Source organism: Triticum urartu, chromosome 3, assembly GCF_003073215.2.
Source record: "Triticum urartu cultivar G1812 chromosome 3, Tu2.1, whole genome shotgun sequence".
Classification (NCBI taxonomy): Eukaryota; Viridiplantae; Streptophyta; class Magnoliopsida; order Poales; family Poaceae; genus Triticum; species Triticum urartu.
In genome coordinates, this window is record NC_053024.1 from 18,337,993 (window position 1) to 18,410,081 (window position 72,089).

The 72,089-nt window shown below is 46.3% G+C and overlaps 3 protein-coding genes across 3 annotated transcripts in view; 1 reads left to right on the plus strand and 2 right to left on the minus strand.

The window, feature by feature from the left end:
• Positions 1–3,248: 3,248 nt before the first annotated feature.
• LOC125542439 (indole-3-glycerol phosphate lyase, chloroplastic-like) lies at positions 3,249–5,305 on the plus strand. The gene is made up of 7 exons (XM_048705484.1): positions 3,249–3,473; positions 3,602–3,923; positions 4,176–4,252; positions 4,417–4,494; positions 4,688–4,765; positions 4,849–4,908; positions 5,027–5,305. The coding sequence occupies exons 1-7, from the start codon at positions 3,348–3,350 to the stop codon at positions 5,159–5,161; spliced, it is 876 nt and encodes a 291-aa protein (XP_048561441.1). The 5' UTR covers positions 3,249–3,347; the 3' UTR covers positions 5,162–5,305.
• A 25,792-nt stretch (positions 5,306–31,097) lies between these two features.
• On the minus strand, positions 31,098–31,976 carry LOC125547701. The gene has a single exon (XM_048711501.1). It carries the CDS (start codon positions 31,851–31,853, stop codon positions 31,326–31,328), a length of 528 nt encoding a protein of 175 aa, XP_048567458.1. The 5' UTR covers positions 31,854–31,976; the 3' UTR covers positions 31,098–31,325.
• A 39,181-nt stretch (positions 31,977–71,157) lies between these two features.
• Positions 71,158–72,089, minus strand: part of LOC125542440 (alpha-xylosidase 1-like) — a 4,244-nt gene continuing 3,312 nt past the window's right edge. Inside the window, exon 3 of the mRNA XM_048705485.1 lies at positions 71,158–72,089. This exon is cut by the window's right edge and continues 1,196 nt beyond it. Within this exon, the coding sequence (XP_048561442.1) occupies positions 71,364–72,089 (726 nt within the window). The 3' untranslated portion in view covers positions 71,158–71,363.

Below are 72,089 nucleotides of genomic sequence, written 5' to 3' on the forward strand. Positions count from 1 at the left end.
CTGTTGGGGAACGTAGCATAAATTCAAAATTTTCCTACGTGTCACCAAGATCTATCTATGGAGTCATCTAGCAACGAGGGAGGAGTGGATCTACATACCCTTGTAGATCGCGCGCGGAAGCGTTCAAGAGAACGGGGTTGATGGAGTCGTACTCGTCGTGATCCAAATCACCGATGATCCTAGCGCCGAACGGACGGCACCTCCGCATTCAACACACGTACGGAGCAGCGACGTCTCCTCCTTCTTGATCCAGCAAGGGGAAAGGAGAGGTTGATGGAGATCCAACAACACGACGGCGTGGTGATGGAAGTAGCGGGATTCCAACAGGGCTTCGCCAAGCGCTGTGGGAGGAGGGAGATGTGTCATGGGAGGGAGAGGGAGGCGCCAGGGCTTAGGTATAGTTGCCCTCCCTTCCCCCACTATATATAGGGCCAAGGGAGAGGGGGAGGGCGCAGCCTTGCCCCTTCCTCCAAGGAAGGGTGCGGCCAAGGGGGGGAGGAGTCCATCCTCCCCAAGGCACCTCGGAGGTGCCTTCCCCCTTTAGGACTCTCCCCTCCTCTTGTCCCTTTGGCGCATGGGCCTCTAGGGGCTGGTGCCCTTGGCCCATGTAGGCCAAGGCGCACCCCCTACAGCCCATGTGGCCCCCCGGGGCAGGTGGCCCCACCCGGTGGACCCCCGGGACCCTTCCGGTGGTCCCGGTACAATACCGGTGACCCCGAAACTTGTCCCGATAGCCGAAATAGCACTTCTTATATATAAATCTTTACCTCCGGACCATTCCGGAACTCCTCGTGACGTCCAGGATCTCATCCGGGACTCTGAACAACATTCGGGTTACCGCATACTAATATCTCTATAACCCTAGCGTCACCGAACCTTAAGTGTGTAGACCCTACGGGTTCGGGAGACACATAGACATGACCGAGACGACTCTCCGGCCAATAACCAACACCGGGATCTGGATACCCATGTTGGTTCCCACATGTTTCACGATGATCTCATCGGATGAACCACGATGTCAAGGACTTAATCAATCCCGTATACAATTCCCTTTGTCTAGCGGTACGATACTTGTCCGAGATTCGATCGTCGGTATCCCGATACCTTGTTCAATCTCGTTACCAGCAAGTCTCTTTTACTCGTTCCGTAACACATCATCTCGTGATCAACTCCTTGATCACATTGTGCACATTATGATGATGTCCTACCGAGTGGGCCCAGAGATACCTCTCCGTCACACGGAGTGACAAATCCCAGTCTTGATTCGTGCCCACCCAACAGACACTTTCGGAGATACCCGTAGTGTACCTTTATAGCCACCCAGTTACGTTGTGACGTTTGGCACACCCAAAGCACTCCTACGGTATCCGGGAGTTGCACAATCTCATGGTCTAAGGAAATGATACTTGACATTAGAAAAGCTTTAGCATACGAACTACACGATCTAGTGCTATGCTCAGGATTGGGTCTTGTCCATCACATCATTCTCCTAATGATGTGATCCCGTTATCAACGACATCCAATGTCCATGGTTAGGAAACCGTAACCATCTATTGATCAACGAGCTAGTCAACTAGAGGCTTACTAGGGACATGGTGTTGTCTATGTATCCACACATGTATCTGAGTTTCCTATCAATACAATTCTAGCATGGATAATAAACGATTATCATGAACAAGGAAATATAATAATAATCAATTTATTATTGCCTCTAGGGCATATTTCCAACAGCAACGGTCTCATTTGTTTGCTAGGCTTGCTAGTGGTGATGCTCCTTCTTGCAACTACACTATCAATGGGCATGAATACACAAAGGGGTACTATCTTGCAGATGGTATATACCCTCCTTGGTGCATATTTGTCAAAAGCATCAAAGAACCCAAAACAAAAAAATAATGTGAATTTGCAAGTGTGCAAGAGGCAGCTCGAAAAGACATTAAAAGAGCATTTGGTGTTTTGCAATCTAGGTTTGCCATTGTCCGTGGTCCTGCTCGTTTTTGGGATAAGAAAACCTTGAAGAACATCATGACATGTTGTGTTATCCTGCACAATATGATTCTTGAAGATGAGAGAGAAATGAACTTAGAATTTTTTTATGACAATGTGGGTAGCCGTGTCAAACCAGCTAGAGACCCAAACCGCATTAGAGCTTTTCTTCAGACATATAAGGAGATTGAAAATGCAGACACGCACTTTCAACTTCAGGAAGATCTCATTGAGCATCATTGACAAAGGGCTGGACAGTGACTAATTTTTGTATTCATTTGTGTTTGTATTCATGACAAGTTTGTATTGCATTATTTAAGTTTGCTACGGTGATTTGAATAATTATTTGTAATGCAAATGGTTATTTGTTTGATTTGAATAATTCAGTTTGTTTTCGATTGTTGAATTATGTTAGATTTGGTATTTGCGGGTTGATGATATGCGGGATGCAGCTGCGCAAAAAGCAGAACTCACATAGCCGACCCGTAAAAAAGCATATTCCGCGAATATACTTTTTTACAGATCCGTTTGGGGGGTCTGCATCTGTGCCAGCCCGCGCCGGCCCGCAAAAGCTATTTTGCGCGAGTTGCAAACGCGTTTTGCGGGCCGGCGGGATGCGGGGTCTGCTAGAGTTGCTCTTAGTGGTACATGTTTATGTGTTTTTAGCATTCTCGGTTTGCTTTGTGTTGTATTTTTCTTTGATCCGATTTCTTGTATCATTTGGCCCTATGGTGAAAGTCTATTTCTTCAAAAGAAGGATCAAAAGACTCGTGAGCTGACCTACAGTTTGTCTACCTAAAGACTCGTGATATGGGAATCCTTGATCTGCAAACCATGAAGCAAAGACTACTGTGCGAGTTGCTTTGGAAACTGCAAACAATTACTGTAATGTGGCAAAATATGGTGAATACATTATGAGGAAAACACTGTCTCAAATGCAGAGAGGAAATTCTGGATCTCTTTTTTTGGCCAAGCATTGTCAGCGTGAATCACATTTTTCAAACAGTACATCACAAGAATTGTGGGCAATGGAGAAAAAACCTTATTTTGGGAGGATGGTTGGCATGCGCATTTATGTAATCAATTTGTGCATTTTTTTTCTTTCTCTAAGCTACAAACTGTCAAAGAGATTATGGAGAAGTCTGGTTGATGAATCGTATGTGCGATGGCTGGATCTCCCAAACTGTCAAAGTAATGATCCCAAGGATTTCCCAAAGTAACGATCGCTGGATTGGTTTAAAACACATCACGGTTTAAAATGGTGGGGCGCAGATCGCATTCCCAATTCTTGTGATCAGAAAAGGTTGAGGGATATATTCGAGGATAAGCCCTCCATCGTTTCTCTCCACAGAACGGATTCAATGTCTGGAAATCCAGCAGCCACGGCCTCGGCGGGGTCGCTCGCCGAGGCGCCCGTGCCTGTCGCCGCCGGCGAGCGCGGCCTGTCCGTGTCGCAGGCCATGTCAAAAGTCATGGAGAAGGGCAAGGTATGTTAGTACGTAACTACAGTGACATGCAGCATGTGCATGCATACATATGCGTAGGGGTCGATGGATTGGCGTATGGATGTTGAGGGCTCACCGCTGCGTGCTCGGGCATGCACGCATGCATGCAGACGGCGTTCATCCCGTACATCACCGCCGGCGACCCCGACCTGGCGACGTCGGCGGCGGCGCTGAGGCTCCTCGACGCCCTGGGCGCGGACGTCGTCGAGCTCGGCATGCCCTTCTCGGATGCCTCCGCCGACGGGGTCGTCATCAAGGCCTCCGCGGCGCGCGCGCTGGCCGCTGGCGCGACGGCTGACGCCATCATGGCGATGCTGAAGGAGGTGACACCGCAGCTTTCCTGCCCCGTGGTGATCTTCTCTTACTTCAGCCCCATTGCACAGCGAGGGATGGCGAGCTTCGCCGCCGCCGTCAAGGAAGCCGGCGTGAAAGGTAATTAAACCGGCAGACTACGTATCAGTGCTAATCTCAAACCCATACACATTTTAATCTCTAGTTAATGACATTACGCGGACTCTTAAAAATGCTTTCAGTGATCATGATATGTTACTGTAAAATCTAAATGCTAACCTGAAACCAAGATATCCATCTTTTTTATGCTGGAAGAATGTTTGTTGCCTGCATCTGCAAGTTTGCATCATCGACGGATGTACACAGCCTCATATGCATCCGTATGTGTTTCAGGTCTTATAGTACCCGATCTTCCTTACGCCGAGACAAGTGCTTTCAGGGATGAAGCCATCAAAAACGAGCTAGAGCTGGTAATATAATTACAAGTAGCTTAATATAACTACAAGTAGCTTAATTCAACCATCAACAATTAGCATTTCATATCAGTGAAATAAAGCAGCTTGTCGAAACAAATCAAGTTTACTAGTAGCATCAATTATTATTACTAAGTAAAATATGGAATTAATGTTTGCAGGTGCTACTTACAACACCATCTACGCCGTCGGAGAGGATGAAGGAGATCACTGAAGCTTCAGGAGGCTTCATTTACCTTGTACGTTTCTGGGGATACACATAAGAATCATAACCTGTTTGTTAACTGGGCATGGTAATTCCACACAAAAAAGGGCATGATGATTAAAATTTAACTATAATTATTGCACTTTTTTGGGCAAAGGAAGGCAAAAGCCTTTAGGACATCTGCATCTTTGGGTGTACAGAGCCACTCATAATAACATTATATGCAGGTAAGTGTCGACGGAGTTACAGGTGCCCGTCCAACCGTGAACCCGCGCGTTGAGAGTCTTCTTAAGGAGATTAAGCAGGTTTACCCGATATAAATACTTTTTTCACTTTAGTGGTAAATAAATGATGGCATGCATGCTAATGTGGTTTCGATTGCTTGCAGGTCACTGACAAGGCAGTGGCTGTTGGCTTTGGAATTTCGACCCCTGACCATGTTAAGCAGGTAGAAACTTATTTTACTACTACATTGGAACATTCACCATAAATTATTACTATGATGTTTGTATACAAAAGTTAGCAATTAAAGTTTTGGATGTGTACTAATTCTACATGAGAAACAGATTGCAGAGTGGGGTGCGGATGGAGTGATCATCGGGAGTGCAATGGTGAAGCAGTTGGGTGAAGCGACTTCTCCAGAAGAAGGGTTGAAAAGGTTGGAAGTCTATGCCAGGAGCTTGAAGGATGTACTGCCATGATATATGAACGAGTGAATTCCATTTTACCCCGTGTTTCATGTCTGTGGCAAATTTTACCCCATTTAGCATACTTTTTACATTTTTATCCAATTTAAGCAAAATTGTGACACTAATTATTTTAATATATTTGTTAGTGCCCGGCCAGAGATTATGGACAACCCTCGATTCTATGATTTTGGTCCCGGCCCACTCATCATCGCAAATATTCCGCTTGATCAAACTCTGACTAAGAGCAACTACAGCCATACTTGGCAAATGGGGCCCCGTAAACGTTCACAGACGCGCCTGGCCAGTGACTGGGCATGTTCGTTTTCAGCCCCTATTTAGCCGTTCATAGAGCCACATTCCTGAGAGAGGGGAAAAAAGAAAGAGAAAAGGTGGTCCGGGTTGGGCCGCGTCCTATGTGGCAGACTGACCGGACGCGTTCGTGAGCTCTCATATCCTTCCTACATTTGTCCTTAATACGAGGGTTCGCGGACAGCCTGGACGTATAGGGATGATATGAGGTGTCTGGTTGGATCATTTTTGTTTCTTCTTTTTTCTGTCCGGTCGACTGGACGCGTCGGCGGATGTTTGAGGGGCATTTGAGTGTGCCAGATGTAGATGCTCTAACACACTTAGACATCTATGTCTTGATCCATTGCTGCTGTTGTTCAAGATGATGCCGCGTTATTTGACCATTAAATTTCTCCTTGATTCCTGCTGCCAAAAGCAGAGCGTCCGCAATGGTCCAGTGAGTGCTACAAGTTGGCCTAGCTCATCTAGTCTTTTAAAATGAGAAAATAATGTTTTTGGTCCCTCAATTTCTCCAAAAGTATAGACTTGATCCCTTCCGATTTTTTGTATACATTTGGCCCTTCAAGTCTCAAAACCTGATAAGTTTGATCCAAAACTAGATTTTAAGCACGTTGACCGCGTTTGACTGATGAACAGTAAATTCAAACAATAGCAAAAAAATATCAAAAAACTCTGAAATTTGGTGGCGACCAAGATGCTTGGGTGTGTGAAATTTTGTGTGGTATTTCGACATCCGAGGAGCTCGTGGCAAAAAAAACTATTTTTGACTTGTAAAAATAAGCCAAAATTTGTATTTTGAGCTCTCCTCGGATGTTATTTGACCACAAAAATTTATATGCACCAAATACACCCAAGCGTATTGGTTGTCACAAAATTTGAGATTTTTTGAATTTGTTTGCTATTTTTTAATTTACTGTTCATCGGTCAAACCTGGTCAAACCCGGTCAACATGCTCAAAATCTGTTTTTGGACTAAACTTATCTGGTTTTGAGACTTGAAGGATCAAATATATACCAAAAAAATTTATGGGATCAAGTCTATACTTTTGGAAAACTTGAGGGACAAAAAACATACTTTGCTCTTTAAAAATATGATAAATACTCTCTCCATCCGAAAAAACTTGCCTCAAGCTTGTGCCTCAAATGATGAAATGGATGTATCTAGCACTGACTTGATGCTAGATACATCCATTTAACATTTAAGGGACGAGTTTTTTCGGACGAAGGGAGTAGAACACAATGATTTGTTTTGCTTAGCCAATTGGCTTTCTTCTCAAATCGGGTCAGTATAACGCAAATTAAGCTTCTTTGAAAAGCCGTGATCCCGGTTAGTACATAGCCACCCCATCCAACAGGAGCCAAAACTGGGCAGGAAAGCATCAACTTCAAGTTCCACAAGCGTAGCTGCTTTCGTCCGTCTCTCGTTCAGCCAGCGTGCCAGCATCTCTTTTCTTCCTCCATATCTTGGATGTTGCTGCAGCTTCATTGGAACGTTGCCGGGCAACTTACACCCAACTTTCTTCTGATGCCTCCGTTTTAGGTACAGATAACTGCTGTGGGGTGATATATGATCTGAACTCCAGGCCAGCGAATCTGGTGCTGATGGCGCCGGGTGTAGGAACTAAAGGCCCGAAAGACAAAGAGACACAGATACCCGATGGCGCGGCAATTATGCGCGATCCATAGCTGCCTGGCTTTGAATCTTTCCATTCTTTGCAGCTTGAAATTTTGCTTTAGTTTGTTCTTCGGTCGACGGCGTACGTGTTGATCGCTCACCGCCGTGCAGCCTAGACCTAGACAAGGATATTTCTCATGTCTGAATGGCCTACGATCTAGACCAGAGGTTTGAGAGCCTAACTGTATGCGCCTGGCTCCATTGCCCATTATGCATGCGTTGCTTCCTCATTGAGGTGCTCCTGCATGCGCGTGTATTGTATGTTTATTATGCCGTCTGACCGAGATGAGAGACGAACACATCAACGCATGTTCCATACGTAATTGCACGCTTGTTCTTGTTAACAAGTACATGTTATGTGCTCCCCTGAAAGAAAATCATGCTGGCCGCTTGTATGCCAATCCTGTTTGTGAAGTCAGACCGCTTGTAATGGACTAATGCATGTTGCTTGAAGAGTGGTTCAAACCTCGACGGTAACATGCTCCGACTGCTTCCTTCAAGAAAACATGTTTGTCTAGATCAAACAAGCATTACTTAGCCGGCAGCAAGCATCTGTGAGCAAACAATTGGTGTGAAAGATCAACGCATTGCACCGTACGACCAACTCTCGAGTCTGAACCAACAACAACAACAACGAAATAAATAAATCAAACAAATTGCTCCGTCAAAACTGATGATGTCCATCAACAAGGCTGGACACACATGTACAAAAGTCTTGTTCGTCACCGTAAGTTCAAGGTGACGCCCGGAGCTGGGGGAAATATACAATTTAATGTGCCGTCTCTTTCGCGTATTGAAATCGCGGTGTTGCTTCCAAGTCCTAACCGCCGTGATCTTGCACTGCCCACGCGGCTAAACATGTTCCGCTCGGTCCATATATCCATCAGCCGCGCACGCCTAAGCGTACATCAAGTCGTACGTACGTCCACATACTAACCCATCAACGTGAGGTAGTCCATAGAAGAAATCTAACAAGTTGTAGCTTTCAGTCTATCCTGGCAATGCAAATTCCACGTGGACGGCTTGGTCTCCTCTGGAAACTTGCCCATGAACCGACCACTATTACTCCGTAAAATAAACGCCACCTTGAGAAAGAGAGGCACTCCTATTCGTCGTGGATATGAGGTGAGGGGGGTGTCACATTTGCAAGTTGATATATGTGATCGATGGAGACCACTATGATTGGTAGCTCCTAGACATAAAGTTCCCACATTTCTTCTTTTTTCTTCCATCATCGCTTAGCACGATGGAGAGATAATACACGAATTAGCCCTGGAATGGACTATTCTCATCCTTTTTTGAAGCTTGAGACATGCCAAGTGCCGGTATCTACTCCAGTGCTGCTGCGTTTTTCTGCCTCCAATAATTGTAGCTACTGACGTGGACTGGCTCTGGCTTTATCAGCAACTAGTGCTCTAGATCGATCAGGCAAATGAAAGACCGGCGTTGGCACTTGTGGAAGAGAGACAAATATAGGTAGCAGGTGGATTTTTGGGACCGGAACTGATGTGAATTGATCCAGCAAAAGCAAAAGAGCGCGTCCAATCATGCAAGCGCGTTTGAAGATAAGCCCAACATGAGGAGGAGAAAAGTGCAATTCGCAAAAAGAAAAGTGCTAGCCAGTGCTCTGGAGAAAGCATCTATCTATCTATCTATCTGGTGACAAAACGAGATCGAGCACCAAAACACCCAGAGTAGAAAAGGAGCGGCACAAATTAAAGGTACGGTCTCAGTTGATAGACGCTGTCCCAGCTATGGAAATTAAACTTTTAACCTAATCCTCTCGACAAATCAAAGTATTAAACAGTGTGTTGTTTCAGTGGACGGGGCATTCGGCCTGTTTTCTGGTGATGAACGGAAAGGTTATTGATAAAGTGTTGTTAAGATATGCATCGACGACACTTGCAGCATAATAAATTATCATGGGACCTGAAAAGATCTTGCTAGCTTATTACATATCTGTACTTCGCTAGGATTAAAGCGGTATTATGTGCTTCGATCGAAAGGATCATCCGGTTTTACGAAAAGTCGAATGGGATGGATACCTACTTGGCGTACGTAACCTACCGCTGCTAGTATATTACTACTAGTAGTACTGTGCCCTAGAGATGCCACGAGGTTTGTGCTAATGAAAACACAAGTTGAACCAGACGTCATTGTTAATTAGACATCGAACTTTTCATCCAACCAGAGGAATATGTACACCTGTTTGAGCTGATCAAGTCTCTAGACATCGTGGGATTTGCTGCAACAAATCCACCATTCTTTTTCGGTGACGTACGTCGGTCGGACCTCTACTTTTTGGTCGCCCAAACAATCATGTCGAATAAAGAGAGCTTGTTCCGGACTAAACCCTTACATCCGTCGACAGACTAAAGTTGGCCATGTTGATTTGATCTATACCCAAGATAAGATGACCACTAAACTAGCTAGGTAGTGCTGGCATGCTGCGTGTTGTGCGGGGTGACAGGAGAGCAGTCTGTTTTGAGTTCGTGTGAGCGTGAGAGTAAGCCCGACCAGAGATCATGGGCGAGTCTCTTGATCCCATGATGAAATTGTTTGGGCCAGCCCACTCATCTTCAGAGACATTCTGCTTCATCAAACTCTGACAGACAAGCTTGACATCCATGTCTTGATCTGTTGATGGTGGATGATGGTGGATTCATCCGAACGCTGGCAGGCAACTTTCTTCTGATGCTTCCGTTTTAGGTACAGATAGCAACATATGCTCTGAACACCAGCTCCATTTGCTCGAGCGAATCCTGTGCTGATCACACAAATGTATATAGCAACTAAAGAAACGAAGATACCTTGGCGCGCTGTGCGGTGCGGCGGTCGCATCAGAAAGATCGAGATGCCATGCTACGGCGGGTGCGCGCGACACATCATACAATCGGTGCTCTGCCAAAGCCATCATTGAATCTTTCCTTTCTTTGCTACTTGCATACTTTTGCTTTAGTTTTTTCTCCATTTACAGCGTACGTGTTGATCGCTCGCCAACGTGATTTGTGAAGCATAGAGAAGGATATTTCTCGTGTTTGAATGGTCTAGACTCTAGACCAGAGGTTGTGAGAACAAAATGTATGGGTTGATTCCCTATGGAGTCTCACCTGATTCCTTATTGTTTGTTTGTGCCGTCTGACCCTGATCAAACACGACCGCATCATCACACATGTTCCATATGTAATTGCACATTTGTACTTGTCGACAACGACATGTTATGTGCTCGCCTGCAAGAAATTCAAATCATTCCGCTGTGAAGTCAGACATATCTGCATCAATCTGCTGACCGCATGCATCTCCTACATGTATCCCCTTATGCTGTAATTTGTCGAAGGCGGATCTGGTCGCTCTGGTTTTTTTCCTCGCCAACACATAGCTTTGGTCGTATATGACTTTGCTATTTGTTGGTGTTTTTGTGTGCGTGCGTTGGTGTTGGCTGTGTGCATCCTAGGTTCTTCCAAGAAGGAATTAAAGAAAGAAATAATTGTCCTGTTAAGACAAAAAAAATAGAGGAGCCGGCAGACAAACTCATACTCCCGGAATACCAGCCCCTCTCTCTCTCTCTCTGCTTAGCCATGAAACCTGTTTGTTTACGCTTGAAGATGAACCGAGTCTTCCATTCATAAGGAGTACCATCTCTTGGCCGCAGAATGTTGTGATGGAGCAAAAGAGTGGACGACGTCGACAGGGAATAGTTTTCATGTCCGAAACCAGAGGAGGAGAAAGAAAGGGAGGTGGCGTCGCTCCGGTGCAGTGCAAACACTGTTTCTTTTCTCTACTTTCTTACCTTTCCTTTTCACTTTGTCGTGCGTGTTTTACATGGACCGAAGTGTATATTGACTATCCTATCGATTTGACTTGTGATCTTTTGGCAAAGGAAAAATAAAAGCAGATGAGATTGAATGGGTAGTAGGTTCTGACTTATTTGGGGCATCATATATTTCATTTTCTGAGTACCATGTGTCACTCATTGGTGAAAATCTAAAGTTTGCATGATGTTCGTGAAAATTAGCAAGATGGTGTGCTTACACAGAATTAACTAGGTTTCTTAATTTAAACCGTGAAATTTGAAGATCAATTTGATCATATTTAAAATTAAAACTAGCAGAAATTATACAAAGAGGACATCGTTACAACTAGCTAATGGGGTTACTGAATTTAGATATACCAAAAAGGCCCTAAACAAAGCGGAAATTACAGCCAAGAGCTTAAACCACAAAATTCTAGCTAATGACGTGGCCGAACTGCGTCGTCGTTGCACCACAAAATTTAGTCAATTGTTCTTTTCTTTCCGATTTTCCTTTTTTATTTTTATTTTTGCCTTCACATTTTATTAATATAATTTGTGTGCATGTGTGATTTTTTTTCAAATACGCAATGAACATTTTATTTCAAGTATACGATTAGTTAAAACAAAATCCATGATTTTTTTTTCCAAAAAAGTGAGATGGCCAAATTTATTATACACTACATCCGTCCTGGTTTATTGCTCCCCTTTGTAATTTGTGTCAAATTTTGACCAAAGATTTAGCTAAAAAATGTTAATGCATGTCAACAAAAATTATATCGTTGGATTCGTATTTGAACCTAATTTCAATGATATATTTTTTTATGACATGCATGAACATTTTGTTTGTTAAATTTATGGTTAAAATTAGGCATAAAATACAATGTGGACCAATAAACCAGGACGGAGGTAGTACATGAAATTTGTAAAACACAAGGCTACAATTTTTATATCAAATCTATTGTATATACATAAAGATTTAATTCTGATACGTTATTTAAAAAAATTATAATAATATTTTCAATACCTTTTCACAAAAATCTAAAGAAAATTTAGAAAACTGATTTTTTTTTAATGAAAGGCTATCGGGCCGCCTGTGAGCCGGCACATATAAGGGGTCCGTGGGCGTTTGCCCTATTATTTGATGCTTAGAGCCGCAAAAAGGGGACTCGTCATCCGCAGCATGCATGTTTTCCCTTCTAGTGGCCACTTGTCATCCATGTTGCTGATGATGCATTATGCGACCATTTCTTCTTGATTTGTGCTGCCCAAAGCAGAGCGGCCGCAATGGTGGATTTCTGTGGATAGCTACGAGCTTTGTTAGCTCGTCTACTGGTCTTCCAGCAAGAAGTACGAAGCACAACGATCTTTTAATTAGCTTGGCGAGTTGGCTTTAGTTTCCTCTCAAGTTCAATCAGTAGTACCTAGAGCTAATAAAAGCTTCCTTGCAAAGCCGGCCATCCCGGTAAGTGCCTAGCGTACCCACCCTATCCAACCCCAGCCTAAACTAGGCAGGAAAAACTGCAACTCTAGTTCCAGAAGCATAGCTGCTTTGGGAACTTGTTGCAGCTTCAGCCAAACGTTGCTGCCGGGCAGTTTACACGCAACTTTCCTCCCATGCTTGCGTTTAGGTCCATTTGCCCGAGCGAAAGAATCCGGTGCCCGACCACGCAAGTGTCTGTAGGAACTAAAGCTCCGGTAAGAGACGCAGATACCTTGCGGTCGCATCAGAGAGATCGATCGATGCCGCCATCCCAAAACAATAAAGGAAAGAGTGATGCCATGCCGCGGCGGCCGGGTAGGCGCGACACATCGAAGAAAAGAAATGGTCCTCCGCCAAGGTCGTTCTCGGACCTCTATAGCTTTGAATCTTTCCTTTCTTTGATGCTCGCAGTTTTGCTTTCTAGGGCATCCGCCTCCGGACTCCTTTAAATTTGTTCCAGGGTTCGTGGCGTACGTGCTGTGCTGATCGTTGGCCAACGGAATATGGACATCAAAGGAAGGAAGCCAACGTGTGCAATGATATTTCTCATGTCTGAATAGTCTAGACTCTAGACCAGAGGCTTGTGAGGACCTAACTGTATGCGACTCGCTCCCATTATGTGTGCGTTGATTCCCTAATTATCTACTAGGTGCTCCTGTGCGCGTAGGTTTGTTTATATGCCATCCGACCCTGATCATACACAGAACGCATCAACACATGTTCCGTATGTAATTGCACACTTGTACTTGTGGACAACGACATGTTATGCGATCGCGTGTAGAAAACCTCATTCCTACCGCTTGTATGTCAATCATCGTTTATGTGAAGTCAGGCCGATCTGCAGCGATCTGCTGACCCATCCTGTTATATATACAAATATCTCCACTGTATGCTTATGTTATGCAGATGGCAGCACGTACTTATCGCCCATGACATGCCTTCTAATCTTATACGTTTATATCATCTTCCTTCTCTCCATGTAGCTGTACTATAAGTACTTAGCTTTACAGCTTGAACCTTAGCTGTAACGCAACGATTTGTCAGGATCAGCGTGATAATATGTAGCAAAGTGATGTCGCTAACGCGTGGCTAACATAGCATTACCATACGTCCCTCCTACGGCAGGCCAGCCGTCGCCCATCGCCGATGGGGTCGATGGACCTGCTGAATTTTATTTTCAAGAGGCCGCAACCTTGGACGTTCTTGCAACACGGATCTAAAGAAAGAAAGAATTTGTCCGCTAGACAGCAAAATGAGTTTAATCAGAGGAGACGGTAGGGTTTTTCTGTCACTTGTAGTTGCAACTTGCAAGCGAGGTAGCTTTTGGTTGGCTGCTGAATGTTGCGATGGACATAAAGCATGGTGTGGTGTGGACAGCGTCGACAGGGAATGGTTTTCATGTCCCAAATTCAGAGGAGGGGAAAGAAAGCGACGCGACGTCGGTGAAGCGCAGCGCGGACACCGAAACATGCCGATCCGATCCAATCCAATCCGTGAGAGCGGAGCAAGCTGTGGCTGCTGGACACATGACGCATACTTTCTTGGACAATACCTACGTAAACTAATCTATGTACTTTACGTAATGTGCAACTTGGACACTCTGGATTGGATATAGGAGGATCGAGGGGCTCACCCTCTTGAAAATCAGGGGGGTGAGAGAATTATTGTTAGGAAGTTTCCGTTACTTTTCGTAGTTTCGTTTGTAGATGAGTATTATCCTTCTTTCTTTTCTCTGCTTGGTTTACCTTTCCTTTTCACTTTTTCATGGGTGTTTTTCATTTACATGGACCGTGGAGTATATCTACTATCCTATCGGTTTGACTTGTGCTCTTTTGGCACGGCGAAAAAGAAGACATGATTGAAATACGGAATACGATGGCCTGTTTCTGTCTTTCTGACTATGCAGTCACTGTACAAACCATTCTGATTCAGAGTAACATGTGTCGACCCATGGTGGAAATTTTGTTTTCAGAGAATTGTGCAATCTGAGTTTTTTTTTTCAGGGGTTTGTGGAATCTGAGATGTGCCTGGCGTCATGGGCACACTTGGGCTGCTTTACTTTAACAGGCCATTCACTGCTGGTGGGCGCTGAGCTGTTGCGGAATTCGGGTCCATGAGATCCTTGGCGAAATGAGTACTCCCTCCGATCCAGAAAAAAGCGGTGTGGCTTTAGTTCAAATGACAACACTTTTTTTGGATAGAGGGCAGTATGATTCAGCGAAGCGAGGAGAGTGATATATGACGCTCACTGCGTCAGATTGCCGTTCAAACGCACAGGCGAGAGGGAAGCCAAGAATAATGGGTCGGGCCATTTTAGCTAGCACAGGTGACTACTTATACCCAGTTTTGCTAACCTTCTACAAGGTATCTGAACCAGTTTTTTCCTGTTGTTTCCTTTACTAGTTTTACCGCGAAGTGAGACAAAACTCTACCCTCTTGCGCGACGCTTGTGGGCCGGCCCAGTAATGTAGCTTCCTCTGCGTCAGTTTTCCTTTTTTTTGGTTTTCGCCTTTTGAATCGGTTCTCTTTGGTTTTTTCTTCTTTTATTTTTGGGTTTTTTTGGTTTCCTATGTTTCTTACTTCGGTTTCTTCATTTTTTGTACTTTATATTTTTTTTGCAATACATGCCTACTTTATTCATACACACTGTATATTTTTTGTAAACAACAGGAACATTTTTTATACTACCTCTGTCTTTAGCCTACAAAAACGTCATATATTTTGAGACGGGGATAGTACATAATAACATTTTTACAAATATGTTTTTTGGACATCTACTTTCTTCACACTTTTCTTATACATCTAAACCATTGTTTTGTACATCTTAACATTTTTCTGTACGTGATTAACATTTTTTTCAGATACATGTTTTTTGAACATTTTTTAGACACATGGTATAAAACTCAAATACATGGTGATTTTTTTTGAATGAGACGCAATATCCTTTTTAATCCATGCACATGTTTTTTTCGCATTGTATAAAAAAAGTCAAAAAAATCGCAAACATAATTTGAAACACATCAACATTTTAAAAAATGCAACATATATTTTTTGTGAATGGTACAAAGTAGTTTTCTGAATTACGTGACTTTTTGCGTTGTACAACATTTTTGAAATACCACGTAAAGCAGCGATTTGTCGGGGTCAACGTGACAATATGTCCCTCCAACGGCAAGCCAGCCGTCGCCCATCGCCGATGGGGTCGATCGACCTGCTGAATTTTATTTTCAAGAGGACGCAACCTTAGAAGCTCTTGCAACAAGGAACTATTTATAAATATAAAGAAAGAAAGAATTATCCTGCTAGACAGAAAATCAGAGTATGTTCCTGAGCAGCCGGTACACCAACTGATACTCATACTCTTGACAATGAAAGAACAATCCCAAATACGTTGCCATTTGAAATTGAGTGATATCGCTAGCCAAGTTTACCACTTGGTTTACGTCGCTTGGTCACTCCTGATACGGCAGCAGCTTCTCTTTTTTTTAAAAAGGAGGTCAATCACCGGCCTCTATATCGGATAGATGCATGCGACCACTTTATTAGAACAAGTTTGACAAACAAAAAGTCTGGGCTGCAAAGTACAGCTCACAAACAATACGGCGGCAGCTGTATGATACTACTTCTTGACTCGCGCTTGAAGATTAATCCAAGTATTTCTCTCACTTGTAGTTGCAAGCGAGGTACCTTCGGTTGGCTGTGCTGAATGTTGCGACGGAGGAAAAGCTTGGTGTGGACAGCGTCGACAGGGAATGGTTTTCATGTCCCAGATCAGAGGAGGAGAAAGAAAGCGATGGGACGTCGGTGCAGCGCAGCGCGGACGCTGATCCGTGCCGATCCAATCCGTGGGAGTAGTGCATATGGCTGTGGCTGGACACATGACGCATTCTCTCTTTTCTCTGTCTGCTTTTTACCTTTCCTTCTCACTTTTTCGTGGGTGTTTTTCATTTACATGAGTATATCTACTATCCTATCGGTTTGACTTGTGCTCTTTTGGCACAAGAAAGAAAAAAGCAGACGTGATTGAAATATGGAATACGATGGCCGGTTTCTGTCTTTCAAACTGTGCTGTCGCTGTATAAATCGTTCTGAATCAGAGTAACATTTGTCGTTCCTTGGTGGAATCTGAGAATTTTTGTTTTCACATAATTGTGGAATCTGAGATGACTTACCCGCAAAAAAAAAAGGAATCTGAGATGACTGGCGTCGTGGGCACACTTGGGCTGCTTCCTTTTAACAGACCGTACACTACTTTTTTAACAGTCCGTACACCCAGGCCCATTTGACATAATTAGGGTCCATAACATCATCCTTGGCGAGTCATATCTGATGCTCATTGCGTCAGATTGCCGTTCAAATTAGCAGGAGAGAGCGAAGCGAAGAGTAGTGGGGTCAACCCATTTTAGCTAGCACAGGTGACTACTCCCTCCGTCTGAAAATCGTTGTCCCTTAAATGAATGTATTTAGCACCAAGTTAGTGCTAGATATATTTATTTAAGAAACAAGTTTTTTTGGACGAAGGGCTACCCGCTTTGGGCACCTTCAAGCAGGTTGTTGAACCAGTTTTTTTTTTGTTTCTTTGCTGGTTTTACCTCGAAGCGAGACATAACTCGCACCTCTTGTACGACGCTAGTGAGCTGCACAGTAATTTACCAGCCTCTGCGTGAATTTTTTTTCTTTGTGTTTTTCTTTATCAGCTTTCACTGTTTCAATTGGTTCTCTTTGGTTTTTCTTTTCTTTCCGTTCTCTTTTTTACTTTGGGTTTTCTTTGTTTCTTTCTTTGGTTTTATTTGGATTTAATTTATTATATATATTTTCAAAACATGTCTACATTTTTCGTACATGATATAAATTTTTCGTATATATCAGGACATATTTTATGCTTCTTTAATTTTGAAAATTCATTTTTTTGGAAACAATGAACAGTTTTTAAGTTCACAAACATTTTTGAAATGTATAAAAAATTTACATTACATTAACAAAAATTTCACACTATTATAACATTTTAAAAAATTTACAATAACAAAAATTTCACATTGCGCTAACAGAAAAGTAAGTAGATTAAGTTTTGGAATCCACGACAAATTTGACTTCGGATTTTTAGGCATGGCAAATCAAAAGATTTTTTGTGACAAATTATGTTCGCCGAGGATGTCAGGTCTAGTTAACGAGCATGGCAAATCTGCCTCAGTTACTTTGTTTCTCAGAAAATGATCTTGCTTGCAAACTAAATTTGCCATCATCGCACCAATATAAACTGTCATAAAAAATGACAGATTTGCCATGCCTAAAAATCTGACGTCGGATTTTTAGCATTTTCATTGATCAATATAGCACAAAACCAATTCAATAGTTCAACACAAGCCATCGTTGTTCACAGCAAATAAAAGTTGGTAAAATAGATTGGTGGGAACTTGTGCCATCATTGTTCTTCTTCATCTTGGTGGGGTTCTTGATATCTTCATAGCGGGTTGCTCACTTGGGTTCCACATTCAACTCTACCCAACAATGATCCAAAGTGAATGGCGGAAGAGCAAGGACGGAGGAGGGCAACGACGCGGATGCGAGAAAAGGAGGGCTTGCCCGGGTTCACTTGGGTTGTAGCTTGTTTTGTATCCGGACAACATCCAAGCTGTTGGGGCGGACAAATGGAGGGGGCGGAGGTCCACTTGTTGATGCTCTCGGTAAAGAAATCCCTTCCTCTCAATTTGCAAAAATGCAAAAGCACGGAAAGTGGGGACGGGTTCGACCGGGGAGCTAGTGCCTGCTGTGTGCTGTGCTCGAGCACGTACATTTGAGTGGACTGTGGCGAACAGTATATTTGCGTACTTGCGAGCTTGAGAGAAGGCCGACCAGAGATCATGGGCGACTCAGGATCCCATGATGAAATTATTTGGGCCCAGACCACTCACATATTCAATGACAGTTTGATTTAACTCTGACACTTGGCATCTACTGACTCCTTTCGTTGCTCCTGAATCCTTGTGCGTCATCCGGCAATTTCTCCTGCATTTCTGGGTTAGCTAGTACCTACGAGCCTAGATAAAGTTGACACTTGAGAGCACGTTCTCTCTTCTTGAGCCGTATGAAATGGTAAGCTTGTCCGACAAACTGTCCCTCCCGGTTGGTGCATACCCACCCACCCCAACGTTCAAAAAGGGACCCAAACTACATGGAGAAGCTCTCAACTCTAGGAAGATTCTGAACGCAACGACGTCGACGCACAAATTTGGTACTGTCTGAATTTCGCCACCTCCGTCAGGTACGATCAAGGAGAGTTAGCAACAGCTTTACGCGCGACCGAATCCGGTGCTGATCAGGGCTATGGGGGGTCGGGAAGGGGCTAGCTGTAGCAACACACAACGTCACAACCAGTAGTATCTGAATAAGCAAGACCTTGTGAGGTTTCAGTTACGCTTTTGATCATTTCTTATTCAGGCGCTATTGCACGTGTATTGCTTAATTATTTGTTTACGCCGGCTGACCTGATTGATCACACATGTGATCGCACACTTGTACTCGTGGACGACAGCATGATGGGCGCTTGCTTGTAAGAAAAAAAAATCCTTCCAACACTTGTCAATCATGTTTGTGAATCCAAGAAAGAGACGGAAGGAGAAAGTTGGGAATAAAGCTGTGCGTGCGACACGACAGGGAATGCTTTCTGGTCCCAAATCTCATCACGAGGATGAAACAAAAGGGACGTGACTCAGGTCGCCGTGATGCAGCACAATGCAACGCGATACACGCATCGAAACGTGCGGGGTGCACCAGCCCGATCCAATCCATCCTAGGGACAGAGAGGACACCCTTTCTTTTCTCTACTTTTTAACCTTTCCTTTGGTCTTTTCTTTTCTAATTACTAGTGGAATCGTCGCCTTTCACTTTCTTGCGTGTGTTCTGCGTCGACCGTGCGTATGCGCTGTCATATCGGCTTGACTCGTGCTCTTCTCGGACATGAAAAGAGCACACGACTAGACGGGAAAATGCTACACCTACGGGTGATCTTCAAACTCGCTGTCAAACATTCCTTACTAATCTCTCCGTCCCCCTGAATTCCACTACACTGGGTGGACCCCTTCGCCTAATTTCGTCCAACCGAAAAATCCTACCTCAAACCCAACGTGAAGCCCGTAGGTGTGGCATTGCTCTGACCGGACGTGATGAAAGGATCGAATGCAATCCGCAAGTTCCTCACTGTGTTGTGCATGTACATTGCTCAATAGTTTTTTTTTTAGAGAACATCGCTCAATAGTTAAAACATACATGTGTCGTTCTGTGGAATCCAGATGCTTCATGGGCTGTCCAACCTTGCGTAGGTGCTGTCCATCTTTTCAAAAACATCATTATGTTTCAAAAACAATGTTAGGATTTTCAAATAATGTTCACTATTTTAATAAGTTTAAAATTGTTCACATTTTAAATTGTGTTCACAATTTTCAGAAAATCTTCAGAACTCCTAAAAATATTGCTTTCCAAAAAAAATGATCAAAAACTCAAAAAAAAACAAATGTTCACAAACTAGAAGGATGTTCGGATTTTCACAAATGTTGACTTTTTAGAAGAAAGTAATTCATAATTTTCGAAACGCGTGCAACAATAAAACCGGGCAACAAACAGTATTATAGTAAACCAGGCAGTATTCCGTGCAACAGTAAACCGGCCGTACCAGGCAGCAAAACCGCCCTACAGTGCCGTGCACACTATGCGTGTGGTAATGGGCCAGCCCAGGCGGGGCTTCCCTGCGCGTTGCTCCTCTTTTTTTTTTTTGCATCGAATCTGGGACTTTATTTAGGGCCTGTTTGGGACTGCTTCGCTTCACCAAAATCAGTTTCGCTCCACTAAATTCACTTTGGAACAGTTTCATTCAGAAGTTGTAGCACTACCAAAGAGAATGTTTGGCTTCCATCTAGTTCCAGCTTCAAGAATGAAAATTTTGGTGGAAATGATCTATTTGATTGGTCGAGGGGGGAGGGGGGGGGGACGAAGGGGTATCCACTTACTGGTGGCAGTGGTGAGTAATTTCCACCCAACTCCAGCTTTTAGAGTTTTTTGGAGCATCCCCTGAAGAGCTTCATAAAAAACTGGGAGTTGTGCCTCAGATTCTAGTTTTTTCGTGAAGCCGCATAGCGTAGAGGTACCCCGTTTGGTTTGTGTTTTCTGGAGCGGAGCTGAATTTTAAGAAGCAGAGCAGTCCCAAACAGGCTCTTAGTATAATAGAAGTCGGTTACAATCTGCCCGTAGGCTGGTTCGGAGGAAATCTGGGCTAACAGCTAGCCAACTGTCCGTCCCATCAAGCGTACAGGCACGCTGAGCACAAAGATGGGCCGGCACATTCAAGTCCCTACTGACATGTCGAACCGAAAAAGAGATAAAATGCGACACTATGTCCAATAATTCTCGAAAGATAGGCGATGCAATCGATCTGGAATTGCCTCGCGAGTTCCATAGCTCGACCAAATGAAGACAATCGACCTCCATTATCACATGTGAGTAGCCTCGGAGCTGAGCAAAAATTACTCCCTCCCGAAAAGCCAGCAGCTCGTCGATGAAGGGGTCCGAGACTCCCGGCAATGGTTTGCACCAAGCTCCTAGGAAAGCAAGATGGGAGCGTGCCTCTCCCCCCGCCCCCCCATTTGGCTGGCCGTCGAACACTGATCCGTCAGTGTTAATGATGATCCATCCCGCATCCAGGGGGCGCCAACACTGCCCCGATGTCCGAGTGCGTCGGTTTGGCATGTCGAGAATGGATAGTGTCTCCTGCACCCACTTCATGGCCATCGCAGGATCGAACCCCTCCTGATCATGTGTCCACTTGTTCCTCGAGGTCCAAATGGAATGCATGATAGTAATGATTTTGCATCGTGCATCATCAGAGAGATGTTGGTCTAGCGTGATGTCACGAGCCCAGGAATCTTGGTGCGGCGCTGGTAGGTGTAGATCAAAACGATCACTAGCCGCCGCCCAAAACAAGCTTGCATGCGTGCAAGTCATCGGTGCATGCATCAGGTCTTCGTCTGCAGCCTGACAAAGATCACACCGGCTCATCGTTTTGATGTGCCTGTAGTGTAGAGTCACGGAGTCCGGTAGAATCCCCCGAAGAACTCTCCACCAAAATACTCTAATCTTCGGCAACACATTGAGCTTCCAAAGTACAGTCCACAACTGTTTTTTATTCAGTGATGTCTCCGTTACCGTCCCTTTCTCTGGAGAACTAAGCTCGTTACGAGTCATGAGAGATCGGTACGCCGATTTGACAGAATAGTGTCCTGACCTTTCCAAAGCCCATGCCAAAGTATCTTCTCCGCCCGCCACCCTCAATGGGATATTCAGTATTGCTATCGCGTCGGGGCGAGTGAAGTTTTGACGGATTAAATCCACATTCCACCTTCCTGTATAAACATCGATCAACTCTGAAAGTTTTGTGAGTGCAGCATTTCCTATGCGGCCACTAGGTTTCAGTGATATTGTGGTTGGTATCCAAGGGTATGTCCATATTGAGATTGTGGTGCCGTCGCCAACCCTATGGATCAAGCCCTCTTCCAGCGCCCTCCGTCCAGCCACGATCGCCTTCCACGTAGCAGACGCCCGGCTCGGCGCCGTAGCATGAAGGAAGTCAGTCTGTGGGAAATATCTTCCTTTCAACACCCGGGCACACAGGGAGTCCGGGTTTGTAAGCAGTCGCCAGCCCTGCTTGCCCAACATCGCGAGATTGAACACTTCAGGGTCCCGAAAACCCATACCTCCCTTGGCCTTTGGCACAGTCAGTTTGTCCCATGACATACAATGCAAGGATCTTTTGTCGAGGGAACTGCCCCACCAATATTTGGCCATCGGAGATGTTATAGTTTTGCAAACTTTGTTTGTCAGCGGAAAACAGCTCATGCTATAGGTTGGAATGGCCTGTGCTCCTGATTTTATAAGAACCTCCCGCCTTGCGCACGCAAGATTTCTTTCTGACCAGCCACCTATTTTGTTGCGCACACGGTCACCAATATGGTTGAAAGTGACGCTTGTGATTCTTCCAATGGCACTAGGCAACCCCAAATAGCGTTCTGAAAACGCTTCCACCATAATTCCGAGAGTGTTTTTGAGGATCTCTCTAAGGGGTTGTCCTGAATTTGCACTAAAAAAAATAGAGCTCTTCTCCCGGTTAACCGCTTGGCCCGAGCACTCGGCATAAATCCGGAGAATCGTGTTGAGCCTGTCTGCACTTTGGGCATTTGCACTGAGAAAGATGAGGCTATCGTCAGCAAATAAAAGATGATTTACCCATGGTGCATGGATACTTACTCTAACTCCTCTGTCAATTTGTGCATCCCCATATCTGTTTAAGAGGGCTGTGAGGCCTTGTGCACAAATGAGGAAGAGGTAAGGGGACATGGGCAACCCCGACGAAGACCCCTCGTACGATCAAAGAAAGGTAGGAGTTCCCCATTCACCTTGATCGTGAACCGAACAAAGGTAACACACTTCATGACAAGTCTGATGAAACTATCCCCGAAGCCTAGTCTGGATAACATTGCTTCGAGATAATGCCACTCCACCCGATCATAGGCTTTTAACATATCGAGCTTTACCGCACAGCTTGCATTTTTACCCTTTATCATAGGCTCCTCTTTGTTTGACGCAACATGCACGGCTCAAAAAGATTGATATGAAATACATTAAATTGGAGTATTGGGTGCTGACTTGTGCCGTCGAAGGCACAAACCTAGCCTATATTGCATAACTCGCATAGATTGGATCGGGCCGGTACAATAAGCGTGGCGCTATTGTACTTGGTTTTTTCACATTTTCGTTTATTATTTTATTTGATTTTTCCAATATATTTTTCACTATCATGTTTTATTTTGTTTTTACATATTTTGAACATACGTTGTTGTGAAACTTGGTTCATGTAATTTAAAAATGTTATCATGTGTTCCAAAAAAATGGCCAATATGAAATAATTATGTATATGTAATTCAAGAAAGGTTATGTAATTTCAGAACATTTTTTAATTTTCTAAAAACTTCTGGACATTTCGAAAAGCTAATGTATTTTTAAAAAGCTCTTCATAACTTATTTTTTAAAATAATATGGATTTAAAACCTCACACTATTTTAAAATTATTCATATGTTCATATAGAATAAAGATTTAATTTGAATAAAGTTCGTGTAAATGGAAAATGTGTTCCTTTTCTAGAAAATTGTTCGTCGCATTTTCCAAAGTGTTTGAGGTTTTAAAAATGCTATCATATTTAAAAAAAATGTTGCATTTTTAATACACAGGAAAGAAATAGGAAAATGCATGATTATTAAAAAGGAAAAAGAAAAACAAAAGCAACTATATAAGATGGAAGAGATAACAACAAATTGCATACAAGTAAAAGAATCCTACTCCCTAATTTCATTATTATAGGGCCTAATGTGTTTTTCAAAACCGTCTTTGACTTTGATTTTCACGCAAACAAAATCAGCCAACACGAATTCGATCTTCGCGAAATTACAACATTCTGCTAAACTGTCCATCTACCCGCGCGAGAAGTAGACGACGTGGTGTCCCGAGCCAAGATGGCATCGACGAAAAGTCCTACGGCCACGTCACATCGCCTCCCCCGAGTTATCGGCGGGCGTGCGGGCAGACAAGAGAAACGTGGACCACCGCGCCACCCACCCTAGTCGATCCCGCCGTCGCCCGCCCGTCGCCACCACCTTTCCCGGCGCCCGAGGCTCTGACTCCGCCGACGAGGCGCACGGCTGGTCGACGCCGACGGGGCGAGGCGGCCGTGAACCAGAAGCCACTGGGCGTTTTGCTTCTTCTTCCGCGTCGCAAGACGAGACCGCAGAGCCTCGGCAAGAGTTCTCGAGTCGTTTTGCGCCGTGACTCGAAGGCTTGTGGCGCGAAAGTGCCTCTTTCATTTCCCTCCGTTTCTTCTTGAATCATACGAGCGTGGGTCCTTCCTTCGGCCCTTCCGGATCCGAGGAAGCAGCGGCACCGGCGGCAGCAGCAGCGGCAGAGATGCAGAAGCAGCACGGGCCCGATTCCAGCCGTGCTTGTACCAGCACGACGACGCACGACGCACAAGGCCGACACCGGAAAGGCCCGTCAACTCGGTCCGGCAAAGAAAGCGCTCGCAATGAGGTCGATCGAGCAGCCCCCGCCGGCCGCGCATGCACCCCACGTCGCATGCCTGCCTCCCCTGTCAGACCACCGCCCATGCCCTGCCATGCCGTGCCGGCTCGCGGGCCGAGGCCGGAAAGCAGGCGGTGCCCCTGTCGGCGACGAGCCTTCAAAGCATCTCTGCACAAATAAAGCGCCCCTCGGTTACTACAGTACTGTACTCCTACTGGAGTAATAATAAAGTCAGTGTGTACGGGTATGGCGCAGTGTTTTCAAGGCGGTGCAGTACAGTACTCTGCAGTTTTGACCAGAAGGCTCGGGCTACAGCTCTGACGACGTTCGGTAGGAGTAGTTTATTTTTACAGTGGCAGCATGTGGCATTTTCTCTGGGCGTGATCTGTCGTCTCGGTCAGGCGTGCCGACGGTGCGCGGCGCAGGCCTCTGTCAGCCAGGATCCCAACTGATCGGTGCGCGCCACTGTACAAGTACTACTGGTACCCCACTGCGTGCATGTTCCGCCGATCGCGGCGCACGGACGGACGTGCCCACTAGCGGGACGGACAGGCCGGGGGCAGCATGGGCTGCGCAGTCTGGCACCGCCAGTTGGACGACCCGTCGACATCGACCAGGCGAGTCGAGAGAGGGCGCCAACCCCAACCCAGCACCGCAGGTGGTGACCAGACCGGCCGGGCCGACCCCTCCCATCCTGCCGACGAGTTGCCGCCATTGATACGCACGGAGGACACGACACGACGCGCCGCGCCGTCCGTCCGTGCCGTGCATCACGTGAACCCGGCCGCGCGATCCTCTCCAACAGTGGTCCGCCGCGCCAGCCACCCGAAACTTTGGCGGTCACGCCCAACTGGGCCTTGTCGCCGCCCGTCGCCCGTCCACGCCGGACAGTTGCGCGCCAGCCACCCCCGTGCGGCACGACGACAAAGCCAAATCCCTCCGTCGCCGTCGGCATGGACCGCCACCACCACGCCGGTTGCCGTCGGCGCGCCATGGACCACCACCGCCGTCCCATTCCCGCGCCGGTTGCCGTCGGCGCGCATATACCAACAGGCTGTTTCCTTTTCTGACGCCGACGGCTCCGTGCAAGAGAACGACGTGCATATACCATCAATGCAGCTCCTTGTTCCGGCACGGGCGCCGGACTCGTGAGGTCATCTCCACCGCGACCTCAAACGGACCTTCGGTTTTGGCTGGATTTTATTTCTTTGGAGCGGTGAAGGGTTCACCCGCGTCCGGTCTTGTCCGTTGGGTCGTGCGTGCGACCGCATCTTAAATCACGTCCGTGTTGGACATGATTTAAAAAAATAAAAAAAGTAAATAAAATGACTAAAATAAATAAATAATCGTAATTTAATAAACATAAAACTTACTTAGGGTCCACGGCCACAAAATGGCCCAGTTTCACGTCCAACTTGACATAATTAAACATAAAAAATTAAATAAAAAACGGCCGCCGCCAGCGCGCTCCTTCCTTTGTCCGTCGATGCCGTCGCCGTCACCGTCTTCAGTGCCCGCCGGCGTAGTCGTCGTCGCTGACGAGGTCCACGTAGGCCGACGGCGTCCAGAAGTGGGCCGGCGGTGCGTGGTAGACGGGGGCGGGCTGGACGGCAGGAGGTGCCTGCACGACCTCCTCCTGTGGCGACGCCTCCCACTCCGGTGACTGCGGCGGAGTGGCGCACCAGTTCACGCCCACGGCGGCGGCCATCTACGGTGCAGTGCAGGACCAGCCCCACCACTAGCCTAGCAGACCCGGGTGAAACGCGGCCACCGGCTCCTCCTCCATCACCTCCTTCTCGAGGATGGCTACCTTGCCGGCGGCGGAGCGGGCCATCATCTCATCCAGGACCTCCAATTGCCGCTCATCGTGCGTGTACATGGAGTCCTCCATGACACGCGCCATGAGACGGCCCTCCTCCTCCGCTGTCATGCAAGGAGGTGGTGGTGGGGACGGCGAAGGCGCCGGCGAGGGCGCGGGTGTGAGGCCGCGCACCAGCCTACGCCCGCGCTCCTGGGGAGCAGGCGTTGCGCGCTCCCGACGTGGCCGCCGCGGCCCAGACGTCGTGCCGGCGAAGAAGGAGGCATGTCGCGCGTCGTCCTCGTCCCTGAGCCAGGTATCCCAGAGGGAGGAGTCCGGGGCGTACCTGTCGTTGTAGTACAGGTCGTTGGGGAGGAGGCGGCGGCGGCGCTCGATCTCTTGACGGCGTGCATGGCCGGTCGCCAGGACCGACGGGATCAGCACACGGTCGACGCTAAGGTGCCATCCGTTGGGAAGGTGTATGTCGCTCCACAGGAGCGGCGTCCTCATCTCCAAATAACGGCGGCACACCGACGCACGGATGTAGTGCCGGTCACGCTCGCCGGCAGACATGGGTGCGATGGAGAAAACGGGCGACGTGGGGGCCCAGCATGGTGGTGATGCGGCCTTCTTCTTCGCGGAGCCGGCGCGGCCCGCGACAAGGAGCCGGCCTCGCGGTCGTGGTTCCCCCTGCGGTTCCAGAAGCCCATGACTTCGAGGTGGCCGGTCGGTGAGCTCGACAAGGGAGGGCTATGGTTTAGCGCGGTGGGGTTTCGAGGAGGTCGCGGGATGGAGTGGAGCAGTGTGAATGACGACCGGTCCACGGGTTTCCCATTTAAAAAGGACGACGACCTTTCACTGGGCCGATGACAGGTGAGGTCGGCCACCCCTGCGCATTGATGTTGGCGGGCGAGAGGTAAGTTGCCGCCCCGCCACGCGGCCGGACGCTGACAAGCGGCGTGTCCGTTCGTTGTCCCTGGCGACATAAACCCGACAAAAAAATGCGCTTAAAATGGTTTGATCCGGACACAAAACAGACCAGAGGGTTTCGGGTCGTCACGCGTTGGACCGCATCGTTTATCCGTTTACCGCAAGCGGACGGGGCCGAAGGTCACGCGGTGGGGTTGGCCTGAGTGGCCTCCGGCGGGCGTACGTGGTACGTACACGTCCCTGCCGACACCGAGATCCCGCGCGGAAATGAATACGGTACCACGGCTAGCACTCCCGTTAACGTCGTGCCGTCGTGGTCCGGCGCGGGCAGGCGTCGCGTTCAAGACACTGACCGCTTTAACTCGCGCCCCGGGAAAACGAAGTTGCATTTCTCCTGTGCGTACGTACGGTGCGTGCTCGTGAAGAGCGCGATGTGATGTGATCGGTGCCGGCGCCGGAGCATGGATGGTCGCCATCGCAATCCCGTGGTGGCGCTACTGCTACTGCGACCTATGCCAGCCTCTTTACGATCACCACGGCTATGGCGTGCACGGCAGTAACAGTGGTGCCGAATTAACAATGGTTTGTTTGTGCATTGCGGGCGCGTGCATGTAGCGCAGGCATGTGTATGCCGCCGTGCCACACTTTAGCCGCCGCGGTCGACAGTTCCTGCCGACTAGGATTAGTTGTTTTGTAAATATAAAGATAGGACGAAAAGGGGCGCGATCTGCGCCGAAATAATTTTGGGCTCGTGATCATTGCCGAACAGCTAATGCCGGAACCCGAGCAAATGATAAGGCCTCTTTTGATTCATAGGATAGGATTATTATAGGAATAGGAATCTTGTATGAAATGAGATGACATGTATCTCAAATTCTATGAGTAGGAATAGAAAATAAGATGTCATTTGGTTGACATCAAAGGAATTTTTCCATTAAGTATAGGCTTTTTTTTATTTTTCTATGAAATGTGGAGGATAGGAACCAATCGTATGTAGAAATAGGAATCCATTCCTATGAACCAAAGAGCTCTAAAGGGAAAAAATCCTCTAAAAATCCTATTCTCTAGATTTTTTATGAAATTCCTACAAAGGCCTAAGGAGTAGATCGGTCAGCTTTAACTCCCGGCCGCCGAGCCGCGCCAGTCTGGTGTTGTTAGTTTAATAATGACGATGATGGTCAAGGTATCAGCTGGCAGAGTCGAGCTGTACTAGTAGTACTAGGAGCTAGTAGAGGTAAAGGCAAAGTGGCGAGAGATTTGGCGGTGATTGCGACCGCGCGCGCGTGCCGGCGGCAACCAACATGCGAGCGAGCGGAGCACCGTACCCATGACTACGACGCAGCGGCAGCACAGCAAAGCATGGCACAGCACGGGTCGGGTCGAGGAGATTGGCGGACACCGACCGGTCACCTAGCTAGCCGGTAAGTAGCCAGCGCGCGCACATGACACGTCCCTCTCCCTGCCCATGTCGGCGCGCTCTGGCAACGGGCCGCCTCCCGTGTCCCGGGGAGGACAGGCGGGCGGGGCTCACAAAAAAAGCGAGCGAGGTGTGCCTCGGTCGCTGTTTGTCCGTCTACGTGCTGCTGCTCCACGCCTTTCCTTCCTTGGCCACGTGCAGTTGCGGTTTGGTTAAGCGAACACAACAATGGCGATCGGTTTAGGTTTTGGAGAAGATAGTGCTGTGCTGGGCTGGGCTCGGGATCGGGGTGCGCCGGTGCGTGCGTACGGCGGTGGCGATCGGGAGCGGCTGACTTTTCGGTGGGAGGGTGGGTCGACCGATCCTGCCCTGGCGACCTTGCGTCTGCTCGGACGGGAACAGCGCAGGCACAGCGATGCGTCAATCGGCCAAGGATCCGATGTAGAGCTCCAATTGATTCTAGTACGGCGAGTCGGGACGGCGGGAGGTTGCCAACCAAGCTTTGCTTGCTTGCTCTGTACGTGCGCGCGCACATGACCCGTCGGCCGTGCACCGCGCGAGTACGGGCTACAGTCTGCAGCAACAAGGCATTGTATTTTGCGCGGGAAAGCTACTCCAATGAACACATCAAAATCTATCCTTACTGACACGAATTGCGCGGAAGTCATGTACTCCCTCGATTTCAAAATAGATGACTCAACTTTGTACAAAATTGAGTCGTCTATTTCAAAACGGAGGGACTAACATCTACGTACTTTGGATTTTCTTTTTAATTATTTAAATTGCTTACGACATGTGTACATTGGGTGAATTTGACTACTAGCAAATAGCACGATGTCCAATCCAACTGAGAGCATCTTTTGTTGGGCTCTTGCTATGGTGCGTCGGGGAGATGCCGCCACGATGGTTACGCGGTATCTTGGAGGTATGGCTGGAGCCAGACCGAGATGAACTTCCCGGAGTTGGAATCGGTCGATGAGGCTCAGTTCATCGCCCCTCCTATATAAATCATTTTTCATGCGTAAGAATAGGTGAACCGCCTGGCTGTTGTGTCGCGCCCCGCCGGGGCTAGGATGCAATGTACATGCAAAAGTTTATCGAGGCCAATCCGGGCCTCGTGACGGCGGAGGTTGCATTCCTCGCCAAGGACATGACGCACAAGGAGAATGAGGAGCGTTGTCACAAGATCAAGGCCGAGGTCGATGAGTTGTTCGACCAACTCGATGGGGCGGTTGATGCGACGAGGAGGAGAAGGAGGTGAAGTCGTCTACCGACAACGACCACATGGCAAGCCCCTCCGGCTGAGGGGTGATCACGACGACAACTTTGATGGGTACCGTGCGCATGCAAAGACATCTTCCCTCGTGACGGTCTACTGCAAAAAATGAGTGGTAGTTTCATGATGCATCATAGTAACGTTTAATTGTCCATTTCAAAAAAAAACGTTTAATTGTCTATTTGAAATTTAGATGCATGGAATGAATCATGCTTCAGTTTAAAAAAAAATTGGCACCACTTTCACATCATGTGTTAAAGCAGCAAGAGCCGGATGCCCCAAAACCATCTCTCCTCTACCCTAAAAATGTTTTGTCGTCACCAAGTTTTTCAAAATTTTAGGTTCGTAGGATAGAAAATTCATTGGAAAATAGAAAAAAGTTATTGGTGATGAGATAGACATGTGCATCACTTCTTGTAGGAAAGAGATGTTGCTTGGTTTATTGTTTTTTTTCATCATTAGGTCCGGCCTAATGTTTTGCTCTTTGATATGTGATGGAAGACATGAATCCACTATACAAAATCAAAGGGCTTTATATAGAAAAAAATAGAAATCATGTCCTATAAAATTCGTACAAAACCAGAAAAGGGCTTGACAGTAGCATTTTGCGGTTTTATATTTCAACCATTCGCATGCTGCAACTAAACGTACATTACATACTCTTTCGAAGTGCAACCGCGGTTCCACGGAAACGGAGACAAGCAAGGCGATTCAGCCACATATTTGCTGACATGGGAACGCGCCGTGGTTCACGGAAACAGAGTTACAGAAACGACGCGACTCTGGCATTTGCTGACATGGGAACGCACTCCACCTCCACCTCCAGAAATTCAGGAGCGCCGCTTCCTTTCTCCGCGCCGTTCTTGCTTCGTTTGCGCGCGCAAACCTGGCGTTCTAGCCCGCCCAAATTTTGGTCTCTTTCTGGAGGCAACAGGCGGAGGCAGGCATATCGTCCCGTTCCATTGAAGCGATCAAACCAACAGCACTGTACTGTACAGTTTGCCACCCTCAGGCCCGGAGCCCCCGTTTGTGCGTTGCTGATGGAATGCAAGTCCTAATCCCTGACGAGGCACATTACCGAAGAAAGCACACGAGAATGGAAGCTAAACGCGCAATAACAAAGCCCAAATCAAGACACGGGACACAAGTAGGGTACGTGAAATTGCATCGCCGTTGCAAATCTCTTTTTGTTTAGCGTTAACTAGCTTGCTCCCTCGCTCGCCTAAGGTGATTAGTGGCCTCCTCGATCAGTCCGTTCCCCGTTCCTGTACCGCAAAAGCACTAGTAGTGGTAGCAGCTCCTATCTAATTTCTCTCTCGAAGCGGAAGGCCTGCACGCCGAATGCCGCCCGCCCGCATTTTGCGACGTCCGTCGCTTCGCTTCACTTGGCGGCGTAGCTGGGGATCTCGTAGATCTGGTGGATCCGCCAGATGTCGTCGTCGAAGACCGAGGGCTCGGCGGCGGCGGGGCCGACGCCGCCGACGGACAGGAAGTCCTCCTCCACGAACGGGAACCACCCCAGCAGCTTCTCCTCCTCCACCCCGAACGTCCACCACGGCGACCCGTCCATCTCGTCCCACTCCGCCGGCAGGCCGCACGCCACCTCCCCTCCTCCTCCTGCGCCTGCGCCGACGCACACGTCGGGCACGACGGGCGCCATCTCCGCTGGGGGGGAGACGACGGCGGAGGTGGCAGCAGCAGCAGCGGCAGCGGTCGCTGTCACCGCGGCGGCCTCGCGCGCCGCGGCCGTCTTCTTGCCCGCCGTCGCCGCCGCCTTGGGCTGCCGGGGCTGCTTCGCGCGGCGCTGCGGCTGCGGCTTCGGGTTGGGGTTGGGGTTGCTCCCGGCGGCGGCGGGGTCCTGCGGCTCCGGGTCCTGGGCCTTGGGGTTCTGCGCCCTGGTCCGCTTCATGGCGCCCGGCTAGAGTCCGGAGAGCCCTCCTCTGCTAGCTCTGGTGGAGGGGAGGCGGCGAGGGGAGAGTGAGAGCGCCGGGGGAGTGTGGGGGTGGGGCTGGGGTGATACGATGGTGCTTGGGCTTTGCGGCCCTTTTGTACTCGCAGCGGCGGGGTGGGGTTCGGGTCCGGTCGCCCTTTTGGCGGTGCGGCGAGCCACTTGGTCGACACCGGTTCGGTTCAGCGGTGTGCGAGGCTGGGCATTGCTGGCCTGGTCGCAGCGTGCACGCCGCCGCTACACAGCCGCCTTCAGCGCTGGCCGCGTGCGTACGCCGCACCGGGTCCATCCGTCGACCCGGCCCCGTGACGGCGACTCATGTGGATGTGCATGCAACGCAACTGGGCCTGGTGGCGACCCGCGCGGCGCGGCCGGCCACGTCGCTGTTCTTCCCAGCCTCCCGGTCGACAAGGCGACGCGGCGATGGCAATGGTAACTCGCCATCCCGTGCATTCCGTGACAAATTCACCCTTTTGCTTGTGTCTAGTATGCCAGTACGAGTTATTGCACGTACGCACAGACGGAGATCGCGCCCGTGTTGCACGACATGTGCCGCCGGCGTGCGTCGCGCGGATCCCGTCGCGGCTCACGTGGAGGCGCCCGGAGGCTCGGGCTCGGGAAGGTGAGCGCCGAGGGCGGCGTGCATGTGCAGACCGCATGCCGACACCGTGAAGCATAATTAAGAGATCGGCGTCCAACAATGCATGCTACTATCATATCATCGTCTCATCTACTTACTAGAACCTGCAAGCGCCCGAATCCCACCGGTTTTCTACTATCATATCATTGTCTCATCTCATCATAATTAAATGTATCTAATAATAGCTCGATAACACTGGTTCGTACGTACTAGTACGTGTACTGAGCCGGTGGCGTGGTGCAGCGGTACCACCACCGGTCGTATCTCGGCATTAAAGCGATCGACGAGGGGGCTATTACTACTTTACTTTAAGGGGCCGACATGAGGCTGCCCGTATGTCGGCAAGTCCGAGAATACAGCAACTGGCCGACGGACTGAGAGACGTGGGGCTCGCTCAACTTGGCTGCTGCAACAAGTGGGCGGTGGCGCCTGTATTTTTATCGCGTCGATCCATCGTCGACGACGACGCCACTCTGTCCCAAGAAGATCCGGGGCGACAGCCGAGGCTGGGATTTGTCTTGGCTTCGGTCCTCCTGTTATGCTCTGGCATGGCGCGCAACTTGGGCGGTCCCGGGCGCGACTGGCCTGGTCGGCCCCGATGTGCCTTGCCTGCCTGCCGCGCCGGGGTGGTGGGCATGCGTCGGCGTCGCCTGCGCTGGGCCGCTCGCCTCATCGACCGGCCCGGAGCTGTCCAGCCTTTTTGCGTGCACGGAAGAATCAACCACACCGGTCCGTCGGGCGACGCACGGAAGAATCAACGAGACCGACATCATCGTCGCCCCGTTCCCGGCCCAACGCGTGCCCAACTTTTTTGCAACCTATGGTCGTAGCCAGGTATCTATCTCTCACCGTCTCCGGTCGGAATAAAAAAATATCTGTCACCGCCGGCCGGCGATGAGCGATGCACGGAAGAATCAACGGGATATCATCGTCGTCCCGTCCTCGGCGTGAATGACCTTGCTCGAGATATCTTGCCTCCTGGCCCAACGCGTGCCCAACCTTTCTGCTTTTGCAGCCTAGATTGTGGCCAAGCATCTCTCGCCGTCTCCGGTTGGAATAAGGAATGTCTATCCCCGCCGGCGATGAGTGCTACCCTTGCCTTACCTGGCGGTGGCGAGATATTTGGTGCATACGTGTTCGTCGTGTGCTATCGGGTGTGTTCCCGCAAACTGTACGCCTATCACCTGGGGCTCCATCTCATCGGCCAGAGCCTCTGGTGCGTGCAGATCTGCGATTCCGTGATGGAGAACATCGTCGTGGTGGACACCTAGCGTCTCGAACGATTCATCATGTACAAGGTCCGGGGATCTCTCAACCCTGCCAGTGTCCTGTGGACCGGGATCAAGATTGGCAATGCCCCCAAGCTAGAAGTGTTCGGGTACTTGGACTATCATCATAGTTACAAAAAAAAAAAGAGTGACACAAACGTTGTGTTCAAGCATCTCCAACAACAGCCCTATAATAGCGCAAAAAAATTGCTTTGAGTAAAATTGAAGGCATCACAAAGTGTTTTTAGGGCAATCAGAAAATGTTCATCTCCAACAGTAGCCCTAAAATAGGGCACCACTGCTCCAACAATTGCTATAAAATAGCAACATTCAACGCTGAAATCGCGCAGGCGGTGGTTAGGGAGAGGTGGGTTGCAGCGACTGTTGTGGGAGATGCTCTTAAAACCCATTGGCAATTCAACTCTCATTTTATACAAATCCTTGTTTGTTATACATATTTCACTATACAAATAATGTTTAAAGAGGGACGAACGATAGGGAAGGTCAGGGAAAAGCCAATATCGTGATTCGTAGGTTGAACCACGCAGGAGCTATGGCACGGCTAATATTCTTGGACGCTGTCTGAAAATGCAACTAATCCTCGGGTGGTTTTGATAATTAATAACAACATATAAATCATTGATCTAATGCACATTGATAATAGATTTCAGAGAAGTTAAATGATTGGCATGGCAAAGACTAGTGGATGTGGACCCCTCAAAATGCTAAGGACAGAGATTGGCAAAGCTCCATGACTCTATATTTTTGGTTAAGTGATTCAAGATCACATTGAGTCCATTGGAAAGGCAATACTATCAGAAGGGGATGAGATTTTGATCATGAGTCAATTGCTCAAAATGCTTAATGATATTGCTCCAAAACTCTCAACTACTTCTCTACTTCACTCCTATCCAAAACCCGAAATATCCATCTCGGTCCCACCGAAACACTCCCATCTGGACCCACCGACATGAACCATACATTGCTACACGCCAAACCTTAACACTTCGGTACAGTCGAAATGGATCCCAGTCTCACCGAGATGACCTGACCAAGTTTCCGTGATGAAGTTGCTTCATTTCGGAACCACCAAGATAAACCGATCAGAATTTCCGAAACAAGGTCTTGCCCTAGTAATTGCACTTCGGTCCCACCGAGATGTTCTGTTCGGTCTCACAGAAAAGCCTAACGTTCAAGTCTTTTGCACTAGTCGGTCTCACCGAGATTTTCATGTCGGTTTCACCGAGTTGGGTCAAAGACTTGCAACGGTTGGATTTTTTATGTTGTCTATTTATCCCCCTCCACCACCATCTACTCAGAGAGAGTGAGCCATTAGAACGAACCACAACTTTCACTACTCATTTTATGAGAAGAGAACCACCTAGTTATGTGCTGAGATCAAGAGATTCCAATCCAAACCATTCGAACCTTGATTTCTAGCTTTTTCCAAATTGCTTTCCATTCATTCCTCCCATCCACCAAAGCCAAATCTTTGAGAGAGTGTTTGAGTGTTTTGAAGACTATCATTTGAAACACAAAGAGCAAGGAGTTCATCATCAACAACACCATTTATTACCTTTTAAAGAGTTATGTCTCCTAGACTGGTTATGTGTCACTTGGAAGCCTCCTAGAGATTAGAGATTGTGGAGTTGAACCCAAGGAGTTTGTAATGGCAAGGAGATCGCCTACTTCGTGAAGATCTATCCGAGTGAGACTAGTCCTTCGTGGGCGCAGGCCATGATGAAATAGACAAGGTTGCTTCTTCGTGGACCCTTCATGGGTGGAGCCATCCGTGGACTCGCGCAACCATTACCCTCCGTGGGTTGAAGTCTCCATCAACGTGGATGTACGATAGCATCACCTACTGGAACCACGACAAAAATCGTCGTGTCTTGATTGCGTTTGAAATCTCCGATCTCTCCTTTACATTCATATGCAAAGTCTTTACTTTCCGCTGCACAACTCTTAGACTTGCATGTGTTGGGTGTACTTGACTTGGTACAATTTCTAAAACTTGCGTACATCTAAAATTGAGAAAAGAATAAGTTTTTATTTGGTCAAGTAGTCTAACCATCCCCCCTCTAGACATACTTTCAATCCTACAGTATGACACCTTAGTTGACCTAAGCGTCCCTTGTAGTCCTTGTGTTGTGTTGGCTTGCTCTCTTGTGCCTTGGTTTTGCCGTGGATGCAGCTGGGCCTGATAGGATGGACGCAACCGATGTGGTAGTGGAAGTAGTAGAGGTCCTAACACCCCTCCTACCTTGAAAGGCGAAAGCCAACTTATTCCCAAGTCGCCGCCGTCGAAAAGCACCGGCAGATATCATCTTCTCCTTCCCATGAATCTGATTAAGGACTTGAGCAATACGTTGTGTTATTGGTGTGATGCCAGTTGCGGTCAAGAACCTCCGCGGGAAAGCCAAATGTCATTAAGAGCGGGAAGCACACTAGATATCAATGACACATGAAAGACATGGTGAACAAATGATGTCTTACGAGGTGCGTTTTTTATGTGATGCACTAGACCACTTTATCAGGGCCGAAAGTAGCGGAGTGAAAGTTGATGATTGCGGCGCTTTACCAACGGCAGTTGGATATATGGTTGTAGCTTAAGGAAGAACATGTCACCCCTTGAAAAGAAGCGCTTAGTGTGATGTTTGTCAGCTTGAAATTTCATGCGACGCCAAGCAACGTTGTAACTGGAACTGGGGGAGTTCTAACATATTGATGCATTCTTGAAGCCACTCTTGGAACTCTGGAACAAAGCACACATCAGAACTGTCAATTCCCAAGCATTGTGGCTCATGCCCATATAGGACCTTGAACGTAGACATGCCCAAAGCTGAGTGATAGCTGGTATTATACCAAAACTCTACCAATACCAGCAAACTACTCCATTTCCTAGGAACATCGCCCCAAACATTTGTAGCTAGATATTATTGCTAGGACGTCACCGCAAAGTTGTTTCAATGGCACCCCTAAAAGAAGCTCCTTGGATGCAGACGTTGCTGCCAACCAATGTCCAAATCCGTCCTTGAAACTCAGTGTAGATCTTCTTATTGTCGGTGTAATATTTTTGTTGTCTTGCCACCTCCCCCTCCCCCCCCCTTCCCAACACATATGTAATGGAAATCCTAAAATCACATAAGCAGATTAATTTATTTTTTTCACCTGCACACATAGGCTTTTAAGAATCAATGTGCATGTGCTTGGGAAAGTCTATAACAATTGACATACGTGATTATGTGTCGCTGGTAGTGGCCCAGAGCATGCACCTCGACTGAAGGACCTCCTAACGGGCTTACCACTTTACAGGTACACTGTTTTTTACATCTAGAAAACGAAATATATTTTCTAAAAAAACAACATATACATTCCAATATTTTTCTAAAAAAATAAATGTAAAAAATGTTTACCTTTGTTTAAAAAGATTTTTTGTAATTGAAAAATATAATTACACCTTTTAAAAAGTTCATATAATTTTTAAAAGGGTTTACTCATTAAAACATTAATATCATTTCAAAACCTATTCGTGTTTTTTAGGAGATTTTTTATTTACAAATATTGATCTATTTCATAAAAGTGTTCATTTATTTTAAGAATGTCCAGGTTCAGGATATTTATGAATTTTAAAAAGTGTGTGTGTAATCGTAATTCTTAAAAGTGACCCTGTCCTTCAAACAATCCTTGTATAATTAAAAAATTGATATTCTTGTAATTTAGAAAGTCTTCCTGCAATTTTCTTAAAAAATGCACACATTGTGTTCGCAAATGAAAACTGCGCACATATTTGAAAATTGTCTATACATTCACCGTGTTCTGTATGGAGTATAATGCAAAGGTATATTGTTTGAAGGAAAAGGAAAATGAAGAAAGATGGACCGTGGTAGGTAGGTTGGAATTGTGACGGGGGTCTCTCTGTTCCCGGTGACGGGCTGGGTTCTGTTTCTTACGTGGGCCGCCGCGGTGGTGTGACGCGGACTGCAGTTTTCGGCAGACTGGTGGAGAAAAATTCCCTTGCTCGCCTCCTCTTCCGAAGTTCCGATCCGCTCGTCTCCGTTGCTCGAGGCCCCGCGTTCATGGAGGACACCGCGTGCACGTGGATCGTTCCGTGGGGGCATGTGGCGTCTGTGATGATATAGTGCTCGGACAGGTGATCCAGTGCTTGAGAGCAAACCCACTGGCCACGGTGCGCCGTCGAGGAGAGGGAGCACTCAGGCATTCTGCGCGGCGACTTATAAAGGTACTTGGTTCTTGTCCATCCTTTGCTCCTGGCCGATGACGATGATCTTTGCGCAGACCGTGTCCATCGCGTCGGCAGCTGCCGCGCGAGCCACCTGTTCGACGGAATGGCTGGCAGCAAGAACGTGTATGTGGCTGGCGGCAAGGACTGCTTCGAGGATCTCCCGGAAGGTCTGCTCGAGCTGCTGCTGCTCGTTCATTCCACCGCGGGATGTCGCGAGGACGTCCGTGCTCGCGCGCCGCTGGGGCAACCTCTGGAAGTCCATGCCAACCCTGATCTTGCCTCATTCGCTCGAAAGTGCCAAGGCCCTCAACAATTTTGTTAGCAAGCTGCTCGAGTGCCGTGATCAAAGCTCACCTCTTCGTGAATGTGATATGACTTGCTTTAGGGATGATGATTATGTTGGGATACTCTGCCATGATGGGATACTTTGCTATGTTGAATCTTGGGTCCTGTATGCTGCCTCGTGCGAGTGTCGGTCCTTCGAGTTGCAATCACGGGTCCTGATCGTATGCCTTTGAAGCTATCCAACAACAGCGTCGTATCCCAGCAGCTGACAAGGTTAGAGCTTTGCCGTGTAGAGTTTGGCGAAAACCCTCTAGATGTCTTGACCTGTCAGGCGCTAGAGGTGTTAGAGATAGAAAAGTCGTATGTCAACCTTGGCGATGTCTTTTCTAATTCTTTACGTCATCTGAAACTAAGAACATCGAGACTGTATTCCACACACACACACATAAACCACGGAATCGCCTTTCTGCTCCAGGTCTTGGAGAGGCGTGATTCTGGACCATGGTTCCGCCGAACCTATGGTCGACGCCGTACGATTCAACATCCTGCTACATATGGATGCGCGTCATACATTATTTAACATGCAAACAGCTCCCATCATGCATTTTTTAATCAATCATGCACGGATCCTTATAAAAAGTGTCCAGAGATCAATGGTGTCGAGCGTAGGTTTGGCTGAACCATGGTTCCGTATAACATTTTCGCAGGTCTTGTTACCTTTGAACTGGCTGACTGTTATGAGTGGACTACGTTGCTTGAGAGTCTACCATCATTGGTAAGATCATTTATCAGGATTCACCTCTGTTGCGAAGATGCTTGTTATTGTGAAAAGTACCTTGGGGATTGTGGTAAGGAGTCATGTGACGGATGCTACGGGGAAGATGATCGCTTTGTGCTTTTTGAAGGTTTGTCCGGCGCGACGAATTTGGAGCTGATAAGTGATTGGTCTTTGGTATGTTTGCTCTTTTGCCGTCTTCTTGTGTTGATAGCCATCCAACATCGCATCTTTGTATCAGATATAAATAAATCCAGCTATAATGTTAAACTTGCTCCTAATGTCCAATTGCTTGTTTTTCACGGATCCACTCTTTTTAGCCAGCATGTTTCTATCCAGACATCTCCTAAAATTTGGTTGTGAAGATGGTAGTACATTATAAATTGTTGCTAGCTGATACTTCGGACATCATACTATACGGAAGCATACAAGTAAGATTATTTTATGAGCTATGCTAGTTTTTGCTAACACTTTACATGGTATGTCTTAATATATGTTTCTTTTCTGAGTAAACTAAAAACTTGTAAAACTGTAATGTGTAACATTCTATCTGCCCACAATTGATTTACCTGAGAAATAAAAAGTCATTAAATCATTTTTTAAGTCGCCGAGGGATTTTCTGTCCACCTGAATGTGTACAGCACCGCGGACGCAAGCCTCGAATGCGGGCGGGCTGTGTGGTGACAGCACCACCTTGCCAACCGAGCTACTTCTGAATTTACTTAATTATTGTTTCCTATCCTCTGCAACTTTGTTTTTCAGTTTTTCAGGAAGGACTTGAAATGGTGCCCTATTTTTGGCAAGCTAAAAAACTGTGTTGCTCAATGAATGGTGCTTGACTGCTAACTTCACTGGACTAGTTTACTTTCTTGAGCACTCAACAATTCTAGAAAAGCTTACCCTTCAACTTCACTATGACAAGGTACATGATTTTTCATATATGATATCTTTTGTCGTTCAAGGTGCCATGTAGAGCTGATTAGCAAAATCTTGTTCATGACAGGATTTTGACAGTGGATCAAGTGAAAGCTACAACCCAATGGAATCTTTCTTGGTGTCGAAGCATCTCAAGGTAGTTGAAATCCATTGTAGCAAGGAGGATGAAAGGATTTGTCAAATTGTGAAGATGCTTGGTATTCATGGAGTAACTCCTGCCCAAATTAGCATCCAACATGATTCTTATCATTCTTCCTGTACGTATCTGTTACTACAATTCACCGATGCTTATGTAGTCCACATGTGTGAGTGAAATCAAAAAGTAAACCTTAAATATATTTAAAATTTGAAAACTAGACATTGAACTATTTGTAAATATAGGAGTCGGAAAGTTCAACTAGAATGTTATCACATCCACTTTACATGTTATACTGAAAATGTGATTTGGTCAAAGCAAGTGGAAAGGTAAAATAAGCAAATAAACAATGTGAGGCATTTTCACTATTTAGTTGAAATGGATCATTTAACAGCTCATCCTTCCTGTGTCTGCATAGCGAGATCAAGCTGTATGTTTATCGAGTCTTCCAAACAATTTCTTTTGCTGTATTTGCCACTCGTTATTCAATCGTACCTTCTCAAAAAATTTAGTCTCTACTTGCATCTGCTCACTGTGCCTTCTATGGTTTACTCAGGTTTCAGTTTCGAGCAGCGGAAGTAGATCAGATGGTCCACCATTCCTGGTTGTTCAGACTTCCATGTCCCTTAATTAGTCGCAGGGTTCAGCTTCCTTCCGAGGTTGCTGCAATTTGTCTACCTGGATCGTGTGCCTTACTCTGTTCCATTCATAAGAAGTTTGAACTCCTGTCGAGATGCAATGTTGCACTTTTGCCCATTTGCTGAACTTGTGGCCTCAACTGGTTTACCTTTTGAAGACCTATGATCTATTTATACATTTCAGCAACCTTGTATCTAGCTTAACTTATGCAATGTGGTCCTCGTTTTGCTATATCAGGTTTGGTCGGCTGCATGAGATCTGACTGAGATTGATGTGAATACCATTAGCTATATAAGAAGTTCAACACTTCCATTTGTGACCATTATAATACCAAGGTTCAATTAGTCTACTCCATTTTCTGCTAAAAATGATCAATGTGGTACCCGTTCTGCTATATCAGGTTTGGTCGCCCTTGAGCTCCTCTGACCCCAGCCCCCTTCTCTGTTCGTACCATATTTTTTCTTGGCAGCGATCTGGCATTGGGTGTCTTTGTTCATAGGCAGCAGAGCACACTTCGTTATATTTTTGTGGAGTATTGAAGGCTGGAAATTATGACGTGTTCAGAAATTGTGGGAGCTGACAGACAAGAATCTGGTTTCATTCGTATTTTTCATGCTCTGCTATTCGGTGCAGGGTATTTCTAGAATTTTTTCGCATTTTCTTTATGGGGTGCGATGGAAGGTGTGTCTGACATTCTCTGTGTTCGTTATTTCTTGCTTCTAGAGTGAAGAAGGGTTTGAAAACTTGAGACAGCTGCTACGCTGTTTGTTCAGAAGTCAAGAATATTATTGGACTTTGATAAATATTATTAGGACTTCGTTGGCTGCACCTTGATCTTGGTGTACATATGCGTCTTCTGAATTTTATCTGTGGCGGTTCTAAATACGCATGAATGATGACTTGGAAAGTGTTATGTGTCCTTCTGATTTTCTCAGAAAACAAGTGCCGTGAGGATATCCAACTGTTATTCAAAATCTGAACTATACTTACACTGTTATTCATAATTTGAACCAGCTTATTTAGAACGGTGTGCACTAGCAGTCCGTAGAATTCAAGGAATAGAAGTCTTTGATATATCTGTCCGATGTGGGTATTGTTAACAACTATGTTCTGAATGAAGTTTGCAGATTATTGGAATATAGCACTAACAGTCTGTGAAATATATCAGTTATCATGGCTTACAGAATAGAAAATTTCAGTCTTAGCTTTTCATAATGGATTTTGAATCTTAGTTCTTTTTTTGAACTGTTTTACTCCCTCCGATCCATATTACTTTTTTTTTAGAAAAGGAGGATGACCCCGGCCTCTGCATCTAGGAGATGCATACAACCACTTTATTGATTATTCTCGATGACCTTACAAAGTATTACAACAATGTGCCTGAATCCACCATCTTGGCAACACATGCCGCTACTCCTATCCAAAATGATGAAGGGGTGCTAGCTGGGCCACTACCCAAACCACTCACCTAAGCCTAACATCAAAAGCCGGAAGCCGAAACATATTCGGAAGCCCCAGCCGAGCCACATACCGGGTCTGGGACACAATCCGGTCAGACACACTCGTGTGTCGTCGCCGCCATCTTCCACAAGTCCGTCTTCAGGTCATATTGAGGCTTCTACCTTGTCTGGCCACTCAGCCATCGACGTCACCATGACGCCAGACAGCAACCTCCTCCTGCGCGAGTCCATCTCTGCGCATCAGACGCCGAGTCTCAACAGCACCACGCCGCCGAGATCCGCCACCTTCAATGGGAAAGATGAAGCACCGCTCTACCAAATCGCCGTCCTCTAGTCCCTCGAGCCCGTGTGCATCTCCAAGAATGACGCCCCCATGGGGGAAAACGACACCAGAGAGCCGCCGTCATCCGATCTACTGATCTAGGGTTTCCCCCGGAGATAGCAGAGAGTGGCCTTGAACATCTCCACGACGATGCCTTCAGGAAGGGAACGGCGCAGACAGCGTCGCCATCGCCGGCCTTGACACTAGCCAATAGCAGGTTTTCACCTAGATCTGATCGAAAACCTCCATCTCTCGTGCACGGGTCGCCGCCGTTCTTGCCGGGATCTGGATGATCCCGCTTGGCAGATCTCAGCACGGAGAAGCCCCCCCACCGAGACCCGTCGGCCGAGCAGGGGAGGCCGAGGCTGCGCCCACAGGTCAGATCCGCGATGGATCCAAGCCCGCGCCACCGCCCCGGAGTCAGCCCGGCGCGCAGCCGCCACCGCCTGCCGAGGCTCGCCGCCGCGTGCCCCGCGCCCCGCCACCGCTCGCCGAGGCCTGCCGCCGCAGGACACCGCCGCCTGCCGCCTAGATCCGCCGCCCGCGGAAGAAGGGGGGGGGGGAGAGGGAGTCCCCCCGCCGCCGTCGTCTGCCACGCGGATTTCACCCGGCGGCGTCACCCGGCGGCGGCGCGAGGAGGGGAGAAGGAGAGGGCGGCGGCGGTGGGTAGGGTTGGAGGCCCCCGAGTCGCCCAGGGCGGGGGCGACGCGAGGGACGAACGCCTGCTCGGCTGGTCTGGTACAATAGTAGGGAGTGGCTCTTCTTAGCAAAAAATTCCGCGAGTTTTACTGGATGATGAGAATGTTTACATGCATCATTACAGTTTCTTGTGGCACACTGAGCCAAATATGCCTACCAGCACCTGGAGACAAAGAAAATCTAGCAAGCTTGTGAGCTTCAAAATTTTAATTCCTTTATTCATGAACATAGGCAATTAGGCATGCTTCAAGGGATTGCGTGCTTGTCTCACATTGATTTCTTAGACCACCTGAAGCCAGTCAGAAGCGATGTACAATTTCCGTAGCAACAAATCCTCAGCCAAGGCAAGGACCTTGGTGCGGGCGAGTGCTTTTAACACTGGAGCATCATTGATCCCATGAATACAGCCGATGAAGCTCCAAAAACTGTGACCAAGTGATCTCTACGCACCGCCTCAACAGCCCCAAAATCATCGATTCTTGAGACGGCTGCATAATGCATATGCGTTCAACTTTGACATTCCAACAGTAGATGGTAGCCATTCTTGATTCGTAGGCACCGCTGCTCTCATCCGAGGGAATGATGCATTGGAGATTTGCAGAAGAAGTGCCCACAGAATAAGTAGCCCACTAGTAGCGAGCGCGACTGCACGGGACCTCCTATTTCGCGCATTGTGCGACGCTAGTGTTGGTTCTTATTTGGCGCCTTAAGTGTTGGTTATAGTGCTTCTGGTAAAAGGCACACCCCCTTCCAACAAAAGCGAGTTTTGTTGTAACGTGTCGCTCATGTAGAGATCGTACTTTCTCGTTTGCATAACATTATACACATTTATATCGTTAGTTTTTTTCCTCACCCATTTTGGGAACCTTCAAGAAGATTCCACTACTGTTTTAGCGGTTTTTCCTAGGACGGGTTTTGTTTGTTTTTCCCTTCTTTGTTTTCTTTTTCTTTTTCTTTTTTTGCAAAAAATCATGAATTTATTCAAATTCTTAAACTTTTTAAACTTCATGAACTTTTTTTGACATCCGTTAAATTCATAAACTTTTTCGAAATCCAAGAACTTATTTTTCCAAATAGGCAAACTTTCTTGAAACCCACAAACATTTTCCAAATTCACGAACTTTTTTAAGTATGCAAAGTTTTTTAAAATTCATAAACTTTTAAAAAATTGTTAAAATATAAAATTGGCAAATTTATTGAAACTGCAAACTTTTTTCAAATTCATGAACTTTTTTGAAACCTGTGAATCTTTCCAAATTTGTGAGCTTTTTTCCAATTCATGAAAAAAAATCAATTCACAAGATTTTCAAAAATTGCAAGGTTTTTTCCAATTCATGATTTCTAAAAAATTTAGTGTACACATTATTTTAAAACTATATATATAACTGATGCCCATGTCAGTACAGTAGGAAATAGTGAACGGGGAGGAAAAAACCAACGAACCCGTGTGCAAGTGAACAGGGGCGAAAGAGGGAGAGGTGGCAATAATGGGCCGCGGCCAACTATGTAACTAAGTGACCACCGCCGGCGGCCTTGTGTGGGGCGAGGCAGACCTGTTTGTTTTTCTTTTTTTTTCACCTCTTTTTCATTTTGGCTTCTTTAAAAAATATTCATGACTTTCAAATTTTTTTCTCAATTTCTAAAAAAATGCTTAAAAAATAGGATATATTCTGATTTCAAACAAATGCTCCAAAATTTGGTAAAATGTTCAAATTTTGTAAATGTTTTAAATTTGTAAAAATGTTTGAGAATTCACAAAAATTCACAAAATTCATAACATGTCCACGGATTTAAAAATATTCGAATGTTGCAAAAACGTTAGATTCAGAAAAATGTTCATTAATTCAAAAAAGGTTCCCAAATTCTAAAAATGTTCATAAAATTAAAAACGATTCTTGGATTTCCAAAAATATTCACGAATTTGGAAAATGTTCTCGGATTTCAAAAAATTATGAAGAATTTGAAACTTATTCTTGTATTTTTAAAAAATCATGGATTTGGAAAGTCACAATTTAAAAAATTTGCATATAAACTTGAAAAATAGGGCGCAATTTAAAAAAAGTCATGAACTTGAAAAAATATCACAAATTTGGAAAACGAATTGCGGATGTGAAAAAGTTCATGTGTTTGAAAACAACTCCAGATATGTGGGAAAAGTAAAATGGAACAAACAAGAAAAGGAAGAAGTAAGATTTTTTTTTTGAAAAAATGGTTCTAGGAATAACCCGGAACGTTCCCAAACCGGTGGGGAGAAAAGACCGGTATGGGTCGGCCCGTAGAGAGCATGAGGCGTGTGGTATGCCACTGTCAGTACTATGCACCGAATAGGACCGGCCAGCACGATTACAACTCACAAGCGATTAGCTAACGGGTAACCTGTGCTTCCATGAGAGAAGTACAATTATGCTTCAACTAGAAGCACAACTGTGTTTTCATGAAAAAGGAGAAGCACAACTTGTGCTCCTCGAAAAGATAAAAACTGATATTGTAGTTCCATGAGAAGCACACTTGTGCTTCCCCGAAAAAGAAAATGACAACCATGCTTTCGTGTTCCATTTTTTCGTTTATTTTATTTTCATTATTTTCTGGGTTTCATTTCTTTGGTTTTTTAAAGAAATTCGACGGAACCTATTAATAGGGGATCTAATTTCTAAGATCTGGACGTGAGAAATCCAAAAACAAAAACAGTTTGTAATTTGGACGCATTGTTCATGAGATAAAACATTTTGAAAGAAATGAATTTATGAAAATTAAGAAGAAAGTCCGAGATTGCGATAAGTGACGCACATGTAGTGTGTCACTTGTCAACACCAGAGAAATGTGAAAATGATCATTGCAAAGGGTACCTCTTAATTAGTGATTTCAGTATAACTCACTTACTGCGAGACATTGGGAGGGTCATCAATAGTGTTCCTTTAATGGGCTGGCCCATTACACTTTAGCACTGATTCTCTCTACCAATGTGTACGTTTTGCCCTTTTAAAACCATGTAGTGCAGATATGTACTTCCTCCCGTCATTTTTACTACGCGTATTAGATGTGTGCCAAGTCAAACTTTGCAAAGTTTGACCAAATTTATAGTAAAAAAATATAACATCTACAATATCAAATATATGTACCATGAAACTTCATTTCATGATGAATCTAATAATACTGATTTGGCATTGTGAATGTTGATATTTTTTCTATAAGTTTGGTCAAAGTAGAGATAGTTTGATTTCGGACAAAACTTATATGCAGACTAAATAGGACCGGAGTAGCACTGGTTCTCCTCTATGAACTGCACTACTGCTTTTAGTTCTTTATATTTTGAATTTTTTCATGAAATGTAAAAATGTTCAAGCAATTTAAAAGTTGTTCCTGTGGTTCAAAAAGTGTCTGTGATATCTAAAAAATATTCACACGTTTAAAGTGTTCTTATGAAATTTTTAAAAATATTTGTGAAAACGTAAAAAAATCACGTAATTAAGGTTTTAAATTCAAGTCCCATATTCGGTCACGTTCGTGTTTAACAGTCTTGCTCCCAACGTGGTGAGGCATCTCACATAACAATGACTATGTCATGTTGATATGAGGGTGGACTAAAATTTCATCATTTATATCCGCACAAGCATTGAACAGGTATTTTATTATTATTATTATTATTATTATTATTATTATTATTATTATTATTATTTATGTTGATGCAAATGTATTTTTTTGCAAAATTTTTGCTATTTATTATTACCCTTTAGTTTGCTCGCAGGTACTTTATAGCCTCTAGGTAGATACACATGGTTATATAGTTGCTTGAGTATTCTTTACCTGAACATGCGTTTTAGGGGGTGAAATATGTCTTCCTGAATAGCGCTCTGTATTGGGACTCCTTGCATTTTGTAATCATGAGAAATCGATCATAATTTGTACTATGAATATCTTATGGGTATACAAGGAAAGTTTTATAATTGTCTTTAGTGCCATGGCCGTCTGGCCATCTGCGCCATTGGCAGGGAGAGAAGGCACACCACGCGGGAGGATGAGGTGGGAGATGAAAATTCCCCTCCCACCTGAGCGGTTGGCGAATAGAGAGTGCTCCAAACCATAAATTATGGTGATCTGGAGCCGAACAACGACTTTGTTAGAGCGGTCTTTTCCCCGAGAATCCTTATGTAAATGGTTATTATGGCACTCAATATAGTGACTCTAATAGAATTTCTCTTAGAGTCGCCATACTGGCCCCATCACCATAATAGTTGTAGATATGGTGATTCTTGCAAAAAAAGAAAGCACTCTAGCTAACAGACTTGTTATAATTTATGAAGGGTCCTCCATATTTGACCTCTTAGCCTTCATACGTAGCATCTCGGGGCCAATGTTTGGAGTGCACTCCATATGACAGTTGTGTGTGCGCGCGGAGGAAACATTACGTGATCTCCACCTCACATGGGGATATTAGAGAGATTAAAAAAACTTGTTTTATTCCGAAAATGCTAAATGCAGGACGAGCTCCATGAAGCATTTTATTTAAAAAAAAATGAAAATCACATTTTGAAGTTTCAAAAAGTTCTAAAAAAAGCACACACATTCATATGGATATATATACTACATGTGTTAAAATTTGAAGATAGCATACAATATGGTGAGAGCTACAGAAAAAAGACAAAATCATGATTTTAAAAATGATGAACCGTATGTGCACTGCTCACTTAAAAAATGCACGAAATTGTCTTCTTTGTGTAGCTCTGACCATAATGTATTTCAATGTCAAACTTCATACACATGTAAAACACATCCATATAAACATGTATGCTTTTTTTTTCCCAGATTTTTTTGAAACTTCAAAATGTGATATTTGTTTTTTTTCTTTTTCAAAACAACGAGCTCCACGGAGCTCGTCCACCAAAATGCACTACTCGTTTTATTCACAATTTGGTCTCAAAATATGGAGTCTCTTAGTTTGCGCATCACCTTGGCAACCTCCACACTCAATATCTATACAAAAACAGTCAATATATGACGACTCTACTAAGCCTGCTCTTAGCATCTCCCAGGAACGGTGCTACTTGTTGTCTACGATGCCAAGTGACAGTGACACCACATAATTTGGATTAGCAGCACTATTGTGTTTGCGTTTAACTGTGGTTTGTTTACATATACCCACATGTATATAGCTTTGACATCACTAGCACCGCCACTGGCATCTCCTACGCTTATATCCGCCCACACGATAGTGTGAGGCCTAGAGAACAATGTATTGCACCAGCACGCATATGCCCGTGCCCATGTCGGACAAAATTACTGTTACGACCTAAAAGACTAACAAAATCTTGATTTGACCTCGTTTAAAAATATTCAATTTTGACCTCTTTGGGTGACGCCAACATCCCTGGCGTCTGGCCCCTGGCCCGCACTGCCCGCCTGCCCGTTGACCTACTGACGTGGCAAAGGGGCCAGACGCCAGGAACCCTGGCGTCTGGCCCTGGTAACTGGATAACCCCACGGGCCCATCCCACTCATCCCCAACCTCTCCCTGGCGGCGGCCGAAGCAAGAACAAAGAGTTCTTTCTCTCTCGCCCCTCTTCTCCCTCACACCAAAGCCCCCCTTGATCTACTCCATCCTCCACCCAAATTTGTGGATCTGAGGCCCCCAAGCATCCTTGAGGTATTCTCCCCTTTTCCCTCCAATTTGTTTTGGTTTTCCCCTCTCTTTTTGGATGCATTATTTCACAATAGGTGATGTTACATGAGTAGATATATTCTTTGTTCTAGGAATATGTTTGTAGTTGGTAGATGATTATGTAGATAGTGTAGTTGGTAGATGTTTGTATTTTTCCACCAATAGACTTAGTTTGTGATTTTTTTTGAATTATAGATGATGTATGCATGTGCTACTAAATTAGCTATATGTTGAATATATAGATGTCATAATATTTGTTTGAATCTGAGAAGAATATATTGGTTAAGCAAATATATTTAGAAAAATATTATATGTGTGAAGTGGTATGACAATATAGTTGAATATATAGATGGCATAATATTTTTTACAAAAGAGATGATGAAATTTGATGATTATGTGTGACATGATTTAAGAGAAGAAAATTTGGAGAAATTTTGCATATATAGATTGCATATGAAGAAATTTTGCATAACTTGGAGAAGCAAATTCTACCGTTTGTAATTGTAGTTCATGTTGTGATTTGTTTGGTAGGATGGCGGATGATGATGGACCTTGGTCTGGCGGATTAATCGATGAGTGGGATAAGGAGCATCGTGCTCGTGCCATTGAGAAGGGAGAGGTAAGAAGCAAGACTTATCAATTTTCGTTGTTTCTCATTTGTGTTCTTGTATTGATTAAAACATTACTTTATTTGCAGCTTGTAGTTGCTATGCGCATGAGGGGTCATTCCGCTGATGACTTTACTTACGACCCGCGGTACGAGCCTTACATTCGGAGATTGGTTCTTCTCCCATTCGTGTTGTAGTTTATGCGACGCGCTCAGCCGGTGAACCACGCGGCGCTGACCGCACTTGTGGATCGTTGGAGGCCGGAGACTCACTCGTTCCACCTTCCATTTGGGGAGATGACGATGACCCTTGAGGACATGGCTATGATAAGCGGCCTTCCTATCAACGGACAAGCTGTTATCGGTCATGTCAGTGCCGTTAATTGGCGAGAACGGACTGACATTTTAATTGGTGTTCAGCCCGACGCCCCTGAGGAAGGCAAGGCCGATACCGCGAGAGTGAGGCATTCTTGGCTAAAACTGGTCAGAGGAAACACCAATCCGTGCCCTCATGATGCAAATGACGTGGTTGTGCAGCAGTACGCGCGGGCCTATCTATGGTATGTACTAACCAAGGTAGTCTTCTCAGATGCAACCGAGAACTCGGCCCTCTGGATGTTCCTGGAGCTACTCAATAACTGGGATACCAGTATAGCTGGGGTTCAGCCGCACTAGCATATTTGTATCGTCAGGTAAGAGATATTTGCAACCATTTAACTTGCATTTGTCATGCACCTCCATATCTAACATGTTTGTTTGATTGCAGCTTGACTTGGCGTGTCGCAGGAAGGGAGATACATCCTCATTGGCTGGGTTTGTTTGGAGCCTATCCGTGTGGATGTGGGAGCGGATCCCGGTTGGATGGCCCGATATCAAGAACCCCAACATGGCAAACCCACGGGGTAATCATGACGGTATGCATGATGATGATCCATATCGGCGCCCTACGCTTGCTTACTATTGGGAACAAGTGACAATGTACACAGGAAGCTCGCATGTGCGATATAAGTGCTATATGAACGAGCTGGACACCTTGACTGCTGAGCAGGTATAGAGAAGTTCGATGAGGCCAAATTTAGTCAAGAATGAAACTTGTATCTAACAATGTATCTCTTTGTTTTGCAGGTACATTGGTTGCCTTATATGGAAGATCGTGACTATGATCTTAATGAGATGTGCACGCGTGATAGCCATCTTTGGCGGGCAAGGTGCCCAATGATATGCTTCTTCGCAGTCGAGTGGCACTTTATAGACCGTGTGGCAAGACAATTTGAAAGAAGATAAGGTATTCCAATTGAGGAGAGCAACGAGGAAACGCTATCTTTGCATCGGTGAGCAAGCATGCCTTGAGTATGTAGTAGATCATTGAATAAGTCTATGTTTGCTAATGCTTTGTCCCGTGCATCATTTGTAGGTTCGATCGAAGGAACAATTAGGATATATCAGATTGGGCAAACAAACACCGTGCGTGGATAGAAATTTGGAATCAAAGAGACACGTTAGTGCAATCAGAGAATACACCTCACAATTAGTCAGCATATCTGAAGTATCAAGTGTGGTATGCGGATCGTTACCGGTTAAAGCTAAAGCCTGGTTGGACTCACGAGGAGTGGTCAGAGTTGGTGTCTGAAGACCCGGAGACTGCAGAAGGTTATCATACCTTCAACACGGCTGTGAGAGACACCAGAGGGGCTCACGTTGACTATGCACCGATGCATGACGAAATGGTAGTCTGTTTGACCTATTCTAACAAACTTGCATCATGTTCTCTTCTTTCAAATACATAAGTTTGGTGTGTTCATGAATTGCACGACAGAGAGTTGCTTCTGTGCGTCAACGATGCCAATGTTGCACTGAGACATCCACCTGGTGGTGTATTATCTGAGAGGACTCTTAGGACCACGATGGAGGTGTGACCAATATATTATAAAAGTTTCTTTTCACGGATTATTTATTTGCATCTCATATCATAGCGTCTGGCCCTGGTGTAGTAGTTTTTTCATTTTGTTCATATTTTGTCATAGCATAGTATCGAATGACATAGATATTTTGTTTTAGCAAACACCTATATTATCGAATGAAAAACATTAGTGTTCACATAATAGCAAATGACAAACATTAGTGTTTATATAATAGCAAATGACAAACATGGTTATCACATAATCTCAAATTTCACAAATAGTCTCGAATGAGAAGTTCATCACATACAATGTCTCGAATGACATAAGTAGTTCATGACCACGATGGTCCATGATAGTTGAAACGACATGAACATCACATATAACTCGGTTTCCTGTAGCAATGCAAGTCATCAACCCTTTTCCATCCCCATTCTTGCAGCATTTCTTGAATCTTGTCATCATCAGTTATGTCAACCAATTTTTTCCCCGGGGCCATCTGACTGCTTCCTGCTGACGTAGTACACAAAATCCTCTTCCTTCAACCCTTGCTTCAACATGAATTTAGTCTTCAACCAATCGAAAGTGAGGTCCACTTCACTAACTTGCACAACACATGGAGACAAGCCTTGGACATGAACAACAGGGCTAAGCACCCACTGAGTACCCTTAGCCATCTACAACACACAAATCTCTTAGTACCTAACCTATGATACATTAAACCACGAGGAAAACAAATTAGGGTTTACACAAAACTATGATATATTAAACCAACCAAAAAATGGGGGTGGAGTTGATTTACCTTCTAGTTTCGAAATCCTGAAGATCCAATGGTGAAACTGGACCGATTCATGAGAGATTTGAGGGGGGTTAGGGTACTGGATGAGAGCGAGTGGATGAGAGGGCTAGAGGTGAGAGTGAGTGGAGATGAAAGGAATGAGAGGGGTAGAGGTGGAGATGAATGGATGAGAGGGCTAGAGGTGGGCCCAAAGAATCTTATCCATTCGAAATTTGCTCTCTGGATAGGGAGCCAGACACCAGGGACCTTGGCGTCTGTGTGCACACTTGCAAATAGGCAAAATGCTCTCTGGATAGCGACCCAGACACCAGGGACCTTGGCGTCTGGGTGTGTTGCAAACTGGCAAAATGCTCAGACATATCATACATGTGTCTGGTCTCCTGCGTGACCAAAATGAGCCAGACGCCAGGACCTTGGCGTATGGTCTGGATAGGGACCCAGACGCCAGGGTTCCTGTTGTCTGGCTCTCTGGATCGGGCATCAGCCAGATCAGACAGGTGTCTAGTCTCCTGTGTGACCAAAACGAGCCAGACGTCAGGGACCTTGGCGTCTGGTCTGGATAGGGACCCAAACGCCAGGGTTCATCAGCCAGATCAGACAGGTGTCTGGTCTCCTGCATGACCAAAACGAGTCAGACGTCAGGGACCTTGGCGTCTGGTCTGGATAGGGACCCAGACGCTAGGGTTCCTGGCGTCTGGCTCTCTGGATTGGGCATCAACCAGATCAGACAGGTGTCTGATCTCCTACGCGACCAAAACAAGCCAGACGCCAGGGACCTTGGCGTCTGGTATGGATAGTTTGCACATAATTTGCACATAATTTCAAATAGGTTGCACACACTTTTAAACATTGGAAATTAAACAAAAATATGAACAAAGCATAGTTTGCACATAATTTCAAATAGGTTGCACATAAGTAGTTCATGATCACACAAGGTCTCGAATAACAAGTTCGCACATGATGTCTTAAATGACATAAGTAATTCATGACCACACACGGTCTCGAATGACAAATTCATACATTAAACAAAGTCTCGATATTTCATCATCGATGCCGGTGCCTTTCCATTTGTCTACTGAGTAGTAGGGGCCACTTTCCCTTCTTGTCACGCGCCTCGTCCTCCTCTCGTGCATCACGAGCCCTTGCAAGTTTTCTTGCCCTCTCTTCTTGACGAGCCTCCTTCTCTTTGCGTGCCCTCTCTTGCTCACGCTTCTTGCGCTCTTTCTTCTCCTTCTCACGACGCTCATGCTCCAATCCCCGTGCAAAGGACTCTTCGAACAGGCGCTGCGTCCTTAAGTAATCTCGATGTTGGTCCCCTTGGGCATCTTTTGGTACCTCGTGATCTATCCAAGTGAAGTACTTGCAAAGTGGAGGAGGCGACTACATAAAAATCATGTTTTTGTTAGTAATATGAGTTCAAACTTGATGAGGTTTTTTGTATGTACACCCAACATACCTGTGGTATGTCATATGCGTTAGTTGGCCTTCGATGATCATATGCATAGTTGGGACACACGAAAAACCTTCTACCTTCTGTCCATGACTTCTTGCGGTCCATGGACACCTTCAGCTTGCAAACATCACCACACCAACATGGTGGTGTGGGCACATCCTTCTCCTTCTCCTTGTCCAACCTGGCCTCCATACACGTCTTCGGTATGTCCTCTTGGTCCGCGCATGCCGGCCTCGTCCTAGAACCGGATGAAGCCATGCCTAGAAAAATAAAAATTGTTAGCACAAGACACAAAGAGATACGTGTGTAAATACAGTAAATCAATAAAATGCTAGGAATTGTATGAACAAATAATATACCATTATTATTAGATCAACCATCTGGATTAAGCAAATAACCGAAGGCCGATCCATTATCAACCATTCCTCTCCGACCACCACCACCTCTAGCACTTGTGCTTCCTCTCCGACCACCACCACCTCTAGCACTTGTGCTTCCTCTCCGACCACCACCACCGTCACCTCTTCCACCTTGTTCACCATCGGTGTCACCTCCACGACTTGTTTTTCCTTTTTTGGTTTTCCTATTCTTGCATGTCCGCTCATTGTGTCCCCCTTCACCGCACACCCCACAGTTGATAGTGTCAGGAGCCTCCATGAAATGACCGCTACCAAATTGTTTCATGCCAGTGTATCCAGCCAGGTCATCCATATCACCCCTAAACCTCTTAGTTCTCCTTCTACCCTTGGTCTCCACCTTCAGAAGAGGGTCTGGCCTAATATGAGGGCCATGGTACTCAGGCCACTGTGATTGGTCCAAGAAAGGGTGAAATCTTGGCGCCCATGTCAACCTAGTAGCTTCCACATGGAACTCTTGCATCTACACCGTTTTTCCATCACAAACATGTATGTTTCTCGCCTTCGCCGCCGTTATCAAATGCGAGCATGGCCAATGATACTTACTAGGCCTCTCGCACTGGCACCACCGAGTCTTCAGACGCACCTCAAATGCAGCACCATCATATTGTCTACCGTCTCGTGTTGTGCCACCTGGCTCATCAATTTGATAGATCATTTCAGTTCTGTCGAATATGATAATTTGTTGCCGTGAAGACTTGCTTGCTTGTAACTGCAACCATTCATCAACCTTTTCCGGATAATCCTTTTTTCACCTATCCTTTTTGCAGTCTCTTTAGAATGCCTCTGAAAGTACTCATTAAGCTTGAAGAATGTGTACTCCACTATTGCAGTCACCGGCAATGCACGAGCACCCTTCAGCACATTGTTGAAACATTCTACCAGATTGCTCGTCATGTCGCCATATCGCCTACCACCATCGTCATGAGCGTGTGCCCACTTGTGCTTCTTGTCGGGTAACGTAGTAATTTCAAAAATTTCCTACGCACACGGAAGATCATGTGATGCATAGCAACGAGAGGGGAGAGTGTTGTCTACGTACCCACGCAGACCGACTGCGGAAGCGTTGACGCAACATAGAGGAAGTATTTGTACGTCTTCCCGATCCGACCGATCCAAGCACCGTTACTCCGGCACCTCCGAGTTCTTAGCACACGTACAGCTCGATGACGATCCCCGGGCTCCGATCCAGCAAAGCGTCGGGGAGGAGTTCCGTCAGCACGACGGCGTGGTGACGATCTTGATGTTCTACCGACGCAGGGCTTCGCCTAAGCACTACAACGATATGACCGAGGTGGAATATGGTGGCAGGGGGCACCGCACACGGCTAAGGAACGATCACGTGGATCAACTTGTGTGTCTAGAGGTGCCCCCTGCCTCCATATATAAAGGAGCCAAGGGGGAGGGGGCCGCCGGCCAGGAGGAGGGCGCAGGGGGAGTCCTACTCCCACCGGGAGTAGGACTCCCCCCCCAATCCTAGTTGGACTAGGATTCCCCGAGGGGGAAAGAGAGAGAGGGGGGCCGGCCACCTCTCCTAGTCCTAATAGGACTAGGGGAGGAGGGAGGCGCGCGGCCATCTTGGGCTGCCCCTTTCTCCTTTCCACTAAAGCCCATTAAGGCCCATATGGCTCCCGGGGGGTTCCGGTAACCTCCCGGTACTCCGGTAAAATCCCGATTTCACCCGGAACACTTCCGATGTCCAAATATAGGCTTCCAATATATCAATCTTTATGTCTCGACCATTTCGAGACTCCTCGTCATGTCCGTGATCACATCCGGGACTCCGAACTAACTTCGGTACATCAAAATGCATAAACTCATAATAACTGTCATCGTAACGTTAAGCGTGCGGACCCTACGGTTCGAGAATAATGTAGACATGACTGAGACACATCTCCGGTCAATAACCAATAGCGGGACTTGGATGCCCATATTGGCTCCTACATATTCTATGAAGATCTTTATCGGTCAGACCGCATAACAACATACGTTGTTCCCTTTGTCATCGGTATGTTACTTGCCCGAGATTCGATCGTCGGTATCCAATACCTAGTTCAATCTCGTTACCGGCAAGTCTCTTTACTCGTTCTGTAATACATCATCCCGCAACCAACTCATTAGTTGCAAGCTTGCAAGGCTTAAGTGATGTGCATTACCGAGAGGGCCCAGAGATACCTCTCCGACAATCGGAGTGACAAATCCTAATCTTGAAATACGCCAACCCAACATGTACCTTTGGAGACACCCGTAGAGCTCCTTTATAATCACCCAGTTACGTTGTGACATTTGGTAGCACACAAAGTGTTCCTCCGGCACACGGGAGTTACATAATCTCATAGTCATAGGAACATGTATAAGTCATGAAGAAAGCAATGGCAACATACTAAACGATCGGGTGCTAAGCTAATGGAATGGGTCATGTCAATCACATCATTCTCCTAATGATGTGATCACGTTAATCAAATAACAACTCTTTTGTTTATGGTTAGGAAACATAACCATCTTCGATTAACGAGCTAGTCAAGTAGAGGCATGCTAGTGACACTTTGTTTGTCTATGTATTCACACAAGTATTATGTTTCCGGTTAATACAATTCTAGCATGAATAATAAACATTTATCATGATATAAGGAAATAAATATTTACTTTATTATTGCCTCTAGGGCATATTTCCTTCAGTCTCCCACTTGCACTAGAGTCAATAATCTAGTTCACATCGCCATGTGATTTAACAACAATAGTTCACATCACCATGTGATTAACACCCATAGTTCACATCGATATGTGATCAACACCCAAAGGGTTTACTAGAGTCAGTAATCTAGTTCACATCGCTATGTGATTAACACCCAAGGAGTTCTAAGGTGTGATCATGTTTTGCTTGTGAGAGAATCTTAGTGAACGGGTCTGCCACATTCAGATCCGCATGTATTTTGCAAATTTCTATGTCAACAATGCTCTGCATGGAGTTACTCTAGCTAATTGCTCCCACTTTCAATATGTATCTAGATCGAGACTTAGAGTCATCTAGATTAGTGTCAAAACTTGCATCGGCGTAACCCTTTACGACGAACATTTTTTCACTTCCATAATCGAGAAACATATCCTTGTTCCACTAAGGATAATTTTGACCGCTGTTCAGTGATCTACTCCTAGATCACTATCGTACTCCCTTGCCAAACTCAGTGGTAGGGCATACAATAGATCTGGTACACAGCATGGCATACTTTATAGAACCTATGGCCGAGGCATAAGGAATGACTTTCATTCTATTTCTATCTTCTGCCGTGGTCGGGCTTTGAGTCTTACTCAATTTCACACCTTGCAACACAGGCAAGAACTCTTTCTTTGACTGTTCCATTTTGAACTACTTCAAAATCTTGTCAAGGTATGTACTCATTGAAAAACTTATCAAGCGTCTTGATCTATCTCTATAGATCTTGATGCTCAATATGTAAGTAGCTTTACCGAGGTCTTTCTTTGAAAAACTCCTTTCAAATATTTCTTTATACTTTCCAGAAAATTATACATTATTTCCGATCAACAATATGTTGTTCACATATACTTATCAGAAATGTTGTAGTGCTCCCACTCACTTTCTTGTAAATACAGGTTTCACCGCAAGTCTGTATAAAACTATATGCTTTGATCAACTTATCAAAGCGTATATTCCAACTCCGAGATTCTTGCACCAATCCATAGATGGATCGCTGGAGCTTGCATATTTAGTTAACACCTTTAGGATCGACAAAACCTTCTAGTTGCATCGTATACAACTCTTCTTTAGTAAATCCATTAAGGAATGCAGTTTTATTTATCCATTTGCCAGATTTCATAAAATGCGGCAATTGCTAACATGATTCGGACAGACTTAAGCATAGATACGAGTGAGAAAATCTCATCGTAGTCAACACCTTGAACTTGTCGAAAACCTTTTGCGACAATTCTAGCTTTGTAGATAGTAACACTACTATCAGCGTCCGTCTTCCTCTTGAAGATCCATTTATTTTCTATGGCTTGCCGATCATCGCCAAGTCAACCAAAGTCCATACTTTGTTCTCATACATGGATCATATCTCAGATTTCATGGCCTCAAACCATTTCGCGGAATCTGGGCTCATCATCGCTTCCTCATAGTTCGCAAGTTCGTCATGGTCTAGTAACATGACTTCCAGAACAGGATTACCGTACCACTCTGGTGCGGATCTCACTCTGGTTTACCTACGAGATTTGCTAGTAACTTGATCTGAAGTTACATGATCATCATCATTAGCTTCCTCACTAATTGGTGTAGTAGTCACAGGAACAGATTTCTGTGATGAACTACTTTCCAATAAGGGAGCAGGTACAGTTACCTCATCAAGTTCTACTTTCCTCCCACTCACTTCTTTCGAGAGAAACTCCTTCTCTAGAAAAACTCCGAATTTAGCAACAAAAGTCTTGCCTTCGGATTTGTGATAGAAGGTGTACCCAACAGTCTCCTTTGGGTATCCTATAAAGACATATTTCTCCGATTTGGGTTTGAGCTTATTAGGATGAAACTTTTTCATATAAGCATCACAACCCCAAACTTTAAGAAATGACAACTTTGGTTTCTTGCCAAACCACAGTTCAGATTGTGTTGTCTCAACGGACTTAGATGGTGCCCTATTTAACGTGAATGCAGCTGTCTCTAATGCATAACCCCAAAACGATAGTGGTAGATCGGTAAGAGACATCATAGATCGCACTATATGTAATAAAGTACGGTTATGACGTTCGGACACACCATTACACTATGGTGTTCCAGGTGGCGTGAGTTGTGAAACTATTTCACATTGTTTTAATTGAAGACCAAACTCGTAACTCAAATATTTTACCTCTGCGATCATATCGTAGAAACTTTTATTTTCTTGTCACGATGATTTTCCACTTCACTCTGAAATTCTTTGAACTTTTCAAATGTTTCAGACTTATGTTTCATCAAGCAGATATACCCATATCTGCTCAAATCATATGTGAAGGTCAGAAAATAACGATACCCTCCGCGAGCTTCAACACTCATCGGATCGCATACATCAGTATGTATTATTTCCAATAAGTCAGTTGCTCGCTCCATTGTTCCGGAGAACGGAGTCTTTAGTCATCTTGCCCATAAGGCATGGTTCGCAAGCACCAAGTGATTCATAATCAAGTGATTCCAAAATCCCATCAGCATGGAGTTTCTTCATGCGCTTTACACCAATATGACCTAAACGGCAGTGCCACAAATAAGTTGCACTATCATTATTAACTTTGCATCTTTTGGTTTCAATATTATGAATATGTGTATCACTACGATCGAGATCCAATGAACTTGTTTCATTGGGTGTATGACCATTGAAGGTTTTATTCATGTAAACAGAACAACAATTATTCTCTGACTTTAATGAATAACCGTATTGCAATAAACATGACCAAATCATATTCATGCTCAACGCAAAAACCAAATAACACTTATTTAGGTTCAACACTAATCCCGAAAGTATAGGGGAGTGTGCGATGATGATCATATCAATCTTGGAACTACTTCCAACACACATCGTCACTTCACCCTTAACTAGTCTCTGATTATTCTGCAACTCCTGTTTCGAGTTACTACTCTTAGCAACTGATCCAGTATCAAATCTTGAGGGGTTGCTATAAACACTAGTGAAGTACACATCAATAGCATGTATATCAAATATACTTTTGTTCACTTTGCCATCCTTCTTATCCGCCAAATACTTGGGGCAGTTCTGCTTCCAGTGACCAGTCCCTTTGCAGTAGAAGCACTTAGTCTCAGGCTTAGGACCAGACTTGGGCTTCTTCACTTGAGCAGCAACTTGCTTGCCGTTCTTCTTGAAGTTCCCCTTCTTCCCTTTGCCCTTTTCTTGAAACTAGTGATCTTGTCAACCATCAACACTTGATACTCTTTCTTGATTTCTACCTTCATCGCTTTCATCATCATGAAAAGCTCGGGATTCGTTTTCGTCATCCCTTGCATACTATAGTTCATCACGAAGTTCTACTAACTTGGTGATGGTGACTAGAGAATTCTGTCAATCACTATCTTATCTGGAAGATTAACTCCCACTTGATTCAAGCGATTGTAGTACCCAGAAAATCTGAGCACATGCTCACTAGTTGAGCGATTCTCCTCCATCTTTTAGCTATAGAACTTGTTGGAGACTTCATATCTCTCGACTCGGGTATTTGCTTGAAACTTCAACTCCTGGAACATCTCATATGGTCCATGACGTTCAAAACGTCTTTGAAGTCCCGATTCTAAGCTGTTAAGCATGGTGCACTAAACTATCAAGTAGTCATCATATTGAGCTAGCCAAATGTTCATAACGTCTGCATCTGCTCCTGCAATAGGCCCGTCACCTAGCGGTGCATCAAGGACATAATTCTTCTGTGCAGCAATGAGGATAAACCTCAGATCACGGATCCAATCCGCATCATTGCTACTAACATCTTTCAACACAATTTTTCTCTAGGAACATATCAAAATAAATATATGAAAGCAATAACGCGAGCTATTGATCTACAACATAATTTGCAAAATACTACCAGGACTAAGTTCATGATAAATTTAAGTTCAATTAATCATATTACTTAAGAACTCCCACTTAGATAGACATCCCTCTAATCCTCTAAGTGATCACGTGATCCAAATCAACTAAATCATAACCGATCATCACGTGAAATGGAGTAGTTTTCAATGGTGAACATCGTTATGTTGATCATATCTACTATATGATTCACGCTCGACCTTTCGGTCTCCGTGTTCCGAGGCCATATCTGCATATGCTAGGCTCGTCAAGTTTAACCCGAGTATTCTGCATGTGCAAAACTGGCTTGCACCCGTTGTAGATGGACGTAGAGCTTATCACACCCGATCATCACGTGGTGTCTGGGCACGATGAACTTTGGCAACGGTGCATACTCAGGGAGAACACTTCTTGATAATTTAGTGAGAGATCATCTTATAATGCTACCCTCAATCAAAGCAAGATAAGATGTATAAAAGATAAACATCATATGCAATCAAAATATGTGACATGATATGGCCATCATCATCTTGCGCCTTTGATTTCCATCTCCAAAGTACTGTTATTATCTCTATCATCACCGGCATGACACCATGATCTCCATCATCTTGATCTATATCAATGTGTCGTCACGTGGTCGTCTCGCCAACAATTGCTCTTGCAACTATTGCTATCGCATAGCAATAAAGTAAAGTAGTTATTGGGCGCTTGCATCTTATGCAATAGAGAGACAACCATAAGGATTTTGCCAGTTGCCGATAACTTCAACAAAACATGATCATCTCATAATACAACTTATATCTCATCACGTCTTGACCATATCACATCACAACATGCCCTGCAAAAACAAGTTAGACGTCCTCTACTTTGTTGTTGCAAGTTTTATGTGGCTGCTACGGGCTTAAGCAAGAACCAATCTTACCTATGCATCAAAACCACAACGATAGTTTGTCAAGTTGGTGTTGTTTTAACCTTCGCAAGGACCGGGCGTAGCCACACTCGGTTCAACTAAAGTTGGAGAAACTGTCACCCGCTAGCCACCTTTGTGCAAAGCACGTCGGGAGAACCGGTATCGCGTAAGCGTACGCGTAATGTCGGTCCGGGCCGCTTCATCCAACAATACCGCCGAACCAAAGTATGACATGCTGGTAAGCAGTATGACTTATATCGCCCACAACTCACTTGTGTTCTACTCGTGCATATAACATCAACATATAAAACCTAGGCTCGGATGCCACTGTCGGGTAACGTAGTAATTTCAAAAATTTCCTATGCACACGCAAGATCATGTGATGCATAGCAACGAGAGGGGAGAGTGTTGTCTACGTACCCACGCAGAACGACTGCGGAAGCGTTGACGCAACGTAGAGGAAGTAGTAGTACGTCTTCCCGATCCGACCGATCCAAGCACCGTTACTCCGGCACCTCCGAGTTCTTAGCACACGTACAGCTCGATGACGATCCCCGGGCTCCGATCCAGCAAAGCGTCGGGGAGGAGTTCCGTCAGCACGACGGCGTGGTGACGATCTTGATGTTCTACCGACGCAGGGCTTCGCCTAAGCACTACAACGATATGACCGAGGTGGAATATGGTGGCAGGGGGCACCGCACACGGCTAAGGAACGATCACGTGGATCAACTTGTGTGTCTAGAGGTGCCCCCTGCCTCCATATATAAAGGAGCCAAGGGGGAGGGGGCCGCCGGCCAGGAGGAGGGCGCAGGGGGAGTCCTACTCCCACCGGGAGTAGGACTCCCCCCCCAATCCTAGTTGGACTAGGATTCCCCGAGGGGGAAAGAGAGAGAGGGGGGCCGGCCACCTCTCCTAGTCCTAATAGGACTAGGGGAGGGGGAGGCGCGCGGCCATCTTGGGCTGCCCCTTTCTCCTTTCCACTAAAGCCCATTAAGGCCCATATGGCTCCCGGGGGGTTCCGGTAACCTCCCGGTACTCCGGTAAAATCCCGATTTCACCCGGAACACTTCCGATGTCCAAATATAGGCTTCCAATATATCAATCTTTATGTCTCGACCATTTCGAGACTCCTCGTCATGTCCGTGATCACATCCGGGACTCCGAACTAACTTCGGTACATCAAAATGCATAAACTCATAATAATTGTCATCGTAACGTTAAGCGTGCGGACCCTACGGTTCGAGAATAATGTAGACATGACTGAGACACATCTCCGGTCAATAACCAATAGCGGGACCTGGATGCCCATATTGGCTCCTACATATTCTACGAAGATCTTTATCGGTCAGACCGCATAACAACATACGTTGTTCCCTTTGTCATCGGTATGTTACTTGCCCGAGATTCGATCGTCGGTATCCAATACCTAGTTCAATCTCGTTACCGGCAAGTCTCTTTACTCGTTCTGTAATACATCATCCCGCAACCAACTCATTAGTTGCAATGCTTGCAAGGCTTAAGTGATGTGCATTACCGAGAGGGCCCAGAGATACCTCTCCGACAATCGGAGTGACAAATCCTAATCTCGAAATACGCCAACCCAACATGTACCTTTGGAGACACCTGTAGAGCTCCTTTATAATCACCCAGTTACGTTGTGACGTTTGGTAGCACACAAAGTGTTCCTCCGGCACACGGGAGTTACATAATCTCATAGTCATAGGAACATGTATAAGTCATGAAGAAAGCAATAGCAACATACTAAACGATCGGGTGGTAAGCTAATGGAATGGGTCATGTCAATCACATCATTCTCCTAATGATGTGATCCCGTTAATCAAATAACAACTCTTTTGTTTATGGTTAGGAAACATAACCATCTTTGATTAACGAGCTAGTCAAGTAGAGGCATACTAGTGACACTTTGTTTGTCTATGTATTCACACAAGTATCATGTTTCCGGTTAATACAATTCTAGCATGAATAATAAACATTTATCATGATATAAGGAAATAAATAATAACTTTATTATTGCCTCTAGGGCATATTTCCTTCACTTCTCGCTTAAATTCCTAGTTAAGAACTCTTTTCCCCCTTCGTTCACCGCTGCAAAGAGTTTGTTGTATCGAGCATCGAAACCTTGGGTGGTGAAGGCCACACATACATGGGTAAGGTCTTTGCTGAGCTCCTTGCTCTTACATGCCCGGTAAAAGTTGGCCACGAAATGCCTCATGCACCATCTGTGGTGAAGCTTTGGAAATCCTGGAATAATAATGTCCATTGCCTTGAATATGCCATGGTGCCGGTCCGACATGATGCATACCTCCCTAGCCCCAATCACGTTGTGCCTAACATGACCCATGAACCACTCCCAGTTGTCTTGGTGCTCGGAAGACACCAAAGCAAATGCACACGACAACACGTTGTCGTTTGATGAGTGCGCCATTACTACCATTAGTGTGCCCTTGTATCTACCGGTCAAGAACGTGCCATCTATAGACAAGACCGAACGACAATGCTGAAACGCCTCCACACATTGTCCATAACTCCAGAAGGCACGGTGGAACACTCCCTCGTGATCCTCGACCACATGAAACATGCCCGGGTTATTATGTGCAATCGCGGCCAACAACCTTGGGAGCTGGTTGTATGCTTCTTCATAACCACCATACAACATCCTAATAGCATTTGCCTTTGCCTTCCATGCCTTCCCATACTTGACTTCATAACCAAATTATTTTTTCACCGTCCGCATTAGAAACCTCACTTTCACAGTGGGATCAAAGCCTATATCTTTCATCCATTTGTATCCGAGATACTCAGATGTGAGTTGACGGTGTGTCGTTCGAAGTTGTTTAGATGGCGGTTTGCACCTATGAGTGGCAACACAACTTCTTAACACCCATTCTTCGGTTTCTTTAAGCTTTCTTGCACGAACCTTCCATGTGCATCCTTCATGCTCACACTTCATGGTGTAACGCAACTTCATGTCAGAGTGCTCAACATAAATCGGCCTATGGTTCCGAATGGCATAGTCAGCCAACCAAAACTTCAGCATAGGCAAGCTCGGAAACTTCACTCCTTTCTCCAACTAAGCATTCTCGTCCTCATTCTCCACCCTTGGTTCTCCTGGATCCGGGCATGGTGTTGGCTCAATCACCGTCATTCTCATTCCACCGTCAACAACAACTTTATGGGCAAGGCTGAGATCTTTAAACAAGCGAGTTCTTTTTTCTAAGCCAGTCAGCTCAAAGTGGATTTGGTTTTCCTCCTTTGTGAATCCATCCTCGTCCAACTGTTCAACTGGACCCTCGTCATCCGAGTCATACGCATATTGACGCCTAAAAGGCAAGTCATGATCCATGTCCTTTTGCGCTATGTATGCATCCAAGTCACCAACATCATTACCATGAAACCCTTCCTCTTGCTCTTCCTTGTCATCATAAGCATCTTCATCCTCTTGAATTACTTCGTCACTAGCAATCACCTCAACTTCATTTGCTTAGCTAGTTGGTGGTTGGCTAGAAGCATTCGGGGCATACAACTCAACCTCATTTGTTTTAATAGATGGTACACGGGGACGTGGTTGGCGATAAGCATTGGGGGCATCAACCACAACCCTATGCTCAACAAGTGGCACCATTGTCCTCTCGCTCATGTCATCCATTGGGGGAAGAGACATGCCGGTTCAAATCAAAGGTAAACCAAGGAGATTCAACCTTGGTGGCAAACAATTCAAGTGACTTGTCTTCCGATAGGGAAACTTTTTCCTTGTATACATCCCAATGCAAATCCGAGGTGATAGGCATACTTTTCAAGTGAGATTTAGCTCCAACTCCAACATCATACCTTCCTATTAACTTAACATCAACATTGGTGTCCATCCATTTTAAGACATGTCTCACTTTTGCAACAACATCCTCATAGCTAGGTCTTGTATCAAAAACCAATGGTTCCTCACCCGTGTCGGCATTGTTACTCAAGAATGCCTCCTTGTCCATGTAATGAACATTAACAAGTCTCTCCATCTAAAAATAACATGAATGCATTTAAGACTTCAATGAGGATTGATGTTTATCCAAATACATCTCATTATATGCAAATCATATCAACACTAAATTATTGGTGATGTCCACAAAAGTATCACTAATTAACACACACTAAGCAAAGTTAACCCTAATCACTAACTAACCCTAACCCCCAATCTTTCTACTCAACAAGCATATATTCCTACTACACACCATGCATATCACTATATTATCAAAGTTAACCAAGCCATTCACACTAACATAAGGGAGAAAACAAGAACTAGGGTTCCACCAACATGTATAAAATGCAACCAAAATAACAAGATTTAACAAAAAATAATTGGATGATTTGGGGGAGATTACCAAGAGCAACAAAGTGATGGAAAAATCCACCTAAGGGATGCACCTTTTGGAGAGGATTTGAGGGGGAGCTTGAGGGGTGGGAGAGAGTGTGAGAGCTCCAAGTGTTCTTCAAACTCGGGTTGTGGACTGGGGAAAGTGTGTGGGGTGGGCCCCCCACACTCTCCCGTGTGTTATCCACTTACCAGGGCCAGACGCCAGGGTCGTTGGCGTCTGGCCCCTTTACCACGTCAGCAGGTCAACGGGCAGGCGGGCAGTGCGGGCCAGGGGCCAGACGACAGGAACCTATTCGCAACCCAGACGTCAGGGATGTTGGCGTCTCCCAAAAAGGTCAAAATCGATTTTTTTTGAAACCAGGTTAAATCAGAATTTTGTTAGCCTTTTAGATCGTAACAGTAATTTTGTCCCCCATGTCCACTCCGCACAGGATACATGGTCCGTCACTTTCATCTTATCCTCACGTCCCGACCGTTGGACCGAGATTGCAGCAAGCAGGCTGGTCCCGTGGTCGCACACGCACTGCCCCAAGAAGATCCCATATCGATGCGCATGCGGGTAGCAGGCCGGCACCGATCTCATGCATGCATGTGACGCTGGCCGCCACCACCCGGTCCACGTACTTGACGCGACAAAGCCAAGGCCTCAGTCCATCACGCGCCTAGCCTGCCCAAAGTTGCTACGCGATCTCGTGTCATTTCGCCGCACAGGTGCACGCCAAAACCACCGGTCCACCGGCGCGTGTCTACATATCCTGCGAGTGAGGCTGTGATTGTCGGCCAAAATCACCGTTTTAACCATTAATAATGATGAGTTTAAACGAAAATAAACCAACGGACCTTTACGGGGTATTACGGGGTCTCTCTTCGCTAACTAATCTTCACCCCCCTGATTTTCAGGGGGCGTGGGCCCCCTATCTTGATTTTTTTCCAACCAGATGATCCCAACTCAGCATCCCCGTACCATGTGCCCGTGCGTGTAGCATTCCTTGAAAATGACCGAACTACTGCACATAAACCGTGTTGTGTTCCCTACGGATGGCAACATGCTTGCGTGCGTGTCTCGATCGCGTTCTTGCGTACGTGCTCGCGTTACACTCAGAGTGTATTTTTCCTCAAGAAAAAAGAAGAAGGAACAATCAGAGAGTAACGCAAGCTATCGTCGTGTTGGCTAGCAACCATCTCTTACTTGTGCTTGCATGTCTGGTAACACTAGAATCGATCACTAGGCATCCATCCAAGCTACCAAAGATCACCAGGAGAATACTCCCATCATATAGTAGTGATTTAAACGCTCTTATATTTCTTTACAAAAAAAATAGTATACGTTTACAGTAATCATCTAGAGATATATGTTTACGGCCGATAGGTCACGTCTGCTTTGGTGATTAACATGTAGCCTGCAGTAAGATCTTAGGCGACGAGGCATGTGATCTGTTCATGGGGCCTCCACACACAATGCACATGGGGTGATGGGATCAGAGTTTTGGCCGTGAGTACAGGCTCATGACATGTGGATTGACGAGGCTGAAGCGCCTTGTTGTGTGGCGTACTGGTGTCTGCATCGTGACTGGATTGTCGCGCCTTTGCCGGGCATGCATGCACCGTCGAGACGTGTTCGGCCGTTGCACCGAGGACATGGACCAGCGCTCAGGTGCAGGCACCGGATATTTCTTGGTGTGCACTATTGGCCTCATGTAAAATCTTGCAGATTTGCTACATGTAAGGACATCTACAGCCGGATACCTCAGACCTCCTTGAACGACCAGTCATAGATTTTCATTTCAGCTGGGCATCTCAAACGGGCTCAACATCCGGGCTGACCAGCACACCTCATATCCAGTACAACCTAAATATGGAGAGGACATGGGGCGCCGGGGCTTCCGCCACGTCAGACCCGGCCCACGCTGGCCAACCCGACCACATATATTCGTCTCCATCCGCTCGCCGGACTAAACCCGAGCCACTTCACACTCCACTCCCCTCCACTTCCTCCATCACTCAAGCTCACCTCCGCCGATTCCTGGCCATCTCCAGCATGGTGGGCAATGAATCCGAGTCCTTCACCTTCAGATCCATCGACCCCGAGTTCATCCCACGCGGCCCCGAGGAGGAGATCACCGTCCGGCTTCCGCTCCGCCGCTCCCGGGAGGAGGCCCGTGCCTGGCAGCGCTCTGACTTCTTTCGTCTGGAATCCATTGCATCCGCCCAAATGGCTCATGGATCCGATGCTAGGTGTGTCGTCGCTGCCTCGTGGAGGCGGTACGGTCTGTCTGACGTCCGAACGCGGTGGCGAACGCGCAACCCCTCTGTTGGCAAGTCGAGCATCGGGACGCACCATGGGCCTCGTTCAACGAGAACATGACACGGCGAGCCCGCCATGCGAGGCAGCGGGCGCAGGAGGCGGCGGCAGCCCTCGCGGCGGTGGACGTCGGTGAGACAGAGTTGCATTCTCCGGCTCCCCGTATGGTGCAGCAGTCCGGGACGCCGTAACCGCATCGTGGTGGACATCGTCGGCTTGTCCTAGGATGGGTCTATCATCGATCTGACGCCCACCAGCACCATTCGGGTTCAGGGTTCCGACGAAGAAGAGTAGGGCATGGGAGACGGTGGCCTTGAGCCCCATGTGCCGGCTCGTGTCCCATGCCCTATTCTACCTTGCCGTCGACCAGACCAACACTCTGGGGAGCGTAGCCGGCCGCTGGACATGGCCGCAACAGAACCGGGCGAGCTCCAGTTATATTAGGTTTCACGTTGTTGATTTGATATGTCCGGTTCTAGAATCAAATATTTGAGGTGTGATGGGTCAGTGTCCGCGGAGGCGCCGGCGGGCGTTTAAGGGGCCGAATTTGCCCATGCGCCTGTAGATGCTCTAAGATGGCTGAAACTTTGATTATGTAAGTCGAATTTTTGTTTAGCAAGAGGCTGAAGTTGGTGGCGACGAGCCTCGAGCCATGACCTCGTCGGAGACGGGGATGACGTTGCGAGCCGCAGTGAGTTGCAGCGTCCTAGGCACATGCGTGAAAAAGCAGGTTGATGGGTGCGGGTCGAGGAGCAGGGGGTTGTTGATGTTGCTTTAAATCGGAAGAGTTCAGAGGGATGGTCACGGCGGAAGCAAGCACGCTGATGAGGGCAAGTTGAGGGTAGGATGAGGTGACAAGCCGGTGCACAGTAGCGTCCGCCAGTCGTGGGTGAAGAGGCCGACGGTTAGGGCTGTGTTGGTCCGAGGCGTTGGAGGGAAGGCAAAAAAAATTATTCATAGTGTGTGATGGTTTATGGATGTCTGATGAATATCTAACGAGTAAAATTTGTGACTTAACAAAAAAAAATAGATACGAGGCGTCAGAACACAACACAGGGCCCGAGCTTTGAGCCCATGATCGGGGCTGTCGCGCTTGTTTGATTCCTCCGACCCGCTCGATTCACGCAACATGTAGCTGGACTGGACTGGACCGGACCGGTGGCGTACCAAAAATGCTTGTTCCCATTCACGCCACTACACCGCGCACTCGTTGTGAAGTGAGGAGAAAGAGATCGGACACGGACGGATCCGGCTTGTCTGCTTCTTCCTCATGCTTCCATCCATACTCTCACTTCATCCTACGACTGTGTTTTTATATTTTTTCTTCCTAATCTAATCATCTCCTCCCCTGATTTTAAAAAAGTGAGGCCGGGACTTCTTTTGTTTCAATTAAATTAAGCCACACGCGGAAAGCAGACAAGTCTCGTCCGACACGCACAGGAACACACACGCACCATGCTCCGCCAATTCGGCCAGAATCCATGGCCGGAATACATATATAAGATCGTGTCCATGTGGAGTATATCAGTAAGTATACGCTGGGCTCTTTTAACCTTTATATTCCCTCCGTTTCAAAATAAATGTCTTACTGTTACTTAAAAAAAGTGTCTCAATTTTATATTAACTTTAGTATAAAATTATGCTAGAGTTGAGGCACTTATTTTTGAAACAAAGAAAGTACAAGTTTCTTCGCTGGTTGCCTTGCATTTTGGGTGTCAGAAGTGTTGAGTATAATGTTTATTAGGAAAGACGAAATAGATTAGGATTTGTTCTGACCTGTCTTGTACTTCAAGTAGATGATTGTATTCCTATATATATGCCCACGAGGCTCAAACAATACAATTAACTATTCCACCAAACCTCTCTCCCTTCTAACATGGTATTAGTTTTCAGGTTCTAAACCCTAGCCACCATCGCTTCCGCACCCGCGCGTCGCCCCTGCAGTGGTCGGCCTCTATGACCGCCGCCGGAGGCCGCACCGTCCGTACCTAGGGTTCGTTCGCCGGTCATGTTAACCGGCTGCCTAGAAAGTCTTTTCCCCGATGCGCCGTACAAGCATCCGCCCTCGTACTGTGGTTCGTACCACGCGGCACCGTCTTCATGATGTGAGATCGATGACTTTGTGAATGGACCCATGGTGGATTCGCATTGGAGGCACCACAAAACTCTATTCCGTCCATCTGCACTACGTAAAGGAGAAAAAACCATTCGCTAGGAGCTAGGAGGGACACCATTCCTCCGCCAACACTTCGTAGCCATCATCACCATTCCCATCTACAGCAGCCGCCACCTCCATAGCCATAATCTCCGCCATAGCCTTCATCTTCATTAGCTATAGTACTTGTAATCAAGAGCACCTCATGATCGGTGATATTCTAAGACTTTTAATAATTCATCTTCAAGAGTTGATCTTTACAGTGCTTTTTGCTTGTGATGCATTTGTGATGTGTGAGTAGTGCATGTAGGGGCACACAGAATGCTACGCTAGCGAAAAATAAAACTGACTCTGTAGGCTAGGGCAGTGGCTTGGTATGGCTTGTGAGGCATTCCTTCTGCCTCTAGAGCAGTGAGGTTGTCGGAAAGGTGGTGGTTTGACTCTATGATGGTCGTGGAATGGGCAGCTCGATGACAAGTAGAGTAGAGGCATGTCAAGCATCTGTGCCACAGGGAGGTGTCAGTAGACTGCGTAGAGTGCAACGGAGTAGATGGACGTTGGGCAACATTGCATTTCAAATGGGATTTGTCTCATGGACACACGAGCAAGTTAGCAAATGTTTATATTTGTTTCTCAAAGAAAGAAGCCAATGCTTATATTTCAGAGGAGTACTTATTAATCGACGAGGCAAGCTTTGGCTCCGTTTCGAAAAAAACAGCTGCATGGGAGGTCGAAATGCAGTTTTATTCCCTGCAAGAGTGAGCTTCACAAATGGTGTTGGAGGGTAGGTAACCAACCCCCACACAAGTTACAGAACCGACCCAAACACGATGAGATGAACTACTCTATAGGCTCTAATAAATTAGACACACACACACACGACGAATCGAACGACGAACGCCCATGCAGATGGAAGCACAATTTTCCGGAACTATGCTTGGATGCGCATGTTCCACGTCATGGTGAAGCTCTTCCCCAGCGGCAACGCCAGCCCGCCCACCTCCATCGTCACGCCGCTCCTCTTTTCACCCTCCACGGCGTCATCTTCTTCTCCTTGGCGCAGCACCTGCGCGGCGTCGGCGGCCGCGAAGTAGGGGCTCGATGTCGCGACCGCGGTGGCGTCGTCCGCGCCGTCGACCTGGATGGCGAGGTCCGTGCCGGCGCCGTGCAGCCCCAGCACGGTGATCTTCTCGATGACGAGGCCCTTGTGCATGCTGTAGCTCCCCATGGCCACGTCCGACCGCACCGTCACCTCCTTGCCCCCGCGCACGGCCGCGTGGAACCGCGCGTACGTCGCCTGCCCCTCTGCGAGCACCATGGCGGGCCGCTCGTCGTCGTCCACGTACACGGCGCCCTCCGCGTCCGCGTCCGCCGCGCCAAGAGGGAACGCCACCACCAGCGTGAACGGCGTCGCGCGCGCGTCCCGGGAGATGGTGCCGCCGCGCTGCAGCGGCAGGACCGTGCCCTGGTGCACGTGCACGTTCACCTCGTTCAGCGGGGCCGGGAGCCTGACGGCGGCGCCGGAGCCCGTGGACACGACCGCCTTGCTGGTGTCGAAGAGGTTGTACCACGTGCCCGGCGGGAAGACCGCGTCGACGGAGCTGGCGCCCTGCTCGAGGACGGGGGACACCATGACGCCGGCGCCGAGCAGGAACTG

What these genes read in the sequence shown, in the direction of transcription:
- LOC125542439 (XM_048705484.1), top strand. Translation starts at nt 3,348, where the DNA reads ATGTCTGGAAATCCAGCAGCCACGGCCTCGGCGGGGTCGCTCGCCGAG. An exon ending in CAAGGAAGCCGGCGTGAAAG is followed by an intron (nt 3,924 to 4,175) that starts GTAATTAAACCG and finishes TATGTGTTTCAG; the next exon opens with GTCTTATAGTACCCGATCTT. An exon ending in TCAAAAACGAGCTAGAGCTG is followed by an intron (nt 4,253 to 4,416) that starts GTAATATAATTA and finishes TAATGTTTGCAG; the next exon opens with GTGCTACTTACAACACCATC.
- LOC125547701 (XM_048711501.1), bottom strand. Translation starts at nt 31,853, where the DNA reads ATGAAGCGGACCAGGGCGCAGAACCCCAAGGCCCAGGACCCGGAGCCG.